At 36.7% G+C, this 72,089-nt stretch overlaps 2 protein-coding genes and 1 long non-coding RNA gene across 3 annotated transcripts; 2 read left to right on the plus strand and 1 right to left on the minus strand.

Annotated features, from left to right (window-relative positions):
- The first annotated feature begins 14,205 nt into the window (after nt 1-14,205).
- On the plus strand, nt 14,206-54,764 carry LOC149206989 (FRIGIDA-like protein 3). Its single transcript, XM_089397883.1, has 2 exons — nt 14,206-14,332; nt 54,316-54,764. The coding sequence occupies exons 1-2, from the start codon at nt 14,206-14,208 to the stop codon at nt 54,762-54,764; spliced, it is 576 nt and encodes a 191-aa protein (XP_089254009.1).
- Nucleotides 54,765-55,177: 413 nt separating this feature from the next.
- Nucleotides 55,178-56,128, plus strand: LOC149206990 (FRIGIDA-like protein 4a). Its single transcript, XM_089397884.1, has 3 exons — nt 55,178-55,286; nt 55,383-55,558; nt 55,676-56,128. Exons 1-3 carry the CDS (start codon nt 55,178-55,180, stop codon nt 56,126-56,128), a joined length of 738 nt encoding a protein of 245 aa, XP_089254010.1.
- Nucleotides 56,129-63,589: 7,461 nt separating this feature from the next.
- Nucleotides 63,590-64,710, minus strand: LOC149206991 (uncharacterized). Its single transcript, XR_016251975.1, has 3 exons — nt 64,457-64,710; nt 64,178-64,346; nt 63,590-64,014 (listed from the first exon to the last, which is right to left on the minus strand). It is a non-coding gene; the product is annotated as an uncharacterized LOC149206991 (long non-coding RNA).
- Between the last annotated feature and the right edge of the window lie 7,379 nt (nt 64,711-72,089).

The following is a 72,089-nucleotide window of genomic DNA, read 5'->3' on the forward strand; positions in this document are numbered from 1 at the left end:
AAACATTAAAAAAATTAGAGTTGTTTTGTTTTTTGTTTTTGTTTTTTTTTTTCATTTTCAGTTGGAACTCAAATATCATCAAGGTTATATTAAAGAGAAAATCAGGGATTATTTCAATTTCCTATCAAATACACTAAAACAATAAGAGTTTCTTCTTTCAATTGGAATTCAAATATCCTCAAGGTTATATTCAAATCAAGGAGTATTTCACTTTCTTATCCAATATACTATATGAGGTCCATAGATGATCTCATGAATAATGACAATCTCTCTTCAATTATAAATCATAGTGGATAATTAATATTTAATAGGTAACCTATATTCCTATCCCAAATTAAAAATAATATGAGAGAAATGATATTCCTCCCTGAGTGTGGTTCTTCCATCTAGTGAAGACCTCTTGGGAGCCATGTTTTTGTATGGTTCATGAACATATGTCTGAGGATAGTTCCTAGTCCGGTGTCAACCTCGTTAAAAAATGAAATAAAGGGTGTGAGCATAGTTCCTTGTCTTCTGTTCAAGCTCATTAAAAAATGAAACAAGGGTCCAAGGATAGTTTCTTCCTGTTTCTACCTCGTTAAAAAATGAAACAGATGTTCGAGGATAGTTTCTTCCTATTTCTACCTCATTAAAAAATGAAACAAATGTACGAGGATATTTCTTTTTCTATGTCAACCTCGTTAAAAAATGAAACAGTGTGCGAGGATAGTTTGTTTCTGTATCAACCTCGTTAAAAAAATGAAACAAAGTGTTGGAGCAGAGTTCCTTGTCTTGTGTCAAGCTCCTTCAAAAATGAAACAAGGAGTCTTGAGGATAGTTCTTTTACTGTGTCAACCTCGTTAAAAAATGAAACAACTCCCTCTTCCAATTCGAGTCTTTGATTAAGATCTTGTAAAATCCCAGTCAAGTCTTTCCAAGATCTCGAAAGTGAACCTTCATTCCATACACCTAGTTGACTGAAATGAAGCTTGGGGGCATGCACCTCGATTGAGTCGTTATGCTGGAGGCATGCACAGTTATAGAAAACATAGTTTTTCATTTGAAGCTTGTGTAAAAATGGACCCATGCCTAATTTACATCTTGTGATTGTTGTTTTTATCAGCTAATTTCTGCTAGATGAACCTTGGTTGTTTCATTCCATCGCCACCATCTCTTTGGCTGAGCATATGCTTTCACTTGGTTGTTTTTCCTTTCACGAGGGACCGTAGCAATGAGTGGTTTTATTAGCCAGCCTCTTGATTGTTCCATTTTTTGAGCAGTTCCTCCATTGCCAGAACCAGTTGCTACCTTTTATACCACTCGTTCCTCTAGGACGAGTCACCTTTAAGATTTTTTTTGAATCATAAAAGATGAAAAGATCGTCGAGTATTTTTCCTTTTTTGACTCGTAAAAGAGAATAAAATGGAGGGTCTGCTTTCAAGCTCTTTTCCGACTCTTTAAACACGAAAATATTTCCGATCTCTTGTCGTTTTGAACTCGTTAAAGGTTGTGAAATGTTGTTTACCTAGTATACGTTTACCCCTTTTTCGCTTTGGGATGACCTATTTATGAAAAAGGTACTCCTTGACTGAAATGGTCAAGAGATTCTCTCGAATATCATTTTATACCTTTTCGGGCTCAAGAGACACAAATATATGAAAAGGGACCATGTGGAGTTTTCTTTTCTGTGTCTTTTTCAAACTCTCTAAACATGAAAAAGATATCAAGTTACACCTTTTTCGGGCTCGTTAAAGCATTAAATGGCATCAAATTCATCACCATGATGACCATGAGCTTCTCCTTCCTAGGGCTCGTTAAACTTACTAGGTCAGATCCGTCTGGAGGATGAACTTACAGTGCAAGCACATGCTATCCCCTTCAAGGTTGCGATTAAAAAATAATTGGGGTACCTGCCAGAAATGGTGGGGGAAAATGGGAAATTTTATCAGTCGTGTCGGTAGCTCACTCTTGAACATGACACTTTCTGCTTCGTATCGGGTTGGGATATCCTCACTTCATCATTGACCTTCCTGGGTTGGGCCGTTCATTTTTTCCATCCATTTGATCTCTGCCACGTCATCATGACCACCGATCCTGTGGATCTAAAAGCTTGCAAAATCTGCGTTATGTCGTCGATATGTTCAAGAGTTGTCCTTCTATAGTTACACTTACTCCTGGTTCTATGTATCATCCAAAATAATTTGCATCCCTTTTTCTCATGTCGATGATGTGGGATACATCATGGCCCTCCTTTGACAAGGTCACTTCCTGTCGAATTCAACTCATTATCCAGGAAGTTGGCCAAGAGACTCCCTTCCAGTGCCTTAGAGCTCACATGCCCTAATGGCAAGTTCTTCACACTCGACGATGAGTTCACATCACTGGCTTTCGATCAGGTGATTTCATGGGTGTTCAACTTTAGTTCCTTCATTCACATTCTGTGAATTGTGCTACTAGTACCTTGAGAACCTTTGTCATTATTGGTTGTTTCTCTCACGCTCGTTAACAATTCACATCATTGATTGGTAATCAAGAAATTTTCTAGCATGTTCGATGTCAACACATCTATTCACATGTTTAATTTTGTACTTTGATCGGGTTGTGTTGGAGCGCAAGACAGTGCGCTCAGATTAAAAATGTCCAGGTTGCAAGGCAATGTGACATGATTGTGATGATATACATGTCTCTTTTAGATGTGTGGCTGCGACCATACCATGAGTTATCATATGTGATCCTTCTCATTATCGGATGGTTGCGCCCATACCTAGATCCATTTACATGATCATTCTCTGGATGGCTACGTCCGTGCCATGATTAATGTATTATTTGACATAGTTTTTAGTTATGTATACGTATATGTACTTGCTTGCAGGTTTTTCTACAGTAGACCCTGGTTTCCTGCACTGATTCATAAAGCATTTCACCCCACTCTAGTTCGGCCTTCACGCTTTAGGGGGCATTTTTTATGCAACATTTTGTCACTGTCCCTGTACTCCCTGTTCCATGATCATGGAGGACCTCTACAGTGAACCCTACATGTTTTCCCATCATGAAGAAACTCCCATTGTGTCCCTCTTCATGAGCATAACAATTCCCCTTTACATCATTTCCACCAAAATCTTTTGTTTTTCCCAGTTTACAAGACCAGTACTAATGAATTATGTTCTCCCTATGTCGATATGTAGGGATTATAACTGTCCCTCAAGCCGATTAGAGTGATTGAGCCTTTTCCCAGTCACGTCGATCCTCTTTTGGAAAGTTTTTTAAATTTGGAGCCAAAGCTTCCAGCTCTAGAAGCTTCATAATGGAATTCTAGTAAATGGTTAGGCCAGATGGAGCTGAGGAGGTCAGATTGGGCTCCTTTCCCCTATTAGGATGGAACTACCTCAAGAGATAAGACCTTCTCCCATGAGAAGAGGAACCATCTCCCATCCATTCAAGCTATATAAACCTCCACTTTCCCAAGCACAAGCTAGTGTGTGTGTGTGCTAGTGCTAATTAAGTTCTGTTTGGAGTAATCAGCAAGTTATCCATACTTTGTAGCTTTCTAGTTTGTGTTTAAGGGAGAATTGTGAGTTGTTTTGCTGTGAAGCCTAAAGGGAAGAGCCTTTAGACTATCATTGTTGGGGCCATCCATGGAATGCTAGCAGAAGTGTGTGGGAACCTGGATTTGTCATAAGAGAACAACAACGTCAAGACGTCAGCTGTAATCTCTTATTCATTTAATAAAGATGCAACTATCGATTGATTTCCTACATAAGATGTAATTTCATATGTTTATGGCTTAATGTTTCTTGAATTGTTAAGTAGGTTGAATACAATTTGTATATTATCACGGTTGTTGTCTGATGTTGTCTACTTGTTTCAGGTGTTCACAAGAAGGAACAGAAGATAGCTGGAGTAAGGAAGCAAGGTCGTCACAAATGGATAAGGTAATAAGAGGTAGTCCCTCTTAATTGGTTATAACCTACGGAAATCTTCCATAGAATGTCTTGTTTGTGGCCAGACCTACTCTTGGGCTAAAGGAATTATTTGTGTCTGCACTTAGAATTTTAATTCACCACAGGGCCCCCACTGAGTTGTGCACTGTGCAGTCTCAGCCCTCAATGATGTGATCTTGCTAACTGGAACTGCACAGTGCACAGTCACTCTCCAGGGTAGTTTCACTATGTGATTCCAAAGTTCAGCAACCTTCCTTGACTCCCAGAATTGTGCAGCAGCTTCTTCCAGTCTGACTTGAACTTCGCATTTCACACTTTCAATCCTCAAACTATTCCCTTTCCTGTTGGAATCCCGCAGTTCGCAGGGAGCTCAACCTCCCTTGGCCTCCAAAACTGCACAGAGGTGTCCCCCAGTGTCCTCCCTTAGTTGGAGCTCACTGTCCTCAATAATTGCATAGTTTTGGCTTCCAGGCCTCTCTACTGCTCAATCCTCCTTGGCTCTAAAAACTACGCAGAACTGACCTCCCTTAAATTCACCTTACACCAGCCACTACTGACTTGAACTATGCATGCACTTAGAATTTTACTTCACCATAGGGTCCCGACTGAGTTGCGCACTATGCAGTCTCAGCCCTCAATGATGTGACCTTGCCGACTGGAACTACACATTGCATAGTCACTATCCAGGGTAGTTTCACTATGTGATTCCAAAGTTCAGTAACCTTCCTTAACTCCCAAAATTGCACAACAGTTCCTTCCAGTCTGACTTGAACTGCCCATTTCACACTTTCAGTCCTCAAACTATTCCCTTTCCTGTTGGAATCTCGCAGTTTGCAGGGAGATCAACCTCCCTTGGCCTCCAAAATTGCATAGAGGTGTCCCCCAATTTCCTCCCTTAGTTGGAGCTCACTGTCCTCAATAATTGCACAGTTTTGGCTTCCAAGCCTCTCTACTGCCCAATCCTCCTTGCCTCTGAAAACTATGCAGAACAGACCTCCCTTAAATTCACCATGCACCAGCCACTCTAACTTGAACTGTGCAATATTGTCTCCCAGTGGCCACTGCACAATTATTCTCCTCAGTGAGAGCTGTGCTCAAAAGTTCCTCAGTTAAGCTTGAGCTACACTCTGCGCAGTCTCAGTGATCAAGCTCTCTCCCTGCCAATTGGAACTGTGCAATCCATAGTCTTTGAGCCCTGTCTCCTAGCCTATGACTTGTCCCAAGCTCAGTCCATGGATGATAATGCACCATCTTAGAGTAGGGAGTTTTCAGATTGATGTCATCTGTCATGAGTAAATTGCAGGAACAGGTACACTCTCAAGTCATGGTGAGATGATAAAGAAACAGAAGAAGGAGGGAAGAATGCTTGAAGACTCACTTGCAGCTGAATAGGAAAAGGAACCTATCAAGAGCAAGCAAAAGGAACAAATGTATGCAACCACCTCTCAGGACCGAAGATCATTGAGTACCCTACATCATCAAGCTATGTGGAGGAGAAGAGAGAGCACACCCAAGAACACATCTATCATTTGCCTTGTCCTGCTCCTTAGGTTGAGACCCATGTCCTCTGTCAACTGCATTAAACTTCTTGTGTGACACTACATTCTCCTTATCACCTACATATGGAAGTCTTCCCCTCTTTTTGGCCTACTTTCCTTTATTCTTCTCGTTCCCTTTCTAATATTTCTTAGACTCAGATTTGTGTTTTTACTGCTAATAACAGTGCTTCAACTTTCTGATGGCTTCCTCCAATGATATAGGCTCATCAAACTTAGTCCTACATTTGAATGCTATTGACAACCCACCAATGAACCTTTGAATATTTTCTTTCTCCTCTTTGAGGTAAGGCACATACCTCAAGAACTCCAAAAATATGCTAGTGTACTCATCATCAGTCATAGTGTCCATCTTCAACTCGTATAACTACTTAGCCCTGTCATCATAGTACCTTTTAGACAAGTACTTACTCTTGAAGAGTCTCTCGAATTCATCCCAAGTCAACTCTTCCTCTTCAATGCCTATGAAATTCTTCACATCTTTCCATCAAATATCTGCTTTCCCTTTAACACTAAAGGTAGCTATTTTGAATTTTCTATTCTGAATACTCATGTAGTTTGAATAACTTCTTCATCCAAAGAAACCACACTTCATCATCTTGTGACCCCTTCATCTCTCCATCAAATGTAGGAGGCTTTTCTTTCCTAAAGTATTTTGCCAAATATTGCTTCTCACTCATCCTATATGGATGATGATGGTGATGGCGATGATTTATCTCAGAAACATAACTAGAATATAACCCATAAGTACTACCCCTCCTCTAAGGTGTATCCAATTCTCTGCCACCTCTGTCTGTATCATATTTTTCCAACCTATGTCTAGATTGAGACCTGTTTCCATATGCCCCATTAGTCCTTTCCTCCTATCCATGAATGATCCTCAACTATCCTTGTCTCTGCAAATCTGAAAGACTCTAAAGGATAACTGAATTGACTTCTGATTACTTTTCCTGAGCTATGGAAAGCCTATCTTGTACCTTAATCAACCTGCTATTATCTACCTTGCAACTTCTGAATTCCGCCTTCAATCTTCTTAGTGTATATGCTATATCACGAGAATACTCATCTCCTTGTTGCTCATCTGATTTATAAGGAGAGTCATGCGAACTATAGCCCACCATTCTGCTCGTCATATTTGGCCTTCTATCTCCGAAAAACATGCCATTTTAGATAGAATAATAGAAACATAATTAAATCATACCTCAGAGGAGTTCAGGGGAGGCTATCGCATCTGCACAAGTCAGTCCAGAATAGCACGATACATATATAATAACACCAGGATATTAGCGCCATGCATGATGATACAAAATTGTAGACTATATGATGACCATAACCATTACAATGCATGCATATTAAACACATATACAACTTACATGCATGCATAATGACCACGTATACCCGCAATCCAATGTTGCTACCTCACTCTGATACCAATATGTAAGCACCTCCTCACACATTTACCCAATAGCCAAGGTAAACATGAGACAAGTGTCACTATGATATGATCCTACCTCCATGTTCCAATTATGGAAGAGGGGATGAAATACGAATAACTTACAAACACCCCTCAAGAACTAGAGACCACTTAAGGGCTTGCAAACCATCCCAGGTGCTCAATCCTTCAGTGGGGTTCTTTTCACCAGAGAAACTCCAAAACTGCATGCACAACATTGCATGCGTGCAGTTATGAGGTCTTAACCACATGCATAGGCTTGCCTCCATGCAGTTATGACCAAAATCCTCCAGTTCTAAGCCAACGATTTCGAGATCTAAGCCACTTTTCAGGCTAGCCTCCATACCACTTCCTAGGACAAAATGTAACTTTCTTAAATGCAATCAAATATTTTGATAATGCCAACCAATCAAAACTCAAGCAAGAACTTGACCTAGACATGCCTAAACAATGACAAGTATTTTGTCAAACATATGGTAAACATGAAATTTATAGGTCATGAATGCATATCTAATCATAGACTGATAATATTCATATGAGAATCATCAATAAGGCTCCAAGCCCTCTCTAGCTAGTTGTAATATCACTTTTCAGACAATGAATTCATTAGCCATTCAAATACTTACGAAAACTTGTCAAGAGTCATAGATAGAATACATCATATGAATAACATATAACCATCATATAGATAGTATATAAACCATGGAAAATTAGACATAACATCACCATTATAATAAATACAAATGCTCATAGATCACAAAAGGAAAATAAATCTAATTAACTTGTTTAAAATCGAACCGAGTCAAGGACTTCCACGTATCACTCGACCATAGATTTGGTTGATCTAAATTTCTGTTTTAGACAATCACCACCACACCATGTTCCAAGCATGAACATGAGATCTCATGGAATAAACCAAAACAAAACCAAACTAGGGCTTCTAGAGGCCAAACCACCTCAACCCTCAACCATAGTGATTCCACATCTAATGTCCGGAAATCACTAACATCAACCAGATCAGTCTCTACCAAAGCTGTCCAAGGGTCCAAGAACTAGTATCTCAATCCACAATCTTTCAGGACTCAAGAGCATTTGTTCCAACCACGACTCTAAGAACTAGTAACTCAACCCACCAAGGGCTCTCAAGCATTTGTCTCAACCTATGACTCCAGGAACTAGTAAGTCAACCCAATTTGTTCTGGAGCTTGTAGAGTGTTTGTCCCAAACCAAAACCATAGGGAACATGATCACCAATTATAAAGACAATTGGGAAACCCACAACACCATTGCTATCAAGGAAATTGCAAAGCAAGGCTGAAACCACTGTCAATCTAGACAAATCTCCATGCCAATGATGACACATAAATGGGGAACCACATGCATATATCATGCATCAATAAACTAGCAAGGAAATCACACATGCAACTTGTTATACCTACAAAGTATCCCTATTGTAGTTGTTGATCCAACTATTCCCTTGCACTTCCTTTCACTTCTTTGGTTGCCCTTTACTTGCTTTCTCCAAATCCAAGTGAATACTAGAGTGCTCCAACCATGCTCCTAGAATTCTCTAAGTGTACAAGAGTATGAGAGAGAGATTGAACTAGATAGCAAACCAAAACTGTCAAAAATCTAGCAACTATTTCTCTGAAGCCTTTTTATCATTGAGACCTCTATTTTCTTCAGTTTTCTTCTTTTTTCCTCTAATTTCCATCTCATACATATTTGTGTCTCTTCTCATTCGTTTTCTCCTATTTTCCTTTATTTTCATAATTAAATATCATTTATTGCCTCTTTGCCTTTACCAATGCCTTTGCTAATTTCCATAGCCATTAATAAACAACGAGTGATGCCCACTATAGCGTTTTTCCCGCCATTCACCTTCGAATACATGTCCCATGACCTTGTTTCTATTTTATTTACATGGAAATCAACCAGGGGTTGTTACACCATGATTGATCTTGGTTGACCATGGTTGATTATGGATGACCATTATGGTTGACATTAGTAAATTTGGTTGGATAATCATGGTTGACCATGGATTACTATGGATGAACATGATTCACCTTGGTTGACCATGTTTGATAATGATTGCATTGCTACATTGGATAATTTATGTATATTCCAACATAACAATATTATTTTTAGTAGTTAACTTTATAAATATTGATATTGTTATTATTAAACACTTTTAAATCTTGATTTTCACTGACCAAGGGTGACCATAGTTGACTAAGGTTGACAATGAATAACTTTGGTCAACCATGGTTGACTATAATCGAATAAGGTTGAGTCATGTTGACCAAGGATGACTTTGAGTGAACAAGGTTGACTATTGTTAAATACGGTAAACAACGGGTTGACCAAGTTTGTTCATGGTCAACTATTTAAATAGTCTCTATAAAGGGTGACATTGTTATACCCAATATTGATGAACCATGATGTATACAAACCACATTAGTAAACATGGTTGTGCTAGTTACAACTGACATGTGTGGGATTGATTAATTGGCTATGTATGAACATGGTTGATGAGAGTGGATGAGGTTGATCGATGTATATCAATTGCGTTAGTAATTGTCGTTGGCCATGGTTGATCTTGGCTGACCATTATTGTTTTCCATGGTTGACCATAGCTGATTATGGATGACCATTATGGTAGACATTAGTGAATGTGGTTCATCTTGGTTGACCATTATGGTTGGCCATGGTTGACCATTCTAATCATGTTCGACCATTCAACCATGTTTATCATGGTTGCCCTTGGTTGACCATATTCGACCATTCTAACCATAGAGATCTTGATTGATGACCATAGTTGTTCATGAATGACCATTATAATTTTTTAACATCATTTACATAACTATTATTACTAATAATATGTATATTTGTAATAATAATATTAATAATAATAATAATTTTAATATCAATGCTCACACTAACATTATTGTTTTATATTACATATTATATTATATTTTTAATAACACAACATATTAAATGTTACTAATAAAATTAATATTAAAATAAAGTTTAATACATATCTTTATTACATTAATAATGCAATATTGTTATTGTTATAATTAATGTAATAAAGTATTAATGAAACATTATTATAATTACTAATAATATTATTATTAATGTTATTATTTTAATATAAAACTAAAGCAATTATAAAATTAACTTAGGTAAAAAAGTAAGAGAATTTAATATTATTATAAACTTAATAAAACTTATTATTAATATTATAAAAGTAGTAATAAAGCATCATATTATTAAAAATGGAATAAAATTGAATATTATTTTTATATGACTAATTTTCATTTTTGTGTTTATTTTTTTTATTTTATTTTAAGTTTGAGTGAGACTACATCATCGTCATGTCCAATATATTACCCCTATAGAAGCGGGCAATTGAACAAGTGACTTCATATCAAAGAGTGCGTTAACAGACCACCCATAGAAGCGGGCAATTGAACAAGTGACTTCATATCAAAGAGTGCGTTAACAGACCACCCGGAAGACCATCTATCCAAGACCTATTATATTAAAACCTAATAATAATAAAAGAAAAACCTAAAAACTTTATAAAACCAACCTATATAACAAAACATTAAAAACCTAAAAGATATAATGAAATCAAAACAACATAATATGTTACACCTTTTACTAAACAATAAGTTATTATGTTTTACCATGATTTATATTAGTATACATTGTCATGTTACATTAAAACAATTATATATATTTTTATTATTATCTAATTTCAAGCTATGTTTATGAAGACATACATATTTTATCCTTTAGTTTTAAACCTATGACTTCTTAAGAGGAAACACATACTCTTAACCATTAAAATATATATTTAATGTATATAAAATATTTATATATATATTTTATTTATTATCTTTTGAATTTAAAAATTCAATCTATTATCTAAAAATTAAAATATAAATCTTAAAATTTGATATTATAATTTATATTTATTTTAATTTTAAATCTACCAAAGGTTGAGAGAGAGATTAAAGGATCAAATCTTACTAGTTTTAAAATAATATAATTTATAGCTTTCATTTCATATCTCAAATATATTATATTATTAGTTTTTTCTTTGTTAAATATTATTTTTATAAATTAATATAAATTATAATATATTAATAGTAATTTATGTTGAAAATTTTGAAAAAAAATAATAAATATTTATTTATTATTTTTCAATTATTAATTTTTAATTGTTGAAATTTAAACTTGTTAATCAACGAAATGGTTTTTTGGCTGGAATTTGGCAATACAATTTCTAGCAATATTGTGATTTATTGTTGTTTAAAATATACTTTTGAATGCATAAATGGATTCTGCACCCTAAAAAACCCTGAGGCATTTGATTTATTTATTGATATTTTTTGATTTTCAGTTATAAATGAACATTTTCATATATATTGTTAAAGTGTTTAATGGATCTTTCATCTACATATATTTACATTTATTAAATCATATATATATATATATATATATATATATATATATATATATATATATATATATATATATAATTTTAATGGACCACACATATAATTTGTATATGTGTGGTCCATATATGTGAGAATAGGAACATCGAGGATGAAAACCACTTCCTCTTAGAGTGCCCCGCTTACAACCACATTAGATCTCAGTTTCACAATCTTTGTTACAGTAGTGACCTTCCTAACGTTTTACAATGTCAAAATTATAGTAAGCTCGAGAGGCTTCTCTCCAAGTTTTTTGAGCATAGGAATAAAATCTTAAATCAAAATAAATAATTTGTTTCTTTAGGTCCGATAGACCAATGTTTGGTCTCAACGGACGTTAACCATCATCATCATCATCATCATCATAAAATCCCCCGCCATATTTTCCATTAAAACAACGTGCTATTATAATTAAATTAAAAATTAAACCAAAATAAACTTTAGGGAGCATTGTAGCTAGGGTTGCAAAAGTTCGATTGTCAACTACCACATCATGTTTTAGAGGGCATGACACTATTTAAATTGTAACTCATGCTTCAAGTTAAGAGGCACATGTTTTAGTTAACATTAGACACGTTTCAATGTATTTTTTTTATTTTTATTTTTAATCTTCTTATTTGTTTTTTTTTTTTCCCTCATACATGGTGATAAATAAAAAGCACCATAAAATTTTAATTTTAATTTTTAATTAGGTAAAAAAATAATAAAAAAATTTAAACATGGTTTAAATATTTGATTTATATATATGTAAGGAAGATATCATTTTCAAATTTAAACCCTTGATTTAGAAATACAAGAAAATTATTATTTCAATTTTATTCATTGATAAAGTAATGTTATTAGAGAATATATTAACATCTTTCATTTTAAATCATATGACAAAAGAATTAATTAGTAAAATGATTATTACATTATTCCAATAAAAAGTAACTAAAAAATAATGTTTTTTTAATTTTAAACTAAAACATAATGTTTTTTTTTTTTAATTTTAGATTTCATATATAAAAATAAATTAAATTTATAATAATTTTTGTTTTCTTTTATAAAATTGTGAAATTATATATTTAAATTAAATTTTAAATTTTTTAAATTATAAAATTTATTATAAAATTATATCTTTTATCTTTTTTTTGCTAGAGCAAGAGTAGTTCCTTCTATATCAAATTAACCAGAAAAATTTACATAATATACAAGAACCCGAACCCAAGAGGTGACAGGGAAGCAAAGGGCATGGGGCCAAAGAAAAGCCACACCCCACAGCCACCAAGCAGCCAAAACTTACAGTACAAACTAATGGCAGAAACAAACAAACTAAAGGCCTGAACTCTAGCCAACAACCAACCAAGAAACTTAAACAAAAGCCCACTAGGACACGTGGCCCCAACAAAAGGTACCAGCCGAGTTGACAGAGAACACAACCCCCCGAAAGGACGGCACCCCAAAGAAAAGCACCACCAAAACTAATCGCCGAAACAGCGGACCCCACCAACCCCGCGGCCCCACTAATTAAATTATATCTTTTATCATTAAATAATATTCAATTACTTTATATATTAAAAATATAATTGTTTTAATTTTATTTTTTAACTATAATCTCATTTGCATTTTTAAAATTTATAATAATAATAATTTTATACTTTAAATAACATTTTTATTTAATAAATAATTTTATGTAAAATATTTTAATTTCAATAAAATGTTAAAAAATCAATATCATTTCTTTTACTATATATATTTATTACTTTTGGTTTTCTATATATTAAGAAACAAATTAATTTTATATAAATATAAATTTTTATTTAAAAATATCTTATATTAAATATGTTATTATAAATATATTCATTAAATTTATAATATTATTATTTTTGTTTTTCTACGTATATATGATTTCTTAACTGTGAAACCTTCTGGTAATTGCGAGATCTCGTAGTAACTATTTTGTGTTGCGCATTATTCATTGTTGAGATTTTCGGTTTTAATAAATTAGGCAAAAAATCTCAAGTAGGTGACAACAATAAGATCTCTTGCTATATTAGCTCTATTTTGTTGGGAGAGAGTTAATACATCCTATATTTGATGGAAGAGGATTTATGAGTCAGTTAGATTCTCTTAGCTATAAAACAGGTGTCTATATGGATTGGGATGGGTGTGTGAGAGTTTGTGAGGAACTTGATTATCTTGTAATCTCCTGTTTTGGTAATAAAGATTGCCAATGCCTATGTTTGGTGGACGTAGCCCAGATTGGTTGGGTGAACCACGTTAAACCTCTGTGTCATTTATGATGTGTTTATTTACTTTGTATGTCTTTTATTTTGCTGCGCACCGTTGGCTTTAACAAGTGGTATCAGAGCGAGTTGGAGGAGTGGCGCAGTAGAGGTGTGGCGGGCTCACGTTTGCTGGAGGCTGGAGGTGCGTTGACTGTTTTACGTGCCAAATTACCAGCACGCTGACCTAGTTGTATGTTGAAACCAAATAAACATTACGTAGGCCACGTGTATATGAAACCGTGGGAAAGACTCCAGGCACGGTTTACACTTATTTTTTGAAATTGCGTTGTTTACATTTTTTGACATTGCACTGTTTGACATTGCGCTGTTTGGAATTGTGCTGGCCATGCGGTGGTTTTAAAGTGTTGTGGTTTTACAGTGCGGTGGTTTTACAGTGCTGTGCGTGTTTTTCCAGCAATCACCTAATAATCCGACCTATGTATATTTGCCCTCGGATCTGTCGTTTGCTCTAACACTCCGACATTTGTATATTGCTATGGCAGCATGGTTGTGCTGGCATGTTTGGAATTTCAGACGTGCTGTTTGGAATTGTTTATTGCCGTGGACCTGTGTGCACCTGCGTATGCCTGCGTTGGTGATCAGCAAAATCAGTGCAAGTTGGAGCGGGCGCGTACGTGGAGGATTTGAGACAAGGATAATTTTAGGGGCGAATGTTCGCCCTTTGGCGAAATTAAGGGGTTTTAAATTTTTAGTGGGCGAATATTTTGTATCATAGTACATTTTTACAAATCACCTCAAATAGCCCACCTTATTTTAAGGGAGAGGGTAAAAAAGGTAAATTTAGCCCTTGAAATTAGGACTTACAACCTTCCATTCGCCCATTTTCAAGAATAGGTTTTATTTAAGTGAATCCTATGGGCCAAATACCATATTTATAAAAGAGGTATGGTAAATTAATAAAAATATAAATAAATGAGAGGTATGGTAAATAAATAAAACATTTTTTATATTTACTCCATAAGTCACCTTATATACATGTAAGGGTGTAAACAAATAAAAATATAAGTAAAGTGGAGGTATGGTAAATAAATAAAATCTTTATACTTACTCAAAAGGTATGGTAAATAAATAAAAATGTAAATAAACTAGACGTATCGTAAATAAATAAAACCTCTTTTTATATTTTTATATTTAGTCCATAACCCTCGTTCTATTTATGAAGGCTCAAGAAAGAGGTTTTATTTAAGTGAATCCTATGGGCCAAATACCATATTTGTAAAAGAGGTATGGTAAATTAATAAAATTATAAATAAACGAGAGGTATGGTAAACAAATAAAACATTTTTTTATATTTACTCCATAAGTCACCTTATATTTACGAACACTCAAAAAATGGGTTATATTTAGGTGAAACCTATGGCCAAAATACTATGGGACAAATACCATGGACTAGATTGTTATTAATACCATGCAAAAACCATTATTAACCCTAATATTAGAATTAATAAAAATAAAAATGGCACATGGTATTGACCCATGGTATTCACCAAAATGGCACATGGTATTGACCCATGGTATTCACTTGGAATGTAGCCTATTTAAATGGGGGAATTAAACCAGCATGTAGCCTATGCTAAGATTCACTAGGACTTTAAAAAGTTTTATTACCTAGTGAAAGACTCGCCAAGATCTTACAAGATTTTATAATTGAGTAAAATATTCGCCATGCCTGGTGAGAGATTCGCCAAAAAATTATATATACATATTATATTATTGATAAAATCGCCTTCCATTTTTCCTATATACCATGGAGATTCGCCCATTTATTATATTTATAAATTTAGGGGGGGTTCTTAAAATTTTCCCTGATTTGAGATATAAGTGCGTTCACGGTGATCAGCAGCATCGCTGTAGGTGGAGTATTGTTTCTTGAGTTTTCTGCGATCGACGCAGGTTATGTCAACACAGTCGCGCCAATAATCAAAATGGCGCAGATCTGACCTTGTTAAACGCGCCAGTGCGCCCAGATCTTGATTAGCGCGGATCCGAAGGGGATAGATGCGCCAATTTTGCCACTCTAAGCATTTTCCTCTCTGGTGCGGATTGTCTGCTGGTAGAAGAGTGCCAACGCACCAACAATTGGTAAAAATTGCATTGGTAAAAAATTGGAATTGTTTTCTGGTTTTTTATTGTAATTTGCACAGCAGAAGGTTTTTTTGTGAAAAGCAAAGGCAATGTAAAATAAGGCATAGGCGTTTTTTATATATTAACTTCTTTTATTTAAAAGTTGGAGTTGGAGATTGTTTGTTTTAAATGACATGGTGAAAACTCAGAGTTCCCGGTTTGAAATTGAGAAGTTTAACGGCAAAAACAATTTCGAGATCTGGAAGGTAAAGATGCATGATCTCCTGGTACAACAAGGTGTGGCAAAGGCGCTGTCGGGAAGATCCAAACTGCCTTACCCCGTGACAGATGATGAATGGAATGAATTGGATGGAAGAGCCTTGAGCGGTATTCGACTGTGTTTGGCTGATGATGTTTTGTTTAACATCGTGTCAGAGAAAACTGTTGCTGGTTTGTGGACGAAGCTGGAGAAGCTGTACATGACAAAATCCTTGACAAATCGGATTCTCCTGAAGCGACAGCTATACAGTTTGCGAATGAAGGAAGGTACTTCGATTACTGATCATTTGAATGTTTTTAATACTCTACTGGTGCAATTAGAAAGCATAGAAGTAAAATTTGAATCTGAGGATAAAGCCATAACTTTATTGTGCTCGTTGCCCGAGTCATGGGATCATTTTGTTACTTCTATAAGTCTTAGTTCATCAGAAACCATTGAATTTGATGATGTCGTCGGAGCTTTGTTGTCCAAGGAGACCAGGAAGTGGTCGAATGCTGACACCTCTACATCAGAGGCAATGATGGCTAGAGGTCGTTCTAAAGAAAGACGCTCTAGTAAGCATAGTGACTCGCGTTCAAAATCAAAAGGGAAGAAGAGTAAAGTAAAGTGATGGTTTTGTGGCAAATCGGGGCACTTGAAGAAGGATTGCTAGAAGTGACAACAAACTTCTAAAGAAGCTTCATCAACCGAGAAGAAGGAAGCAAACACGACCGATACAGGTTCGGCATCTGGTTCAGGTATGTGCGATGAAGTGTTATCAATTAATTTGTCAAATCATGATCAACATTAGTTGTTAGATTCCGGTGCATCAAACCACATGCGTATTCATAGAGAATGGTTTAAGACATATAGATCAGTTAATGATGGAGTCGTGTAGATGGGTAATGATGTCACATCTAATATCGTGGGAATAGGGAGTATACAACTGCAAATGTTTAATGGGACAACTAAAATGTTAACTGATGTAAGACATGTACCAGATTTAAGGAAAAATCTAATTTCACTGGGAGCACTTGACACAAATGGATATAAAACTGTAATTCAAGGTGGAGTAATGAAAATTTACAAAGGTATTTTACTAGTAATGAAAGCTAAGAAGGTAGGAAATCTATTTCAGTTAGAAGGAAGAATAGTGTCAGTTCATGTGTCTACCGTGTCTGAACATGACAGTAGTTCCATTCGCCTATGGCATCAAAGGCTGGGCCATATGAGTGAAAGAGGGTTAAAGATTTTGGCTGATCGCAAGTTACTTCCTAATCTAAGGTCTAGAAAGTTAGATTTCTGTAAACATTGTCTGTTTGGCAAACAAAGTAAGCAAAAGTTTAAAACAGGAAAACATACTAGTAAAGGAATACTTGATTATATCCAATCAGATGTTTGGGGTCCAACACCTACAACCTCGTATGGTGGCTTGTCATATTTTGTATCGTTTATTGATGAATTTTCTAGGAAAGTGTGGGTCTACATGTTGAAAAGGAAGTCTGATGTTTTTACAGTTTTCAAGCAGTTTAGAGCATTGGTAGAAAACATCACTGGTAGAACTATAAAATGTTTAAGAACTGACAATGGTGGTGAGTTTACCTCCAAGGAGTTTGAAAACTATTGCAAGGATGCAGGGATCGAGAGACATAAGACTACTGTTTATACTCCTCAGCAAAATGGAGTTGTTGAATGCATGAATAGGACTCTTTTGGAGAGAGCAAGGAGTATGCTGAGTAACGCTGGTTTACAGAAGGAGTTGTGGACAGAAGTGGTGGCTACAGCTTGTTATGTGATAAATCGGTCACCATCGACAGCGATAGGTTGCAATATTCCTCAAGAGGTATGGAAAGGTCACCCTTGTGATTATTCTAAACTTAGAGTGTTTGGTTGTGATGCATATGCTCTAGTAACTAAACATCAGAGAACTAAATTAGATCCAAAATCAAAAAGGTATATCTTTGTTGGATATGGTGATGGAACAAACAGATTTAGATTGTGGGATCCTACTACCCACAAAATCATCATGAACAGAGATGTAAAGTTTGATGAATCGTCTCTTGTACAGTTAGATGTAGATAATAAATTGAAACAGGATGATGTATCTGATTTTTAGCACATTCAGTTTGACAAAACTTCTAATGATAGTCATGATGACCATAGTTCAGATTCTAGTCATGAATAGGTTTCAGAATCAGATTATGAACAGGGTTCAGATGTAGGTCATGAACAGGTCTCAGATGGTGATCATGACGATGTTCCTACAGATGGTAGTCAGCCAATTGTGGAAGCACTAGAAACATCCTTAAGGAGGTCTACAAGAATCAAACGCCCTCCTAGAAGGTATGATGATTATGTTACTTCAGTTGCTTTGACCGCTAACGATGATGAACCTTTGTGTTATCAGGAAGCTGTAGAAGGTTCAAAGAGTGAAAAATGGAAAGCAACCATGAAGGAAGAAATGATGGCCTTAGGTAAGAATGGCACATGGGATCTGGTTGAACTTCCCAAAGGCAGGAAAACTGTGGGATGTAAATGGGTTTTCAAGGTGAAACGGGGTGTGAATAATACGGAGGACAGAGACAAAGCGAGGTTGGTTGCAAAAGGGTTTTCTCAGAAAGCAGGCAAGACTTTCATGAGATATTTTCACCAGTTGTTAAAATAGTTTCAATTCGAATTGTGTTAGCATTAGTCGCTTTGCTTGATTTAGAATTACATCAACTAAATGTTAGGACTGCATTTTTACATGGAGATTTAGACGAGGAAATTTATATGGAACAACCGGAAGGGTCTTTTCACCATCGCAATAAGAAATTTGTCTGTAGGCTCAAGAAATCATTGTATGGTCTGAAGCAGTCGCCTCGACAGTGGTACAAGAAATTTGATTCTTTCATGTTGAGTCAAAAATATATAAGAAGTGAATATGATCATTGTGTTTACTTTAAGAAATTAAGTAATGGCATGTTTGTTATCTTAGTGTTGTATGTTGATGATATGCTTTTAGCAAGCAAAAGCATTGAAGAAATCAACAGGTTAAAGACTCAGATGGCAAGGAAATTTGATATGAAAGATCTAGGAGCAGCAAGACAGATTTTGGGCATGGAGATTTTCAGAGACAGGAGCAATGGTAAGTTGTGGCTATCACAACAGAAGTATATTGAGAAAATACTTTTGAGGTTTGGTATGAACAATGTGAAGCCTGTGTCAGTCCCTTTAGCTTCCCATTTTAAGCTTTCTTCCAATTTATGTCCTAATACATGTTACCGGGAAAAGTGTCTATTTAGAACTGCTTTATCCCGCTAAGGTGTGACAGCTACCTTAGAAACAAACAGAGAAAACTAATTTTGTATTTCCTTTATGAACTATAGATAGAGGGGGATGGAAAGAACCGACCTGTGTCTTGCGCTAATCCTTTGATCCAATCCCTCTCTTCGTTGACAGCTTCCAGCTACCTGCTCCCTTACTTGCCCAGCTTCACCAAGTACCTGTAAGATCACAGAAGAAGAACACTATACAAAGACATGGATCTATATTCATAAACAACTTCGGATCAGATTTAAGTTAACCATACAAATGTAACAAGCATCAATGATACAAAAGCATGGAGGAAAAACTCAAATAGTTTTTATTGATAAACAAGAAGATCCAGGAGGAGTTACAACCGATGGTTCCTGACCCAGCATCAACCTCCCAGCAAAGAAGCCCCTCTTCACCTCCAACAAAGCATAAATCACCCAATACTCTGATCTCTTTCTCAAAACCAACAGCAATTCCTTACAATGTGCAAAATTCCAGCCTCTGGATCTCTGGGATGAGGGATCCATATATAGATGTATGCAAGGAGGATGAGTCAGCTTATGATTTGATTAGTGTCTTCTCTCTGTCAGTTCTTGCTTCCACTTGGAGACTGAAAGCCTCTTACTTATCCTTGGTCGAATTCAGTGAGGCAAGTGTCATAGGAGAAGATTCTGGAAGCTTCCATTGTCTTTCCACCTCGCGGAATGGCACTGCCATTTGTCATTTCTCGCTCAACGCACCCTCATAGTGCATTTAGGTGCGTTGCAATGCAGCCAGCTAGTGTGTTTAGGTGCTATGCAACGCAGCTAGCTAGTAGAGCAGCTGAAATGGTCCTGTTTTGACTTATTCTGAGCAGTTTCTGGTGGAGAACTTCTGGGAGAAGCTGTAATTTGTTGACCTTGTTCCTTTAGGGGTTAGAACAACACTCTTAGGGACTTAGGAGCCCTTGGTTTTATGGACATTTCATGCTTGGAGCTGTAAGGCACAAAAATGTCTATAACAGTTGCCCCCTAAAGTATCTGGCCATTAATCGGGTGAAATGCTTTATTATGAGGATCCGAAGTTCTTTCAATGCTGGGAGGAGACCTGTAATAAGATAAAATACAATACATTATCTTCATACTGTTTTCATGATCTAGCTGAGGCGGGCATTCCCATGCTCAGCTTTATAAATTCATTTTCATGTATATAGGACAGACAATCGTCTGATTGTAAACTGATGATTCTGATAGAGCCACCATCCTTTTGGTAGGATGATTATCTGTGCTGCAATGCTGTACATTTAATGTCTTTATTTCCCTGAATATATATCGCAGCCCGGATGGATGAAACTAGATCCGGGGTCTTCAATCTCGTCCGATCTTCACTCTAAGTACAAGTCGATCCATGTGAGAAATGTTTTGAAGTCGAACATGGAAAGACATCACTTGATTACCAGTCAATGATGTAAACTGTTAACAAGCGCGAGAGGAATCACCGATAATGATAATGACCCTCAAGGTACTACAGTACAATTCACGTGGTGTGAATAAAGGACTTGGCGTCGAACACCACGCAAAATCTTTCATTCGAAGGCCATTGATGTAAACCTGTCGCTGGAAGTGAGAAACTTGCCATTAAGGCATGCAAGCTTCAAAGTACTGAATGGGGTGTTCCTAGACCAACTTCTTGGATAATGAGCTGATGTCGACAAGAACTGATCCGTCACAGGAGGGCCTTAATGAATCCCACATCAATGACACGGAACGGAGCAAATGATATTGATGGAGGTGAAAACAATCTGATGATATATGGTTCAGGGTGGCGGTCATGAAAGAATGGAGTATAATGTATGGTAGTGGGTGGGACACAGGTGACTTCTCTGGATGACTTCTCTTGAACATGTCGGCGACACTGATGTGATGGATTGGTAGCATTAACCCCAAATGTGGATGGTATGGTGTGACCATGGCGATGTGACCGGTGAATGAAACAACCCAATCCGACTCGGATACGGAGTGGAAGTGTCATGTTCAAGAGCGACTTGCTGCCAATAAAGATTCTTTGAGTTTTCTTCCCAATTTTTCCCCAGTCATTGCTGACCAGTACCTCTTTATTTTTGTCAAGCTTGAGGAGGATAACATATGCTTGTTCTATAATTTTCCCTTCGGGCAAACCCATCGCTATGTTTTAACGAGCCTAGCGATAGTGAAACTCGTTCTCGTCTAAAGACAAGTTTGTCGCTATTAATCTTTTTAACGAGTTTAACGACAAAGATAACTCAGTCCTTTTCATTTTTAGAGAGTCTGAAAAGGTACGTAAAGGTAACTCCAAAATTCCTTTTTCGTCATCTAATCCCTTAAGTCCGAAAAAGTATAAAACAATACAGAAGGGATGAATTTTCGATAGTTTTAACGAGCCAAACAAAACAAGCGCTCGATCTTTTTGTGCAATAATCCCTCAGGTCCAAAAAGATTAAAATCTAGAGGAGGGATAGCACTTCCTGTCCCTTTAACGAGCTGGAGAGGCCAATGGCTCGACAGTCTTTTCATATTTTACGAGTCAGTTGAAAAGAGCTTAAAGGAGACTCGTCTTTTGAGGAACGAGTGATAAAATGGGTAGCAGCTGATTCCAGGTAAGGTTTGGAATTTTCCAATCACAGCAGCGTCACAAGGATGGCTAGTGAAATCACTCTTCGCAGTTGTTCCTCAAAATGGGTAAACAATCAAATGGAGGTGAATGATCGGCCAATGTAAAAGTGGAGGTGATGGTGCAAACACGACCAAGGCTTTAATGGCTGAAGTACTACATTCACGGTGGTTATTTACCGGGGAATAGTTCATTTTTTTAACGAGCTTAAACGCGGGTGGAAACATTTGCTCGGTGCGGGTTTATTTTTTAACGAGCTTGAACCTTGCGGTAACACTGCTCGATTAGATGGTCTTGTTTTGATTTTACCATAAATAGATTTGTCCTTTCAAAGATCGTACTGTATTTTCAACTGCTTCATCAAACTAGTCAGAAATGAACAATATTTGTTTGAAAACAAGTTAAAATGCTAATATTTTACTTTAAACTACGTAAAAGTAATGAAAAAGTGTTTTTACCTCTCATTTTACCATTTCATTTGAACTTGGTTTGTTGGAGCTTTGGAGGTGCTTTTCCCCCTCTATTTTCCTCAGTTGATTTCGGGAGATTCTGTGGACGATTCTCGGTGCCGTCTGGACCAGGTAGGAGCTAAACCTGAGCTCTTTCATTTCATGGTTTCCATTTTGCATTTTGAGCTTGATTCCTAGCTTTTCTGAGCCCCTGGGGTTTAAGGAACTCGTTCTGCCATCAACGCACCCTCAGTGTATCGAAACCTGCGCTGAATGTTGGCCTGTCTAAAGGCTATCTGACATTCAACGCACCTAGAACACTGCTGCAGGTGCGTTGGGCGCAAAAAGGGAATTAGATGCACAATTTTTGATTGAATTTTTCCCTATTTCTCACCAAAATCAGGACCTAACTCCTCTCTTGTTTGTTTTTCAGAGGTCTTTGGAGTAAGATGACCATTACATGGCGAGAAAGTGAGCATGAAGAAGAGGACCTGCTTGCCCTATATGATCCAGTTACAATGAACGCGCTGCGGAATTGTGGTTTGCTGAAGTTCTTCCGCATTTCTAGCATGAGAGACCAGATCAACTTACTGCAGTATTTGCTCGATGCTTGGGATCCTACCAATCAGGTTTTCCATATCAGGGGCAAATCTATCCCCTTGACTGCAGTAGACATTTATTTCTTGACTGGCTTTTCAAGGCGGGGTGCCCCCATCTCTTTGTCAGGTTCGGCCCGAGGAGGCGATTCTGTGAGAGATTTTGTCCGCCGGTACTGTAGAGAAGGATCTTAGCCGAGTAAAGATGGCAAGATCATCATCCGTGATGTCACTGACAGGTCCCTTAGGACTATTCCGTTGTCTTTTGGTAGGATGGCCGATAGTGCGTCTCTTCATGTAGCCAATCGATCTTATATGCAACATGCCTTGGAATGCCTCCAACCGAAGGTGTTCAACTGGTGCGATGCAGTACTTCTTGTGATGAAAGAACAGTTGACCAAGATAAAGAACAGGGGGTTGAAGAAATTTGGGTATGGTTCTATTTTCACCGCCTTTGCCTTGGAGAAGATACCACTGATGTAGCCGCAGTACATTGCAATTGATTTACCTTCTCCTACTGAACCGCGTATGCAGAGATGGGTTGACCATATGTCTAGGCATGCTGGCCAGTCTCAGATTTCATTTTCTGATACCTTCTTCAGGTGGTTTGATCGTCAGGAGATGGTTTATTCTGAGTATCCATACGCTGGCATGGACTTCCGGGGTGATCCAGATTTAGGACTGCCGGATGGCGAGCAGTGGGGCGTCATTAGTAAAATCTTTGACCATATTGCTGTTTATCTTTTTTTGCTTATAATGTCCTTGTACTTTATTCTATCAAGACTTTAATCAAACTCATGTGTACATGTAGATGTTGGTCCCGTTCGTCCAGTATTTCGCCTGAGAGTACCAGCTGCTGACCCAGCAGGAGAGGCTATCGGAAGAGTTGTTCTTCGTGACCTTGATGTGGCCGAGACTCTCACAGCTTTGCAGGAGCAAGTTGAGGGTCTCACTCTCGGTATCCCAGATGTGAGGACCGACGAGCTACCTTTGTGGTTACAGCGGCATACTATGGTGTGCCCAGACGATGGAATCGTCTCCTACGCATGATCGCACAGGCTGTGACTGGCTATCACGAGCATCATTAGACTAGGGTGCCCCCTAGCATTTTGAGTTTTTGGGTCGTTTGACCGATTTTGTCTTCGTTACAGAACATTATGTGTAAACCATAAACAGTTATATATATTTTTGATTTTCGGAGTTTTATTTTGGTTGAGTTACATGATCCACATGCAAAACATTGATGATATGTTTCTTTTTATAAATGTTGCAAATTTCTATCTAACACATAGTTTTCTAATGAGTCAGTTAATGTGTTTAAGTTTATGGAAATATGTTGATATTGAATAAGATCAAATCGTCTTTCCAAAATCTTAACCCTTAGGAACATGCGATAAACAGCTGGGTTTCAGACGGAATATATACCATTTAGTTGTAGTATTACGAGTTGTGAGTCTAGCCTGACAATTAGTCAGCGTATGCCATGAGTGATGGCATTAGAGAGAAGCTCTATCAACGCGCTATACTCAGCAATGTTATTCGTTGACCGACCAATACATACCCCTCTGAAACTTACTAACTCGCTGCTTGGATCAAAAATGGCCCAGGCTGCGGAGGACAGGTTCCGCGAACTACGACTCGCTCCGTCAGCATATCCAACACATGGCTCCAATAGGTTTGACATCTGCAATAAATATAAAAAGTGGATTACTCGACCAAAACAAACACTTTAGCGAAAAAAAAAACATAACAAAAGCATGCTGGTTACCATTACACATAGTAACGCTTGAGGTACAACCCATTACGAGGTTGTGCCAGTGGAATTCCGTCATAATCCATTAACTCATAGGCTCCCTTTGCTAACACTCGTTTAACAATATAGGGGCCCATCCATAAAGACTTAAATTTACCTGCTCCCAATTTATCGGATTCTTGGTCGTAAAGCAAGACCAAGTCACCTTCCGAGAAGACACGGGGTTTGACATTTTTGTCGAACTGCGCCTTGACTCGTTTTTTATGGGCTTCGCTAGCCAAAGCGGCGTCACGACAAGTTTCATCTAATTGGATTAATTCCAAGAAACGAGCCTCTTCTTTTGAAGTTCCAGGGAGGAGATCAATTGCGAGTTTGAGAGACGAGATTTCACACTGGATTGGTAAGACTGCTTCCAGGCCATATACCAGTTGGAAGGGTGTGAACCCGGTTGCATTCCTTACCGATGTTCGGTAAGCCCACAAGGCTGAGTACAGGATTAGGTGCCATCTTCTTTTGTGAACTCTGATCATCCTTTGCAGCATGCATTTCAGGACCTTGTTGATCGCTTCAACTTGTCCGTTGGCTTGCGGATAATACGGAGTAGAGCTGTCGTGAGACAACCCTAGTTTGGCAGCTAATTCGACCATCATGTGATTGTGAAAATGCGATCCATGATCTGTGACTATAGCCTGCGGTACGCCGAATCTGGCAACTACATGATTGAAAAAGAAGAGGGCAGCTGTTTCACCAGTATTATCTAATGTAGGCATCGCCTCGGCCCATTTGGTAAAATAGTCAACGGCAACTATGATATACCCATGCCCCCCGGTCGAGGTGGGGTTACATGTCATGAAATCGATGCCCCATTTGGCGAATGGCCCAACAACAACTATTGGCTGTAGAGGTGCGGGTGGTCTTCTGGTTTTGCTATCAAAAATTTGACAAGCATGGCAACTTCTGACTGCGGTTATGCAATCTTTGAACATTGTTGGCCAAAATTATCCTGCTCATAAAATTTTTTGTGTTGTAGCATATCCAGATTGATGCCCCCCACACGCGCCTGAATGGCACTCATTCATCACTTTTTCGGCCTCCTCATGGGTGAGGCACCTTCTCAGAACTGTATCGATACCACGATGGTAAAGTGTATCACCGACGATCATGTAGTCTTTTGCTTGGTATCGAATACGTTTTTGTTCAAAGTGGGAGGTGTTTGGCCTAAACTTTTGGGTTTGGAGATAAATGATTATATCCCCATACCACTCATTGCTTGTAAATATCAGAAACAAACTCTCATCCACGATTGATTCCTCGGATGTTTCATCGTTGGACGACGATGGGAGATCGCATAATAATTCTGCGAAAACTAGAGCTTTCTTTGACTTGGATTTTACAAATTCCAGATCAAACTCTTGTAGGATTGCTATCCATTTTGAATATTTGCCCCCCAGTAACTATCGTGACAATATATAAGTCATGGGGTTGCAATCTGACAGAATGGTAGTTTTCCGAAAGAGGACATAGTGTCGAAATCTTTGTATCGCTTGAATAGCCGTAAGCGCTAGTTTTTCAACGTAAGAATATTTGCTTTCTGTATCATTTAAGTTTTTACTTAAATAATATATAGGATGCTCAATTCCATCGACTTATTGAACTAAAACCATTGTGATGGTCGTCTCTGCTGCAACCAGATACAGGTTAAAATCTCTTTGATAATCAAGGGCGTACATTAATGATGCTTTCATTAGGGAATCTTTTAAAGAATCAAAGGAAGCTTGCGCAACCTGATCCCAGACAAAGGGTACCTCCTTTTTCAAGAGACGTGTATAACCTTTAGCAAGTTCGGCGCAGTTTGGAATGAACCTCCTCAGAAAGTTTGCTTTCCCTTGGAGTTTCTGAATCTGAAGCAAATTCGAAGGTGGAGGCAAATTTACGATTGCCTGGACCTTACACGGGTCGAGACGAATCCCATCCTTGGAGACTACAAAGCCAAGTAAACGACCAGAACTGACGCAAAATACACATTTGTGCGGATTGAGTCGTATCTTGTAGTGTCGGCAACGTAGAAATATCGCTCTTAAATGCTGCGGATGATCAGTCCGCTTTCGCAAATGAGCCGGAAGGTCGTCGAGGTATGGTTGAATGATGTTTTTGATGTCATGGAAGGCATAGTTCATTGCCCTCTGAAACGTCACCCCTGCGTTCTTTAAACCAAAGGGTAATTTTCAATATGCGAATGTGCCCCACGGACAAATAAATGCATTCTTTGACTGGTCCTGTGGGCGGATATTTATTTGATTATACCCGGAGAATCCATCCATGAATGAAAAGATTTCGCATCCGGCGCATTCATCAATTATCTAGTCAATGAAAGGTGTAGGGTAGTTGTCTTTTGGACAAGCTTGATTTACATCCCTATAATCGACGCACACTCTAATTGTCCCTTGTTTTTTCATAACAGGGACAATATTCGATACCCAATCGGTTAGAGGAATTGGGTAGATGAAACCAGCATGGAGAAGTTTTTCAACTTCTGCCTTAATGGCAGCGGCTTTCTTGGGGTGCACCTGCCTTAGCTGTTGTCGTACTGGTTTGACATCTGGATACATCTTAATTTCGTGTTCAACGATACTTGAGTCAATGCCTGGCATTTCACTGTATGACCAAGCAAAGACATCTCTGAATTCGTGAAAAAGAGCGTTATATATTTCTAGTTCTGAAGGAGAACAACATTTGCCAACATAAATATTCTCTACAACATCTGTTTTGGTCGAGATATTTATGGCTATTGTCTCTTCAATGTTGGACAGGTTTCGCTCGGAATCCACTGTATTTATAGTATTTGACAGAAAGTCAAAGACTGAAGGATGATAAAGGTCATTTTGAGTATCTTCTCCACAATCCGGTAGAAGAGAACGATGGTGGGAATCATTCCATGGTGCTCCTTCAATTACCATTGATTGGACAATTCCTTCGTTGGTGACATGCACTCGCGACCAAGGACCTGAAGGAGTACCATATTCTCTAGACCTATCTATCCAAATGCTTGATGAGCGTTGATTTGGGTTTGCCTCCCATGCTAGGAACATTGATTGCTATAATATTTCCGTTGGGCTTGGGGGAAAAACCACTGCATGATCCATGTCGATATCGTTTTCTGAGATCTTTGTAGAAGATATCATGTTGCAGGTTCCTATCGTCACTACTTCCGCCAGATTGATTGGAGGTGGAAGAGCGAAAGTTCCCATTAGTATAGGATCTTTTAGTAGGCCTACTCTGATATTCTGAAGCGAATGGGGGCTTCCATGGATCATGGGAATGCTTCCAGTAACTTGAGAACCATTGGGGAGGAAGTTTTGTTGATCGACGATTGTAATCCCTCCTTGAAAGGGAAATGCAATCTTTCTAAAATAGGTTGACACAACTGCTGCCATGGCATAAATCCATGGTCTTCCTAGTAGGATGTTGTAATCAAGATTGCCATCGATGACTTCAACATCTATTTCTATCGTTTTCCCTCCTAGTTCAACTTTCAAGTTATTTAGGATACCATATGGGGTATATGTCCTTCCGTCGAATGCTTTTAATGTCGTCGAAGATCGCGACAAGGTTGGAGATCTTAAATTTTTCCAGCAACTCATTGACATAATGCATGTAGATGCCCCCTCATCAATAATTGTTCGATGAACAGTTTTGTTGAGGACTTTCACTTGAATAAGGAAAGCTAGTTGAGCTAGTAACTGAGGATCGTATCCTTTATGATCGTAGGATACAAGATTGGAATCCTTTGGGTCAATCCCACCAATGGCTGATAATAAAGCCTGCCTTTGGGATGGGCAATTTTGTAGTACTTAATGAGTCGACATAGCAGATGGCGATTGGGCCAAATCTTCCACTATGTTATAATGCTATGCCGCTCTAGCGCGGGGATTAAATGTCGACTTGTGTACTACTCCCTTCGGCGGTTTTATCGTCAATTCAGGGATGGTGGGTGGCACAACTTCTGTCGAAGTTGTTGTCGAACTACTTGGTTGATCTTTATCCTTGTTGTTCGACAGCTGTGGATTCCCATAATCTTTGTTCCTTGTCGATATCAAAGCATCATTTTGCTGTTTTGAAACCGACAACATTAGCACTTGAGACGGGGAAGCATTTCCACTTTCAACCATATTTGTTCCTGGATTTGGAAACGGATCAGTTAACACTGTGGAGGTTTTTGAATTCTTCAAGAATTTCTTAAGCTCAGCTTTGTGTGGACAATTTGCGGTCCAATGATCCTCATCGCATATGAAGCATGGATTTTTTGGTTTCCTATCTCCAGGAGGGTTTGAAGAAGATTTTGCAGGTGATGATTCCTCCTGTTTCTTCTTCTTCCCTTTGCCTTTTTTCTTTCTCCCTGGTTGTTTGGTTTCTTTTCCCTTATCTATCGAGACGACATTTACTTCCGAAGCAAGAAGTTCGTCTTTTGCATTTTGACCTGAAATCTTACGGGCCTTTTTGGATGTAGCCTTTGTCGATTTCGTGTCTGTCGTGCCAATCACGCCATCGCCGACATGAGAGTCATTGTTTGATTTAGGAGGAGCAGGAATTGAGAATTCCGGTCTAGGGGCGTCAGGTATTTTGTCGTAGAGTGTGCCGGACTGAGTGTAAATCAAGTCCAGATATTGTGCACGAGCGATAACTTGCTCTTCTGTTATGACTTCCCCCTTTGCCACATCTTCCGTGATGGAAGGTAGTAATGACTTGATAAACCATTCAGCTAAGAGCTGATCGGGGACGTACGTTTTTACCATCCTACGACGACATCGCCACTCATGTATATGATCAGATATGTGAGTGGCCGTCGTCTGTTTGAAGTTGGTAAGAAGCTCTGTTCCCGTTTCGTACCTTATTGGTAATTGAAAATGGGTTAAAAAGGTTGTGGCTAAGGTACTGAAGTTGTCGAACGAAGCTCTAGGTAATTCAATGTACCATTTTGCCGCTGGACCCGTTAACGTCCTCTGAAAGACGCGAAGTCTTCTCGAATCATCATTTAGGGTGTTTGATGAACACCATAGATGAAAGGTCATCACGTGATTCGATGGATCTTCACCCGGATTTCCATTAAATTTAGGAATATCTGATGGAAGTTTATGCGGAATCGCTGGCCACCAAGGGGCGTAAGCAATTGGATCGTTTGTTAACCGATTTAAATCAGGTAACTCTAAGGTTGCCACAAAGGGTAACTATTGATTCAGGTTAGGTGAAGCATACCCAGGATAAGATGGAATCGCCTGAGCAGTTGGTCTTTGCATACCGGCATAATGCATTTGATGCTGGTATGTTTGGTAAGGTTGGTGGACTTGACCATTGTAAAATGGTTGATTTTGACCGTTTTGAATGTACGGCTGTCCACTGTTCGCAAAGATTTGCTGCTCAGAACCTTGGTATACTTGTTGGAATTGCGGTTGTTGGTATTGCACCAGCCATGGTTGTGAAGCCATGTGCTGTTGCGCGATACTAACCGTTTGACCAAGGTGAGGGGTAATTGTACACGTCTGGACCTGTGTCGCTCCACTAGTTGGCGATTGTGGTTGAGTCGCAGGGTCAAGGTGCTGTTGCATTACAACCTGAGAAACCTGAGGTTGGCATACAACCGGCAGCGTTTGAACTTGCGACACTGTCACAATAGCTGGCGTAGTCAGGATATTCGACATAGGTATGCATTGTTGCATCGAATACACAACTCTTGGTTGTTGAGGTAGTATAGGTACCCAACCACTTGAGGTAATTCCAGTATAACCTGAATATTGTTGTGAACTCCCGTATGGATATCCTCCCGGAGGGGATAATGAAAGGGCATACTGCCCCCCATACGGTGGTAATCCAGAACTCAAGGGAATTGTTTGCCCTTGGGGACCGGACTGCCCAAATTGACCTCCAAATGGATCAATTTGTTCAGAATCAACATAAGAGTTTCCGGATATTATTCCGGATGAACAAACAGGAACAGACCATACTGTCGTAATAGCCCCTGAGTGGGCTCCTTCTAGCGGCTGAGAGCTAATCGGAACAGATGGTATGCCGGTGAACATTGTCGGAGTGATAGAAGGGAGTTCTGTCGTCGCTGTGTCAGATGGCACAGTCCTAGATGTTGACGGTTGTTCAGACATTTGTAGTCTATCCAAAAGATTACCTAGCGATTCTACAGGAGCTTCCGCTGGTGGTAGACTAACTTCTGATGAAGAAGGATATAGAGTGATCCCGACTCCAAAGTGCGTTGGAGTACTTATTTGAGGATCTTCTACAATTTCTTCTATTGCAATCAGACCAGGTGGAAGGGGAAGACCGTCAGGTCCGTAAAATATTTCTGGTGCCGAAGAAGGTGTGAAATCGGCAGCGACAGATGTTTGAAGAGTAAGACTCTCCGAACCAGTTGCAGATGGAACTGGTTTAGTAACACAAGTCTTTATTCTCAAACTAGGATCAGTATCACTGTCCTTCTGTGGCCGTTGAACTTCTTCTGTAGAGGCAAGGATTCCAGAAATGTTTGGAGTAACCGGAGTCTCTGATGTCATTGGAACACTTGTTCTAACTTTGATAGGAGATTTGGAACTGGTTAAGCGAGTTCACTTTGTCCGTAATGGTTTCAATTCCGGAAACAAAGACGGTTGACTCGTAAACCTCCGCGAACGACGGGGTTTCAATTGACTTTCTTCCACAATTGCGGATTACTCGATCAACTAAAATAAAGGGAAGGTATGTTTCCAAATTAAATGAATTTTAGACGCTTTTGACACAACTTGTTTTTTCATTTTTTAAGAGTCGAGAAAAAACAAAAGATGACTCTAGTCTCCTTCGATTTTTAATGAGCCTGAAGTGACAAGTGCTCAGATGGACCTTTTCTGTTAAGGAGTCTGAAAAGGAACGAAAGGGACTGCTCTGGAGGTCTAGGTAGAGGGAGTACCAAACCAATCGCAAAACTGCAGAATACTTTTTACGGTACGACAGTCAATCTTCTCGAATGCTGTGTTCAGTGCATTGCGATTGATAGGGCGGCAGACACGGCTTCCTATGGATAAATGATTTAAGCCTATAGGGGTCTCCCAAAATATACTCGACGGTATGTGGGAGCACAAGTCCGTACTGGCACTTATCATCTCAAAGTGGAGGAACCACCCAACCATCAGTGAGGACAACAGTTACCAGGCTTTACGACGCCGGAATACGTCTCTAGCCTAGACCTCTAAATGTTGTGCGTTAAGTTCCAAAGCGTTGTTAGATTCATTGAGTTTATTTTAAGTTGATCTTTCTTATGAAGTTTGCCTTTTGGGTTCACCACGAGATGTAGATGTAATTCATAAAATGCAATCTAAAGATGATAAACAAACTTTTATCTCTTTTGTGCAATGAAAATCCTAGCTACTAGAGGAAAAGAAAGACACAATCTTTTCACAAAGAGCAAAGAGCACACTGTAAATGAACTTTCCTAAATCAAACCAAACAGACTGTCAATATGCAAATGCACATGCATGTATTTGTTTTTGACTCTCTTAGTATTGATGCTAAAAAGAAAGTTGATGTACAAATCTGAATTTGCTTTCAAGTGACAAACACAAACAAGCTTCTTTTCGAAATCAAAAGATAAAGACGATTACGACACTTTAAGGTTTTGAAATAAATACTCGTTTTTGACACTAGAAAGTCACAAATTCAGACCAAAGGCAATAGTAAAAGTATAATCCACTATCAACAGTAATCAAACTTTCTCCTATGATCGAAATCGACACTTACGACAAATCTAAATCAAAGGACGACAGTACGAATATTCTACTTTTGCAATGGAAAACTGTAAACGACCAAACAAACACACAAAAACATCTATAGTTCTTTTGTACAAAGGAGGCAGAATATCAGTAAGGAAAATGGGTTTTAAACAGGCATATACTGATCACAGGCTGCAAAATTCAGAGACAAAACTGGAAAGAATGAAGCACAAGAACCTCAGCTGCACAGGGCTAGGCTGATCAACGCACCTGTAACACAGAGAAACTGGATTGCAGCGCAGGTTGCCCTTTCGGGAAGTGCGCTGAAATGCAGAGACTCTTAACAGTACCTGCGCTGGGCCAGAAATGAGAATCTGTCCGGGTTCTGGGTCACATTTTGCAGTTTAGTCTTTGGTTTTTGGCCGAGTAAAAGCAATCAGTAATGCACAATCAAGGGAAGATTTAAGGAGGGTCTAAGAGCTATCACAAGGGCAATCAGATCATTTGTGAATCAACTGTTCAAATCATAAACAAATCCAGTGAATGGATTGAAGCAGCAGATGTCTACTTTGCATTTGTTATGGAAAATGCAGTTCGAATGCTACTTATAAGTTTATGAAAGAAACAACAAAGAGATACAGAAATAAACTAATTAGACAATCGTCCCCAGCGGAGTCGCCATTTTGTTACCTGGAAAAGTGTCTATTTAGAACTGCTCTATCCCACTAAGGTGTGACAGCTGCCTTAGAAACAAACAGAGAAAACTACTTTTGTATTTCCTTTATGAACTATAGATAGAGGGGGATGGAAAGAACCGACCTGTGTCTTGCACTAATCCTTTGATCCAATCCCTCTCTTCTTTGACAGCTTCTAGCTACCTGCTCCCTTACTTGCCCAGCTTCACCAAGTACCTGTAAGATCACAGAAGAAGAACACTATACAAAGACATGGATCTATATTCATAAACAACTTAGGATCAGATTTAAGTTAACCATACAAATGTAACAAGCATCAATGATACAAAAGCATGGAGGAAAAACTCAAATAGTTTTTTTGATAAACAAGAAGATCCAGGAGGAGTTACAACCGATGGTTCCTGACCCAGCATCAACCTCCCAGCAAAGAAGCCCCTCTTCACCTCCAACAAAGCATAAATCACCCAATACTCTGATCTCTGTCTCAAAACCAACAACAATTCCTTACAATGTGCAAAATTCCAGCCTCTGGATCTCTGGGATGAGGGATCCATATATAGATGTATGCAAGGAGGATGAGTTAGCTTATGATTTGATTAGTGTCTTCTCTCTTTCAGTTCTTGCTTCCACTTGGAGACTGAAAGCCTCTTACTCATCCTTGGTCGAATTCAGTGAGGCAAGTGTCATAGGAGAAGATTCTGAAAGCTTCCATTGTCTTTCCACCTCGCGGAATGGCACTGCCATTTGTCATTTCTCGCTCAACGCACCCTCATAGTGCATTTAGGTGTGTTGCAACGCAGCCAGCTAGTGCGTTTAGGTGCTATGCAACGCAGCTAGCCAGTGAAGCAGCTAAAATGATCCTGTTTTGACTTATTCTGAGCAGTTTCTGGTGGAGAACTTCTGGGAGAAGCTGTAATTTGTTAACCTTGTTCCTTTAGGGGTTAGAACAACACTTTTAGGGACTTAGGAGCCCTTGGTTTATGGACATTTCATGCTTGGAGCTACAAGGCACAAAAATGTCTATAACAATACAGATGAAGAAAAGGAATATATGTCTCGAACTCCATATGCCAATGTAGTAGGATGTTTGATGTATGCGATGGTTTGTACTCGACCAGATATTTCACATGCAGTTGGGGTTGTCAGCAGGTATATGGAAAATCCAGGTAAAGAACACTGGTCAACGGTGAAATGGGTGCTTCGGTATTTGAGAGGCACAAGTAGTTATTGTATCACTTACAATAAGAGAAGTGAATTTGTTTGCGGGTATTTTGATTCCGATTTTGCAGGTGATTTGGATAAGAGAAGGTCAACTTCAGGGTATGTCTTTACTCTTGCAGGTGGAGCTATTAGCTGGATGTCAAAGCTACAAAACATTGTTGCTTTATCCACTACTGAAGCAGAATACATTGCTGCTTCGCATGCTTGCAAAGAAGCGGTTTGGCTGAAAGGTTTTGCTTGGTGAGTTTGGTAGGTTACAGGACAACATCAAGTTACTTTGTGATAGTCCAAATGCAATAAATTTGTCTAAGAATCCGGCCTATCATAGTAAATCAAAGCATATACCAATAAAGTACCATTTTGTAAGACAGGTTATCACTGAAAGGGGAGTCTCTCTTGAAAGGTGCATACAAAGGAAAACTGTGCAGACATGTTCACGAAACCGGTTTTGTTGGAGAAGCTGCGTTGGTGTTTGGCTTCTCTTGGCTTGCAGAAAAAATAAATAATAAAGAAACATGGTATCAGGCTAATTGTTGTCAAGGTGGAGATTGTTGAGATTTTCTATTTTAATAAATTAGGCAAAAAATCTCAAGTAGGTGACAATAATAAGATCTCTTGCTATATTAGCTCTATTTTGTTGGTAGAGAGTTAATACATCCTATATTTGATGGAAGAGGATTTATGAGTCAGTTAGATTCTCTTAGCTATAAAACAGGTGTCCATACGGATTGGGATGGGTGTGTGAGAGTTTGTGAGGAACTTGATTATCTTGTAATATCCTGTTTTGATAATAAAGATTGCCGATGCCTATGTTTGGTGGACATAGCCCAGATTGGTTGGGTGAACCAAGTTAAACCTCTGTGTCATTTATGATGTGTTTATTTACTGTGTATGTCTTTTATTTTGTTGCGCACCATTGGCTCTAACATTCATGTGTGATTTTTCATTTGGTATCCATTTACTCCTCTCTTTTCTTTGCCATAGTGAACGCTGATAATGATGCAATCAATTCCAAAATATAAATTCAATGTGCATCCTCCTCACAAAATCGTGGAAATGTATGTTGAGGCTGTCCTATTTTTCATCCCCATTCATTTTACTTGGAAAGTGAAAGCTGATATTAATGGAATATTTCCACGATATTATGTGAAAGGTAATGCAATGTTGTTTTTTGTTTTTTTTTGTTTTTCTGCTTGAGTTAAGTTTTTTTAATTTGATTTTCATAAAAATAAATATTACAAAAGATGTTTTAATTTTTTATTTTTTTTTCTCATTTTAACTAGATTAGTTGGATATGGGTTGGAGGATGTCACACATAAGTTTTTACATGCATTATTTTCTTTAGGCTTAGAATCCTTACATTGTTTAAGGGAGACAAAAAGATCACAAAAACTAACAATATATTAAGGAGGGGATGGAGATGGAGTACAGGTGGAGCTGCAAAATAACCTATACGTTCATGCATATGGAAATCAATATGTTCCACCCAGGCTTCCAGATTATAGAGGTGGTCATTCATTCGGTGATGGCTCTGTTGGAGACTATCCAAATGTTTGAATATCTAGTTCTCACTTAATTGTATATCATTCATATATGCAACCAATTTGTTGTGTTCTTCATACCTGTGATCGCGAATGATTTAGATATTGACCTGGATACCTCTTAGTTGCTCTGCGATGGAATCCATGAAGGCTGGAGCAACCATACAGGGAGGACAACGGTCTGTCTGAAGTGTGAGCCACTTCACCCTCACATTCCAAGCTAGCGGAATTTTTAGAAGAAGCGTTGTGGCTATGAGCTAGAAAACCTGCGTTGAAGTGATGGCCTCCCCCATCGCGAGGCCTCCCTCTTTGGCATGGCATTACTTTCAAAGATGAGGAACTAGTCGTCAGGGTCTTGGAGCACACCTTAAAACTCCTTCGAGAAAAGAAGTAAGAACAAACCCCTGAGGTTCAATAAAACTAAAACCTGCTAGTCTTAAGTATAGTATGACAAAAGCCACACCAGGGTAGGTTTTGAAACAGGCCGAGAGGGATTGCCCTAAAACCAAACAACTTCCTAGAAAAGACATTGAAGTCCACAAACCCACAAATGAAAAATTCTACCACCGAGGTGGCCTGAGAGCAAACCCACGAAACACCGACCCCAGAACAACAACAATTCAAACGAATGAAAACACTTAAAGGAGAAATGGACGACCTCTTGGTTAAGTAATAGACATGGGTGGCAACTAAAAGCGTGCTAAAACTAGGGCACCAACAACAGCTAGACTTGTGAAACCGAGGACTCAAACTAAGAACAAAGAAACAATGATGATCTTTTAAGACTCATAGGCATAAACTCCATAATTCAAAGGAGTCCCCTTCGCAGAGCTCCCAGAGATTGCTCGAGGGATAGAAGACATACCACCTAGACCAAGAGAAACAATGAGCCAGGGTTACCTTCTCAATGCGTGAAGAGAAGACCAACGTGAAACAACAATTTGGAATTGCGTGAAGGTGCCAGGTATTCCAACCAAATGCTAAGCCAAATTGAACCAAATTGCCACTCGAGATCTTTCGAGGATGCCATATACTTCTCTCACAGCCAAATTCCAATCTACTGAAAACCGGTTTTCCACTGCACATGCCTACAAAACCAACACCCAAACAAGCACCCATGGTTCCCATCTCACTTTCTGTGATGCTCCCCTCCAGGGGTTAAATTTGACGGGTGCCCATACCTGTCAGAGAATATTTTTATGACAGTTTTACTTTTAAATTGCCCATCACATGACTTATAATATTTATTTGTACAAGTTTCATTTAATTTCTGCAAATTGTATTTTGCAAAATTTCCATGTTGTATTGTGCCAATCAACTCAAGTGTCATTGCTACACTATCATTTGAGACTTGTTGATGATATTTCTGTGATTTTTCTAGGTAGTTAAAATGTTCAGCCTTTTTTCTTTAAGATGGAAATAGTAAGAAAATAAATGGAAAATATGTATCTACATCTCTGTAATTTTTTTTTATTTCTAAAAAATAACAAAAATATATATTAGAAAGTATATATTGAAATCATGTTTGATCAAGAATGTAAATATATTCAATGGAGTTACTAATTAAAAATTTTCAGACAAAAACACAAAAGAATCATGCGCAGAAACCACTTACCTATGACGCAAAATCTACTAGCAAGAAGCTTAAGGACAACCGAACAGATTCTTGTTCTCAAACTGTACCAGTGGTTTGCAATATTTTCTCAAACTGTGATGGCTAAAATGGCTAGAATTTGGAACTTGAACTGGAGGATAACCGAACAAATTCCTGTTCTCAAACTGTGTGAGTGGTCTGCAATCTTTTCTCAAACTATGATGGCTAAAATGGTTAAAATTTGGAACTTGAACTGGAGTTTGGAGGCTGTGAACATAACTGGTAGGGCAGTAGCTACTAGCTTGGAGCCTAGGGTTAGGACTGTACAACTTGCAAATGATGCAGATACAAGGAAACGAGAAACTCGAGCTATTAATATTACATAATCTGCGACCTGCTCTCATGCAGACATAGTTTCTTTGTTTTTGCAACCTCGAATTAGTTCTTATTTTCTACAGGGTATCTCCCTAAGGTGTCACTTCTCTATAAGGTGCCAACAGATCCTCTGTGTAGATCCTGAATTGGGTATTAAGGTAATTATATGGATTTGAATGCAATTATCATAGACAGTGCTTTCAAATGATAAGAATTCTTGCACTGAAGAAATGATTTTTATTTCTTTGAATCCTTTGCTCTGCAACAAACTTGAAGAATTGGCCAATGATTTGGATTTCTCTGAATCCTTTACCCTGAAACAAACTTGAAGAATTAGCCATACAATTGACAATTCAAAACAACTAAAGTTAATTTCAATGATAACTAAGGATACATACTCAAATGGCCATTTCTTTGGTCATTATTAAGGTTATCATTGTAACACGCATATAACATGGAGTTTCAAGAAAAATTAGAGCGCAAACCATATTTCACGACATATTTCATTAGGCAAAGTTTCGTGTGAAGAAGATCTATTTGGATTTCAAATTTGTGAAGTAATAGAAAAAGAAGAAGATCTATTTGGATTTCAAAGTTGTGAAGTAATAGATTTTTTCGGATTTGGAAATCGTGATTCGTACCAAACAAATATTCAAAATTAATTTTTATTCGCTGACAAGACCATTCCGCATTACCACCCTCATCATCCATGCGGCGTGCCATTAATAGCTCCAGGCTGCAACCTCCAGTTTCTCTCGTTTCTTTTTACCAAGGTGGAATGATTCTCACTCGAGTACCATCATACCGTCATTGCAGTATGCAGTGTATGTATATAATAATATATATAAAAAAATTTAAAACTGGTCAATTTTGAATAGGATCGTTAATATGACATTTTCAAAAATTATTGGCGAGTCAGTGATGACGTGTAGATTTAGAAACCAATAGTATTTAACATGTAAAAAAGAAAAAAACAAGTATACAGGTGTCAAATTTAACCCCTACTCCCATCCCAAATTTCATCGCTTGAACTTGATAGTGAAATAAATTCCACCTTCCCTCCTAACATAACCAAAGTACCTTTTAGATTCTCCTCCTCATAGTACATAATAATGGAGCCTCTCATCTTTGTGTGCTACGTGGTGTAGAGGTATAACCCTGAGAACCGCCAATTTAATGTTTGTCCACCCCATCCTGAGCAGAATGATCCAATGTTTTTTGTTTTTTGTTTTTTTGTTTTTGTTTTTGTTTTTTTTTTAATCTAGGATAATCAGTAACTAGTGAGAGTTATCCTGAACAGGCCCAAGATCAAATCCAACTGGCTGCCACTATAAACCTAGGCTAGGTGCAACAACCTGCAAGCCGCACACAATAGCAATTAACTTATGCCTCAACAAGAGCCGAGACGTCCGCTCGAGGGTCGCCTACACTTCTAGCCAAGACAAAACAGGGCATATACTCAATGAGACTTGAACCTCCATCTTGTGGCTTTCAGCCAACAAAACTTACCGTTAAACCCCATATCACTATATCAGAATGATCCAATGTTACACTTTTAAAATCTTGGGTTTTAAGGGTTGCGTATGGTGGTAACTAAATCTTTTGAATATTATCCGCAACCATTTTTTTTGTTTTTGTTTTCTTAATATAGGCGCTTCAACATCCGTTGTACAACTATCACATGGAAATGTCAAAAATGCCTAGAAACATACACTCCATGTAGCATCCCAGTTTTATGAAGCGTGGGGCCGGCAAAATATGACCGTTGCAGGAAAAGACAAGTAAACTGGAGTGGAGTTGTTGGTCTTTACAAAAATTGAATTCAATGCACAAAAAAATTGTATACTTTGAGGAAAACAAATTAATCGAGTGGCCACACCTAAGTTATTGATTTTGGTAGGAGTTTACATGGATGATTGGGATTGAATCAAAATTGGAAAAAACTTGGTTACATACGAAATTTAAACCCTAGTAAAACTACTATTATATTAAGAAATTCTGCCCATTCATGTCAATTTTATGGCCAAAAGAGGGCATGCAAGTAATCTTTTTAACAGGATTAGCTTATTCTGTGTCCTGGTTTATGTAGCTCTATAATTTTCCGCACCGCGTGCCATGAAAAGACTAATCTTATTTGAACTTCATCCGTGTTTCATACGCTACTACACGCGGTTCATGTTTGTGGGTCGTTGCTACCTTGTCTATATATAGTACATGTATCACCTGCGTTACTCATGCATAAAAAATGAGCAAGCTCATTTGCTATCCGTGCATAAAACCCAAGCAAGATCATTTGCTATCCGTGCATAAAACCTAAGCAAGCTCATTTGCTATCTGTGTGACTCGCCTATGCTATCCGTGCATAAAAACCAAGCAAGCTCATTTGTAATTGATTGCATTTTGTTGGAGTAGTGTTGGTTCATTGTATTGTGCTTTGGTAGTGTTTAACTTGATTTCTAGTCTTAGCAATGAGGGAAGAACGATAACAGTTTCGTTTCAATTGCAGCAACTATAGCTTTAGGATTAATGGTTTATCTTCAAGGTAAGGTCAAGGTGTTATTAAATTTTTATCTATTTAATAATTATTGATAATTAAATTAAAATTATAAAAACTTATTCTAGGGTAAGAGAATATAGGTTTCTTGAAACAAGTGATAGTAGCGGCCAACCTGCGAGAGGGAGCACCGTCATGGCGGCCAACCAGGTTTCTCCGCTCTGTCACCCATCAAATGGGCTTCTTTTGTAATGAGCTCTTTGTTTCTTGCGAGGCTCCATTGGCTTCTTGCATGAGATACCACCTGTCATCTCCTGGAGCCTCTTTTTGCATGAAATTCCATCTGTCATCTCCCGAAGCCATTATCTGAATGCAAGTTTTCGAACCGGGTGGCAGCCTACACTTTATCAACTTTGGTTTCCATCCTTTTCAGTTTAGACATCCTTTTTCCTCTACGCGCCCCTGCGCGGGGAGGTCTGTTTACACTTCCTCGACTTTCCTCTCCTACTGCTAAGCTTTTTCTCCCTCACTACATACTTTTGTTATCCAGATTACAGGGTGATTCTCCTGAGTTACTCTTATAACCAGTTTCAGTTTAGTATTTTACTTTCTCTATCAAAGCTTTTGGGAAGTTGGCAGGGATAACTTCGGGCTGGTGGTGTCTTTCTGGCTATGGCGGTGTTCGTCTCTTCACGGTTGCGCTATAGTGAAGGTTAGTAATACTGTCCATCCATTATGTAAATTTAGATGTTTTTTGTTGATTTGTTCTTTTTCCAATTATGGAGTGTGATGGATATATAGAATGGGATGGTATATACAAAGTATGATTTCTTTTCTGCATGACTATATTTTCATCCGTATAGATTATGAATATATATCATCCTGGAGTTCAGTTTTAGGATATCTTCTGTTTAAAAGGAGGATCGCTTTAGGTTTTCTCTCCCTCGTTTTTCATATGCCAGGAGTTGTAGAATCAGTAAGGTCGTGGGTATCTCTTTTCAATTTGAAGAATTTCTTTGTCATATCTAAGCCCTGTGTAGATATTTGGTTCAGGATAGGCTCTTGGTGGTGTGTGTATGAGTTTTGCTGCTGTTGTATTGTATGCCTGGATGTTTCATCCTGAAACATCTCCAAAAGCCACTTTAATCTTTGTTTTTCATCTAATACCGAGAAAGGAGAGGGAAACAAGACTTCTCTATCGTGTAATCCAATTCCTTGTTTTTTCCTTACGATTCCTGGACTGCATTCTGGAATTTTTGGATTTCTCTTGACTGAGACTGAATGTTCCTTCTGGAACGTTTCTGTCTCCTGGTTTTTCTGGGTGAAATTTTCCGTTCACCAGAATCGGAGTTCTCTTTCCCGGTTCTCGTTTTTTCCTCTCCTTGGGATTTGGTTCTAGCAGAGTTTTGAATTCAACAGCTTATGGAGTACAAGGAATGGTACTCGATGACATGGCATTGGAGCTTGTGGGTCATTAGAAAGCAGCCATTTCTTAATTGCTAACCAATGCTGACTCAGGTTTACATCATTTCCTCATAAATCTTGAAGTCTAGTCGGCTACTTTGGTATCTGATCCCTGTTTTGGAAAGGAAGTTGTCTTAACTCCCAATCTACCTACTGTCAGTACTTATGTCAGGCAAAATTCACTTCCCCCCTCCGACTCATATCTGCTCTGGGTATTATATCCAGTAGTGGTCAGATCAATTTATTGTAGGTTTTACTTCCAGATCCACAAAATCCCTTTTTAGGATTGCAAAGTACACAGGGGGTGGATTTTTATGGTTTGGGGGTCAGTCGCATCGGCCACGGAGACCATGCTGCAAGCATATGTACAAGCTGAGTCTTGTAAAGGGTACCACCACGTTAACAAACGACTGGCTGTCCATGCTGGCTGAAGACTTGCGGGATGCTTTGGTATTTGTTCCTGCATTGGAAAGGAAGTGTTCTAGTTCCCGAGATTTCTTTATGTCAATACTTTTGTCAAGCAAAATTTCACTTTTCCCTTCCGATTCATATATGCTGTGGGTATTATTTTCAGTATTGGTAAAGTCAACTTATTGCATGATTTATTACCTGATATGGAAAATTCCTTTTTAGGATTTCACAGTAAACAGGGGGTGGATTTTTATGGACTAGGGGTCAGGCGTATCGCCCACGAAGGCCATGATCCAAGCTGCGGTAGAAGCCGAGTCTTGTAAGGGTACTGCCACGTTGACAAACAACTAGCAGTCTACGCTAGCTGACATGTCTGTCAATCCTTTGCTGCAAACGGATGACCTGGATGGAAATTGTTGTCATAATCCACAAACCTCCCGGGAAGGAATCCGAAGTGAACACTTCCAAAGAGAACACGTAGAACATGAACCCTCATATTGTTTCAAGAAGAATATAAAACCTGTTAAAACCATCCTACCACCAGCGACGATTAAATTAGATAGCATTTATCTAACCGACCGTATTGAAAGCCTGCAGGAGAATGCCTTGGTTGGCCAATGGCACTTCCCTGAGATGGACGATGCCAGGATGAGAAAATGGTTAGAGTCTCAATGGAAACCTTTGATTGGCTACATCCCCATCATAGCTAAACTGATGAAGGAGTGGTATTTCTTTCATTTTCTGAGTGCCAGTGACCTGGAAGCGGTTCAGGCTCATCCATGGGTGCATGGAAGGAGCTTCCTGGTGCTACACAAATGGTACATTGGCTATAATCCGTTGAAGAATACTCCCATAAATAATTTAATTTGGGTCAAACTCCCTGGCCTTCCCCTGGAGTTATGGTCAAAGGAAACTTTATCTGAGATAGGAAATGCCTTAGGAAGATATGTATATGTGAATCTAAGATGTCTGGGGGAGAAAGACAAATGGGTAGCATGGGTTCTCATTGAGAAAGCCTATAGAGGAGGTTTCCCCGAACATATCGAGATATCATGGAGGGATCTAAAGATTAATCAAAGATTGGACTTTTGGGGAGTACCCTTCAGGTGCTCAGTATGCCACAAGACAGGACATCTTCATAAAAATTGTCCTCGTCGGCCTGTGTTAAAAAACCGAATATATCATGGTAAATATCTATCAGCAAAAAAAAATAGGGGACAAGGTCTTCCTATTCTGAAATGGTAAAGGAATCCTCTACTATAAGCTCATCTCCTTTAGAATCTGGTAAACTGAAGGGGGTTTTTAATCCTGAAGATGACTGTCAAAATTTCTCTTCCCCCGTTCAGAAATCTATGACTCGGTACCATATCTCTCCATCAACATATACTAAAAAAAAATGCAACCTGCCTGAAAGCTCGAGTAGACCCCTCGGCTCATCTGAAAAAAGGAATCCCATCTTGTTTTGCACACCCCCTCCGGAACCTATTGCTAGCAAAGATTTCCCAGTCCCTCTTCCGGTTCCCCAATCTATTAATACTTTCAAAGTGGACTCTCAAATCACTTTAATCTCATCTTCCTCTCCTTCATCGAAAAGGGGACTATCTCAATCTCAGAAAGGTAAGGAGCCTATGGTTTCGGCGACCCCTCTAAACTCCCCTATTTCATCCCCATCAAATTCGATTGGTAGTGACCTAGACTACCTCCTTAGCAAGAAATCACTTGAGCTCAGACCCCTAACCATTCATAAACCAGGAAAGCCATCATCCCCTCAAATAAGTCCAAACTCTACAAAAAATATTACAGTGAGAAGGAAAAATAATAGGGGTAGTAGGCATTTCAGAGGAAGGGTTAATGGTTATGGCAAAGGAATTCGAAATCTATATTTAGTAGACATACCGATCATTGATATGATGGAAGAAGGGCCTCTTAGAGCAAGTGTGGCCACAAAGCCTTCAAAATGACTTTCATTTTATCCATGAATATAAGGGGGTTGGGGGCTGATAAAAAAAATTTAGCCCTTAAGAATCGTTTTTTTGAAAAACAACCCAAAGTCATTCTAATCCAAGAAACCGTGCACAACACTCTTGTATCTATCTCATATTTCATAAAAATGTTACCTACGTGGCATATGGTTGCTTTGGAGGCAAATGGTCTTTCTGGGGGCCTAGCAGTTTTATGGAACCCTGATTAGATCAGAGCAAAAGCATACAAGTGCTTTGCCGACATTCTCATATCAGCGTCTATTAGGGGGAAAGACTGGTCCATAAACATTTTAAACATGTATGCTCCTTAAAAAAACAGGATAACATACTGGGAGAAAATTTTTGCATAAAAAATTGTTGATATTGAGTATTTGATGATTGCAGGAGATCTAAATGTCACGCTAAGCTCTGATGAAATATGGGGGAACAGTCGGAAAAAAGATCCTTTTGCTGACCGCATTAGATATGAGCTGCTGCATAGGAATCTTGTTGACATAAATCCACCTAAAATGATGCCAACATGGGACAATGGAAGAACTAAAGGAGCATATATAGCAAAGAGACTTGATCGTTTCATTCTTCATGAAATTATAATTGATAGACTAGGCATGCCCTTTACATCAATAGGAAATGATTTTATATCAGACCATAGGCTGATATTCTTAGGATGGAGAGAAAAGGGATTCAGGAAAGGGTATCCTTTTAAATTTAATAGGCTATGTTTGGAAGATACTGATTTCAATGAAGCCATAATTAGAAAATGGAAGGAATTATCATCAAAAGAGAATATGCCTCCATTCTTAACTTTTAGAGATAAGCTGGCTTCCATTAGAATTTTTGTAAAGGATTGGCAGTTTAAGAAAAGAAAACAAAATAGATCAGCCCTTCAGGAAATTCAGAAGGAATTGGATAGCATCTCTGGAAATTTAGTTGCTCATGGTATCCCTTTCAACATGAGATGTCGTATAAAGGAACTACAAAGGAGGAAATGCAAAATCCTGGAACAGGAAGAGGCATCATGGAGATTAAAGAGCAGGGCAATCTGGCTAAAGGAAGGAGATAGAAATTAAATTTTTTTTCACAGATTTGCAAGCTCAAGAAGAGAAAATAATTCTATATGGAAAATAAAGGATGGAAAGGGAGACTTTCTATACTCTCAACAAGACATCTCAAGTGAAGCCGTGAGATATTTTGGAAACCAATACAAAAGATCTGATGTTTGCAGGATTCAGGACATTCTGTGGGGAATAGATCTTTTTCCTCAAATGTTTGACAGGGATCAAAATGATTATCTTTTTCAGCCAATAACGGAGGAAGAACTTCTAGGAACCATGAAATCCTTTAAAAAGGATAAATGCCCTGGTCCAGATGGCTGGACGATCAAATTTTTCATCCATTTTTTTGATCTTATCAAATAAGATCTGCTAAGGATGGTTGAGGGCTCAAGAATATCAGGCAGAGTCCACCAGATTACCTCATCCACTCATGTCTCCCTCATTCCCAAGAAAAAGGAAGCAGAATCTTTCCAAGACTACAAGTCGATATCTCTCTGCAACATTTCATACAAAATCATATCAAAAATTATCGTAGAAAGGTTAAAAGGAACCTTGTCAAAGTATTTAACAAAGGATTAGCATGCTTTTCTGAAAGGAAGAAATATTTTGGACGTTGTTGCTAACACTCAGGAGGTTTTATTTTCCATGCACACCAAAAAAAGTGAAGCTGCCATTTTCAAAATTGATCTCCAAAAGGCATATGATTGCCTTGATTGGGGTTTCATCAGATGCCTTCTTGCAAAGATTGGACTGAGAGCAAACATGATAAACTGGGTAATGGCCTGTGTGGAGAAGGTGAACTATGCTGTTATAATAAATGGGATTCCATCTCCTTTTTTCCTAGCTGCCAGGGGTCTGTGCCAAGGATGCCCGCTATCTCCCTTATTGTTTATCCTGGCAATGAACTCCTTAAGCCTGCACATCAATAAGGCAGTTAGTGAAAACAGATGTCAACCTCTGAGGATCTGCAGGAACAATTATATATCGCATAATCTATTTGTTGATGATATACTTATTTTTGGAATGCTTTGCAGGCTCACTTGGTTATGCTTATATGATATCCTCAAAAATTTCCAAAGGGCCACAAGCTTACAAATAAATGAGTCCAAATCTGCTCTCTTACATAATGATGGTAATCTGGAACTAATAGAGTGGATTTCCTCTCTCTTTGGGATAGAGGCGCGGTCCATCAATCAGGGAATGAAATATTTAGGATTCCAGCTAAAAGAAAAAGGATACTCTAAAATGGACTGGCAATGGATAATAGAAAGATACTACAAAAAGATTTCAGTTTGGGAATACAAATGCCTTTCTATGGCAGGAAGAGTCATTCTGGCTCAATTAGTCCTAACTCAACTCGCGGTTTATTAGGCGCATTTTTTTTTTCTTCCAGCAAGCATTATTTAGAAAATGAACAAGATAATAGAAAATTTTATTTGGGGTGGCCAGGGTAAGAAAAGAAAATATCACTTGTCTAAGTTATCAGCGATCTTGTTGCAAAAAAATCTTGGGGGATGGGGGCTGCTGGACCTGCGGAGTTTTGGAAAGGCCCTTCTATGCAAATCCCTGTGGAGAGGTATTTTTGGAGAGGGTCCATGGAGTGATACCATAAAAAAGGAGTATATGGGTAGTAAGGATATCTGATACTGGTTCAGGTTGGGAAGGATCAGATCCATTTATGGTTCTGCAATATGGCTAAGTTTTCGTAAGATAGAAGGGTTTTTTTCTAAAGAATCTGATTTGGAGTTTTCAAACTGGTAGCAAGATTCTCATAGGACTTGATTCTTTCTTGAGCGGACAGGAGGAAATCATCTTGCCTAAGACACTCCTTAACTTTTTCCACAGAAAAGGTTATTTTACTTGGGACAAACTTATTGCAGAATGGCATGGACCCTTCCCTATTTGGAAAGAAGATGGCAATATGGGGATGACTGAGAATGTAGCAAGACAGTGGAAGAATTTAAAAGTTTGTCTGAGGAACTGTGGAATACATCGCTCCTTAGATATCGATGTCCTAACATGGAAAGATATGAAAGGGATATCCCAGGTTCGAGTAAAGGATATTTACCTGAATCTGATAGCCTCAAGAAATGCCATTCCCAGCTCTATTTTTCCATCAACTTTCTGGAAATCAGGATGCCTCTCCAAATCCATTTTTTTCTCGTGGCTGGTATTCCACAATAAAAACTTATCTTGGGAAAATTTAAAAAAGAGGGGCTGGCAGGGTCCGGGTCTCTGCTCAATTTGCAAATCTGAGGATGAAACAAACTGTCATATGTTCCTTCTCTGTCAGAAAATGCAGCAGATATGGCAAGCTCTGGAAATTTTATATGGATTCCCTCATGCTTCTCACTCATCTATACAAGAGGCTTTTGTTTGGTGGAGCAGGCAAAAGGAATCCTGGAGGCCGATTTTTATCATTACCTTATGGTGCATATGGAGATGGAGGAACAAAATTTTTAAGGAAAGTAAGGAGCCTTTCATGGGAATCATCCAAAGCATATCTTTTCTTTTTGATTCCTTACCTGAAAAGCCTCCCAAGGAAAAAAGATTAAATCCCAACATGGATGATTTGTTTCATAACATGTTCCCGCAAGCGTTATTTGATGGAGCGGCACAAAACAACACTTGTGGCTGTGGAATCCACATCATCATGGATGAATATACTCAATTTCTTATTTCGTGGAATGGAGGAAAAGGATCCGGCTGCAAAGCGGAGGCGATGGCTCTCACGGGGCTTCTCTTTTTCTATTTCTTTTTAACATTAAATCCGTCTCAATATTTGGGGATTCCAAAGTAATGGTTGATTTTGTTCTAGGAAAAATCCATAATAGCAATCCTCACCTTGCAGGTTGGATGAACAGGATTGTTTTCCTATGGGAAAGGATGGAAGGATGTTCCATACAACACATTTACAGGCTACAAAACAAGAAAGCAGACAGATTATCAAAGGAAGGTCTGTTTTCAACTCCAGGTATATGGCACATGAAGGTAATTTCAGACAAGCAAGTGTTCTCTATCACAAAATTTTCTTTACCTGATGCATAATATCATCTTGCTGGTGTCAGGTATGTTTTGTCAATTTTGTCCTTGTTGTCCTCATTATGATTTTGTCAATCACTTTTTTGGTATTTGCGTTGTTTCCTCCACGAAGGATCTTAGTTCTCCAATGTTTGTATTTACAAAATATCGTCTTTGAGGCCTCTATTACAAAGAATGGCTGTCTATTTGGATGATCATCAGATTTATGTTTTTATGGATTTCTATCCTCTTTCTCAGGTTTTTTCTGTAACGGATTGCCCTTTAGTCCGTTTCTAGCTCATATGCAGTTTCTATCTGGAAAATATATTTCTGATCATTATATTCCTTATATAATATAATCACGCTTTTTCGTTCCTAAAAACATATAGATTGGGCATCATTTTTAATAATCATTAAAATAGTTACTAACACAATTATTTTGGAAATTGATTTTAGCATTTGATTTGATTATGGTTGATGAGAGTTGATATGGTTGATGGATGTATATCAATAAAAAGGCCATGAGATTTTTAGAGTTAGACTTTTGTTAACTTTTATTAATAAAGAGGTCATGATTATTAAATTTTAAGTTTTCTACTAAATTTTTTTTTATTATAGAGATTCAACCCATTTAATTTAATAAAAAAAATTAACTGGTAAATAGTTATAATACTTTGGATTAATATCATTGTTTAATAATATCACATGTTAATTAATTTTGAAATTGATTTTAGCATTTTATTTTTGTATACTTATAAAAAAATTCTAAAATATTTTACGCCGGTTATTAAATTTCTATCTATTTAATAATTATCGATGATTAAATTAAAATTATAAAAACATATTCCAAAATAAACATATAGATTAGACATCATTCTTAATAATCATCAAAATAGTTACTAACACATCTATTTTGGAAATTGATTTTAGCATTTGCTTTAACCATAGTTTATGAGAGTTGATGAGGTTGATTGATGTATATCAATTGCGTTAGTAAAAGTACAATCTATAACCTTTGGTTTCCTCACAATAGCCAATAAAAATGAATTTCACACTTTTATCATCAAGCTTTCTTTTCTTTTCAGCAAGAACATGAGCATAGGCAATGCAACCAAAGACTCTTAAATGAGAAATATTGGGTTTTCTTCCACACCATGCTTCATAAGGGGTAATATTTTTCACAAATCTTGTTGGGCATTTATTAAGTAGATAAACAGATGTAGCTACAGCTTCAGCCCAAAAAAAAACTGGAAGGTTTTTACCTTTCATCATGCTCCTATCCATTTCAACAATTGTTCTATTCTTACATTCTGCAATGCCATTCTGTTGTGGAGTATAACTAGCTGTCGTTTGCCTTTGAATGCCATTCATTTTATAATAAGAATCAAACTTATTAGAAGTTAATCCTCCCCCTCTATCTATGCGTAATGCTTTTAGATAATAACCACTTTGCTTTTCCACAAGAGCTTTAAATTTTTGAAATATGACAAATGCATTAGATTTTTCTTTAATAAAATATACCCATGTTCTTCTACTAAAATCATCCACAAAAATAATGAAATACTTATTTTTGTTGAGAGACAAGGTTTTCATAGGACCACATATATCTGCATGCACTAGTTCTAATGGTTTACTTGCTCTCCATGATTTTCCTACTGGAAATGAATCTCTATGTTTCTTACCATGAATACAATCTCTATGTTTCTTACCAATAATACACCCTTCACAGACTTTTATCAGTAGAACTAATAAGTGGTAACCCTTTGGCCATTTTCTTGTTATATAACAATTTCAAGCCTTTCATATTCAAATGTCCATACCTTATGTGCCATAGCCAGGAACTATCATCATAAGCAACATTTAATGTTGTACTTGCTTCACAAGGGAGATTGAAAGCAAAAATTCTATTTTGCAGCATATTAGTCTTAGCAATAATTTTAATGTGACCAGTTTTATCATATATTATGCATTGCTTGTCCTTGAAAACAATTAAATATCCCTTTTCAAGGAGCTACCCCACACTCAAGAAATTATGTGCTAGACAAGGAACATATAAAACATCATTAATGTGCTTTGGTTTTCGTTTTTTTGTCTTCGCAACAATTGTTTCCTTCCCTTTAGCTTCAACTGGCTTGTCATCTCCCAATAGTACATCAAATTTTGTAGATTCATCTATCTCTACAAAGCCATCTTTTTTTCCTGCCATGTGATTGTTGCAACCACTATCCATAAGCCACACCTCTTTGGAAACATTATTAGTTGAATCAAAAGCCAAGAATAAAGTGCCAACCTCTTCTTTTTCTTCAGGAAAATTAACTTCTTGTGTTTGTTTTTTCCAACAATTTCTTTCATAATGGCTAAATCTTTTATAATAAAAACACTGAACTTGGGATTTATTAAATCTTTTACCTCCATCACTATCATCATTACCTTGTCCTTTGTTGTATGCAGAAAAAAATCTTCCTCGACCTCTGCCTCTTCTGTATGTTTGTCCTCTTCCTCTTCCAAAAGTGTTCTGGCTTTCCTCATGAGAGGAACCACTTTTGTCTTTGAAAATATTTCCTCTTGCTTGAAAAGCTTGCTCAATAGATTTTTCAGAAGATCTATTGATTCTTTGCTCATGAGATTGAAGAGACCCCATTAGCTCATTCACAAACAACTGAGTTAGATCCTTAGACTCCTCAATAGCAACAACAACCCCATCAAATTTTGCAGGCAAACTTCTTAAAATCTTCTCAACAATTTTTTGATATTTTAAATCTTCTCCATAAGACCTAATTTCATTCACTATACCCATAACTCTAGTGAGAAAATCTTGAATAAATTCAGAGTTTTGCATGCACAAGGTTTCAAATTCTCTTCTTAATGACTGCAACTTAACAATTTTTACCTTATTGCTTCCTTGATATGTTTGCTGCAAAGCATCCCATGCCTCATTTGATTTTGTTACTCCAACTAGTCTCGGAAAAATAGAATCATGCACTGCTTGCTGGATTAGGAAGAGAGCCTTTGAATCTTTCCTACGATTTTCATTTCACTGGTTTCGTTGGTCTTCAGTCCAACGGGCAAGTGTGTGAGCATCTGGTTCTGTATATCCGTTGTCACTTTGAAACATTAGTATTTGTGGTTGAGAAATATTCATATTGTTGGCCATTGCTGCTAACTACCGAGCACTCCAACCAATAACTTGAATCTGTACAGGCTTCACAAAATTATGAAAACTCTTGCAAATGGCTTTCACAAACATTTGAAACTTCATGCCAACAACACACACTTTACATATAAATCAACTCCCTTAACCTAGCTATGATACCATGTTAAATCTAGCAGGAGCATGCATATGAAACATAAAGAAAACTAATGAAGAAAAATAAGAGAAGTCTGATTCTCAATCCATGAGTTGAACTCTCATTGGAATCTCATATCTACATAGGAACAATGAATACATTATTATATAGCCCACATATTTCTAATTGCAATATCCATTATCTGACTAATGTCTCTAATAATTTTTTGAATGATCACTGATTACATCTATAAATTTTCTGCCCTAATTTTGATAACTCAAAACACAAAATTTGCTAGCTAATTTGTCAACAATTACATAGCTTTATTTTAAGCATTATCTTCAACATTATCTACTCACTAAATATTTGCACAGTAAAATCTTGGGTTTAATCGAACTCGGCAAGACAACCCAGGGGAAAGATGAAAAATGATCTATGTCTGGATAAAATTTTAGGTTTAATAATTTATCTGTGTAGTTAATAATTTGTTTTATTTTTATAAATGAATATGCTGAGGAATGGAAGAACTTTCATTAATCAGTTTATGTTTGTGCCGTCTGCTCAGTTTATGTTTGTGCCGTAAAATCAAAACTTCTGCATAATAGTTACAGGCTAAATGTCAAAAGGTTATCTGTCACATCCTTTTATAAATAAATGATCTAAAAAATATTTGTGAATTAATTTTTTTTTATTAATCCGTTTATATTATTTGTGCAATTATCTATTTATTTTTGGAATTCCTTAATTCCCTGTAATTATCCAGGGCTGCCCATAGATCAAGGTTTTTGCATAATAGCTACATGTCCAAACCAATGCCAAAAAAGCGTCTATCAAAGATATTTGTATTTTTTAGGAACTGTTTTGCAGATAGATTTGCTTCTTTTTTTTTGAATTGTTTTGCTATTAGCGAGGGGTTGTAGGCATCTCTGTGTGCTGCTTGCAAGTTTCATAAAAATAAATGTAGAGACAAATGTGTGCTCGCTCCATATTTCCTACTGAACCCTAGAAGTTTCCTCTGGTACACAGAGTCTTGTGCCACGCCTTCAATTGATTTAATGTGCATTCTTTTTAAAAAACAATAGAATATAAGGGTTTTATCCTCGTTTAATAACCATCTAACTAATTTTGATTCCAAATAAAATCGAACTCAGTAAAATCGTGGTTTTAGTCGAACTCAGTAGGACAACGCAGGGAAAAGATGAGTACGTGACTTTGAACAATGATCTATGTCGGGATATACACTTAACTAGCATTTGCACCAAATGTTGCAAAGGAAACGCCGTAAGGCATAAATTGAGGAACAATTCCGACATGGGAATGGGAAAATGTACATAAGATGCAGATATGTAGCATAAATGAAATTCTAAAGATGTATAAATTGAAGTTTATTTAGGGTGCCTAAGTCTATATTTTTTTTAATTATTGAATTAATATTGCATATAAATCTCATAAAATTCAACAAACTTATAATTGAGGGCTCTAATCTCTAAGTTTGACTTTGGGTCATTAACATGGTAATGCACTGTCTCAACCACTAAACCACATAACAACAAACAAAAGACTACAAAATGTTACGATCATTACTATAGTAAACCCAATTACTCTACACACAATAATTTATTCTTTACTCGAAGAGAATATTGCTTAACGATATCCACAAAAAGATTGCAAGGTGGAAAGCATTATGCATAACAGAATCTCTGTTATTATAACTTGTAAGTTGTAGCATTGTTCCAACCAATAAAACTATCTTCACATTTTGGAAGATCAAATGGAAATAAGTTTTGAAGAATTCAATAAAAAACGTCCAAGATCATTGGATCACATGATTAATGGTACCCTGTCCTATGAATCTAATATTTTTATGCACTTACAATTAAGGGAGAAAACAAGGTCCAAACAATGTATACCACAGGGACCAATAAATAGTATATTTGAAAATCCTTACTAGGATCAGAAAAAACAACATTACTTCTCCTTAAATCCTTCACAATCAAATTATACAATTGTTGTACAACACAAGGCCCATGATGTTGTCAATAGTTCTGATTGAGAATGCGACCAGATTCCTTCAATCTCATACAGTGATTAATGCACCAATTATACAATTGTTGTACAACACAAGACTCATGTTGTTGTCAATCAAGCAATAGTTCTGATCGAGAATGCGCCAGATTCCTTCAATCTCATATAGTGATTAATGCACCAAACACAGGTGTACTAGTTGTAACGACTTTTCTATCATTTTACTGATGTTGTCATGTCAAAATCAATGTGATACAATTAAGTCACCTTTAAGAAGAACCTCATTGAAATTTCTATACAAGGATGTATGTCTTATCATTACTCATTCTAATTTCACCTCTTTTATGTTCAGACTTCACGAATTAGCCTCCAAATGCTTGCTTCATCCACAAACCAGTCAATTACCTTTTATAAATATTTTGTTTGAGCATTGGAACTCAATAACATTTACAAAATTATAAATTTTTTATCTCCAATCAATTTCTTTTCTTTTCTTTTTCTTTTTCTGATTTCCACTTATTATTGTTATATAAATATCTAAAGTCATTTTATAATACTTTAAAAAGAGAAATTTTCAGATATTATAATCCCTAAATCCTTTCTTCCCATTCTTAATGACTTTTGCAATTGGAAATAGGGCTTTGCAATGAGGTTCCCTCTACATTAAAATCTGCAACTAACCCACCACGGTTAGTGTTAGAGCCCTTGGAGGGGTTTTATTCTCTTGAAAAAAAGTCAAGTGACAAGAAAGAGTCTAGGCTCCCGGCTCTACGCCGGGCCTGTACATTATTACAGGAATCTCTTGTACCTGTTTTGGCAGATCCTATTTTGGGTGTTGAACATCCCGTTCTGCCCTTAAATATAAAGGAGCAAGCCAAAAGTATTGCACATGAATGGAAGTATAAGATAAACCTTGAAGGAGATGTTGCCAATGGAAATTCGTTGGAGGCCCAGACCTTCTTGCAACTTCTAGCTACTTTTGGAATTGCGTTAGAGTTTGATAAAGATGACTTATGCAAGCTTGTTCTTGCAGTTGCACGGTGCAGGCAGACACCTGAACTTTGTCGTTCCCTTGGACTTGAATAAAAAATGCCAGGTTGGTTGGCTGGTGTTATGTAATGTTAGCCTCAGTGGCTAGGCTGGCAAAATTTCCATCCATTTTGGTAGATAGGCTTTTTGTTGTTTTTCTGGCATTCATGGCTAGCTTGGTTTTTTTGAGGGACTGGTGGATTTTATCAGTATACTTGGTTGTGGCTGATTGAGTTGAAGATAAATTTTGGTAATCCTGGCTGTAGTAAACCTTCCCAACGTTTTTTGTTTAGTCCAGTTAACGGATTTCAAAGTTGACAGGGTTGGTAGTCTTTTCTTTAGATCTCAACATTTCATATGCAAGGCAGATACTGAGTGGCCTCTACTAGGTAGACATCTTTTTATGAGGTAGAAAGTTGTATGTAAGTTATTTTTTTGATATTAATAAAGGCACCTGATGATGATCATCTATGGTAAAGTGTCATAAGGCCTTTCATGAGTGGGGAACTGTTTACTTACGAAAATGGTCTCAAGCTGACATAGCTGTTATCTTTATTGACAAATATGTTGAAGTTGTCTGTATTGTTTTTTCTTTCACAGTAAACTATCTTTTGGTATTTCAAATGTTTATGACATATTCAGATTAACTGAAAATTTTGTGACAATTTCATGCAGATGTTGTAGAAACCCTGGTCAATAGTGGAAAACAAATTGAGGCAGTCAACTTTGCTCATGCATTTGGGTTGACAGAGAAGTTTGCACCTGTTCCTTTGTTGAAGGAATATCTGAAAGATGCTAAGAAAGCTTCTCAGGCAAGTTTAAAAAGTGGGAATAACTCTACTGTTGCACAAGTACGATTGTATTACTGTTATACAAAATGTCTTGTTATGTGATGATCATTTTGGCTTAGTATTGTTGGTTATATCAGAAGTTCCTTTTTTGACCGATATTTTTATTTGGTGCTATAGAATGAAGTAAATACAAAAGAGCTTTCTGCTTACAGAGCTGTTATAAATTGCCTTGAGGAGCACAAACTTGAATCGCAATTCTCACCAGATCCTCTTCAAAAGCGTGTAGCTGAGCTAGAGAAAGCTAAGGCTGACAGAAAAAGGTCTGCAGGTGATATTAAGTCTCAACCTAAGCGTCCTCGTGCTAATGGAGGAAATGCTGGTGTATATATGCCTCCGTTAAGTGCAGATGAAAGAACTCCGAATCTTTATGCTTCTTCCAATGGTGCAGACAGAAGCTTTTATAGGTCTTTGGATAGAGTACAATATTCTGGTGCAGCTCCAGGTGTTACATCCTACAACCTACAGGGCCAAAATGCATATGACAGATCAAACCAAGGATTATATGGAGCAGGCTATGGTGTTGGAAATAGGACTCCAGTCTCGCTCTCAAGGCCATATATGTATCCATAAGATAACATGGGACCTTCGTTGTTGGGTTTCGGTTCTCACAATTCCTCTACTAATTACAGCAACCATCACTTTGGCAGTAGACTGCCTGCCCCTCCTCCAGCTTATCAGTCTTCTTTTATACATTAGGTAGGTACGGTGCTTATCTTACCGTGGTCAAGCAAGTTTTGATCTTATCAGGCCCCATAAAACCTTTTTTATTGGATGTGGCTGGTAGTAAGCACTTAGCTTTGAAGAGGTTTTTTGACTTTGTTTCTGTAAATCTAAAAGATTGGCAAAGTTCATTTGGCAGCTTTTCACAATTTTCAGTGGTGTTTTCTTCTATTAAGGAATTTTATTTTTGTATGGTATTGAGTGCTTCATCACTTTCCCAGGTTACTATATACTGTAGTGTTTACAGTTCAAGGATGATTCTATGCATAATTTTGGTATTTTTTTATTTGTTTGACAAATCAGAGAGGATCAATCTGTCTCTTTGTGGAAGATTAAAATTTGGTGAATAATATATCATTTGTGATCTTGTTCAGAGCTCATAACACAAGACTTTCAATTGCATTTGTATGCCGAGGGCTTGTCTTGTGTTGAATATGATTTAATTGTCCACTTGCACCTTACCTCATTGGTACCTGTTTACTCTACGCCTATGAAGCGAATCAGATTTTATTTTGATTAGTCCAATTGTAAGGCTATTTTTGAAACTGGACCTTGCCCCTCTTAAGCTGGACCCTACCCCTCTTAAGCTGCTGCATGATTTAAATCCCCCTTTTTGAGCAGAAATTATTTGTAGTACTAGTGGTATAGTTGTTATACCCTGCATTAATATTTTTGTGTTCTCTGTAACGAGGACAAAGCACATTGGAGTTATATGTCCCATCTAGAACTAGCAATTGTCTCAAAAGGTACAAAGAGAGGCCGATAGGATTATTAAATTAGAATTGTTGAATTTCTCTAGAAGAGATGTTGGTTCAAGCCTACAAGGAGCAAAGAGATTTGATGTTTGGAGTTCTATGCTTTTTAGACACCATATTTCTTTAAATACAACTTAATTTTAGAAAAGTTCAACTTCAATGCAGTTCTACCATGCAGACATACACTTAAATCGCTATTGGGCTTATGATATTGACAAATTCAAAGTAAACTAGTATACAAGAGAATGTACCAAGCTAAACCACAAGTTACACATCTTTAGACCTAAAAAAGTACATAACAATGGTTTGGCATATCAATAGCGATATCATAATTGCTTTTCCTTCCACATACATACAATTGCTCCAAAGGCAAGAACAAGAAAATTTTCAGCTCTAGTGAGCACCAGTGGGTCACCAAAACGAGTGACCACTAATGGCTTTCACATTTATACAAGGAATTGGCAAGGGACTTTACATGGACTCCACTCAAGTTCAGACGCCGCTTCAGCCAATATGGAGAGTGATTGAAATTGAACATAGCTAAGTAGTGGCATTGGCTCACAGTAATACACCAAGTATAAAATATTGAAGCTTTTACAGAAGCGAGTAAGAAAAATTATGAAGCTCAGAGAAGTAGATTTAAATCAATCAAAGCTTGTTGAACAGCGATAATGTCCATAGAAATAATCTTCCAATGTTCTGCTCTCATGTACAAGATTTACACTTTGATCTGGACTACTATTTGATACCAAATCATCATCAACTCCAAGCATTGCAAGTGATAGATGAGTTTGGATGTCACAACTCCCAGAGTTTTCTCTAGATTCATCCTCAATCAATTCATCTAATTCCATGGACATTGTCAATTACCTCTTGGTCCAATAAGGTAGGTCAAAGTAATTTCATTCATCCTCTTATGCAGATCTCAACAAGTTTCCTTCAACCGATCATCTTGGGTACCTGAGGTACTGGAGAATAACGAAGATGAGCCTAAGCGGGACAATGATGATCAAGAAAAGTAGAGACCATCATCCACAGTCTGTAGTTCTGTAAAATAAAGAAAATGACAAAGATTTTACTTAGAAAACAAGCTGTCAATAATGGGTTCCTGGAAGTAGTTGAATAGAAGCTACTTTGTTTTGTTTTGGTGTTTATTATAAAAAAGTAATGATCACTGAGTTTCATTCCTTGCAACAGCTATGGACATAACCTTCCAGAGAGTCCATTTTCAAATCTTAATGGATCCAATGGTATTAAAACAATATTATATACTACAGAGAAAACAATGGGGAACATGCCCACTATTTCCAAAGTTTTAACACAAGCATCATCAAAATCTGCTATCGATAAGGAACTTACTTGTTCTATATGCCTGGGTACTTAGAATATTCGTTTTTTTTACATTGTTATTTCAATGATTTATCTGTATTCTAACAACAGACAACAAAATCTAAAACTTCTACCCATAAATCTATGTGCAGATGCCGTTGTGGAGCCGAAGCAATTAGCATGTAGCCACTTATTTTGTTTCAAATGTGCGCCAAAGGTGAGATAAACCAAGCACTAATTTGCATTATTAAATCAATATATTTTTTAAAGAACATATATAACTGATTCAGGCTGCCATTTCTGTGAATTCTGTTGGTGCAGGTAATTGAATTGTCTGAGGAGTGCCCTATCTGTGTGCAACACAAGGGCAACCAAGTCTTTAAACTTTCTGCAAGGAGAGATTTACAATTTGATTATTACCCTTGGGAAAGAGAGCCAGTCCCACACCAAATGTGTCGTAGTTATACAAAATATACATGATGATACTCAGCTTGGTCCATTTCTCAGATGGCACCGGGTCTAAAATATAAAACAATTTGAAAATGGTGCAAATGCAATCCTTTGTACCTATATGAAGATACAGATAATGTATACAGTGCCCCGAGATACATCAAGGTTCTGCCCTGGGGCCTGATTTATATTTTGTTTTTTCCGACTGAGATCTTCATCCCCACTGAATTGGGATTTTCAAACTGAGCAGGCAGCCAGGAAATTTGTCTACAGATAACTATAGAAAATTCAGAAGATGCCAAGGAAATCGAAACTCCAGCGAAGCCATCACTACTGTCTGCGAAGGGTTTCGAGTGGGTAATCTCTCCAGCATGAGATAAACAGGGAGTTCAACCAGCGCTGATTAAAATTCCAACTATAAAATTCCAACTATAATGATCTGATCCAACGGCACAATCTCTTTTAATCGTCTAACACATCAGATCAATGGTCGAAAATAGGACACGGTGGCATATAAGGGAGTTCTTCCCAGAAGGAAACGCCTTACGACATAATTAACTTATAAAATATCTAGATTAAAACATATTTTATGATCAGACTAATATTTTAAAAGCTTCCTTAGTACAGGATGGAACATCAAAATAATATTTAGACAAAAACATCAAGCTAATATTTAGATGACGGATAAAATAAATATCATGCCAAGGGTAATTTTAGAAGGAAATTGCCAAACACATACCAACCCACTGCGTATTTTGAATTAAAGGTTAAAAATAACACAGTGAAACATCCATTTTTAGCGTAAAGAAAACGGGAATGACAATTAACCCATTAATACTGCAGTACACTAATGAAGCATCTGTAGTGAAACTGAAGACCGTCAAATGGAGATATAAGTCCTATCTAAAAAGTTAAACAAGGAAGCGAGCAGATAGATACGCTTAAAGCCTAACAATTTTTTGAGGATTCCTGAACCAAGAAAAAGAGTGGAAAGTGTGAAGTTTGATGAGAGATTCCTTTGCAAGCATCTAATCACGGTTCAACTAACCATTCGAGTCATTCCTACCAGTACAATTGGTAGGATATCGCTGGTCGAGTTGTGGTTGAGATGGACACTCACTCGCAGTCCTCGTGACAGTCCTTATTGGTGTTTGGTAATCCTCTAGTGATCTGTTCAGGTCTGTTGTCATTGTACCAAAATGATCTACTAGCTCTCGACAAAGGGCAACCAAACGAGACTGTCGAAGACAACAACGACCGTAGAAGCCGCAGTTTTCTCTGGTTTTCCTGGAGGCGCCAAAAATGAACCGTTGCATATTGTCTTCCAGCAACTGCAGATTTATATTTATGCTCACATTTATTCTCTGCTGCTGTCACCGCTGCCGATTTGGGTTCCTTATCTACGGTGGATGCAATCCTAGCCAGTTATGATACCGTTGTCGATGTTGCGCCCCTTCCCGCGGGTAATCTCTCCAGCATGAGATAAACAGGGAGTTCAACCAGCGCTGATTAAAATTCCAACTATAAAATTCCAACTATAATGATATGATCCAACGGCACAATCTCTTTTAATTGTCTAACACATCATATCAATGGTCGAAAATAAGACACGGTGGCATATAAGGGAGTTCTTCCCAGAGGGAAACGCCTTACGGCGTAACTAGATGTTATCAAAGCAACTACTCCATTACTACAACTGAAACAAAACTTGGTAATGTTGTAGCTGAAGAGGGCAACATAGACTAAAACTAAAAAGGGTAGATGATTGTCCAAGTAATACTTGAAGTCTGTTATAGATAGTTGAGTTATTCTTGCTGAAAATGGATCAAGTGGGGCATTTCTGAGAGCATTCCTTGTTATGACAGGGATTGACAAATTTAAGGTAAAGTCCAATCCAGACTAACTCTTTTTAGTTGAAACTTGAAACAATCTGAACAAGAAGTCTCGTCTAAATTATCATTCGCAAGAGCATCATGAAAGATAGCATCATGAAATACCTTAAGAGCATTATGAAATACCGCAAGAGCGTCATGAAGATTATATAGCCAAAAAGTCCCCTTATTAAAATTGCTAGATCACACTTTCAAAATTTGTTGAAAGATTAGAATCTACACTGTAATGGTAAGGACCATCAACCATCTCATCAAACAAATGAAGCAGACGTCATACATTTGGACTACTCATTCACAACATGACTAAAATTTATCAAGAACAAATAATTCACTACATTTTTCATTGAAATGAATTGTTAGCTTTTGCAAAGATGAGGTGTTTACTTTTGCAAACTACAACTGAAGCAAAACTTGGTAACGTTGTAACTGCAGAGGGCAGCATAGCCTAAAACTTAAAAAGGCAGATGATTGTCCAAATAATACTTGAACTCTGTTATAGATAGTAGAGTTCTGCCCAATCTCTTCAAATTTCTATCCTTTCCCTGCCCAAAATGAATCAAGTCATTTCTGAGAGCACTCCTTGTTATGACAGGGAATGCCAAATTTAAGCTAGAGTCCCATCCAGGGTAACTCTCTTTAGTTGAGACCATCTGAATAGAAAGCCTCAATTTTTTTTTAAATTAAGCTAGAGTCCCATCCAGGGTAACTCTCTTTAGTTGAGACCATCTGAACAGAAAGCCTCAAATTTTTTTTAAATTACCAATCATATTGAAATACTGCAAGAGAAATCATGAAGATTATATAGCCAAAATGACCCCTTATTAAAATTGCCAATAGTGGAGCGTTTACCTGGAGTTCTTTGGTGAAAAAATAAAAACTATGAACAGGAAAAATCATATTAAAGATTTATCTGGCATCATATTAAAGATTTATCTGGCAAATGTTTTTACTGACAAATTCAGTGCATGTGTCATTTTAATAGGAATTTTGTTCAGATCAGATACAACTTACAATGATGAGCTTTTTATCTACCCCAAATTTTCTCATAAATTTCTGAGACCAAGAATTGCAGAATCTGCCAGTTCTCTGCTGAGCTATTCTCATACTAAACATAATATTTCTCGGCTGCAATATCATCTCTACAAAAAAAAAAAAAAAGTAATCCACCAAAACCTAACATCGCACTTGGTTACAAAATTTGCTTCTCTATAATAGAGCTTATCTGTAGCCATAGCCATATTTGTCCTCTGGTCACTAAAGAGTAGCCATATTATCCCTTGTTCATTCTGACCTATATCCTGACATGTGTAGACAAGCTTGATCTCCATGTTGCTGATGTACCACTGAATCTGAGGAAAGTGTGAGTGATCTCACCATCCGTTTGAAAGCCACAGAATAGACAGATCCTGATCTATCATTTGCGAAAATTTTTTCTTTGAGAAACCCAAACTGCTCAAACACTGTAATCATTTCTTCTAAGGTTTCTTTCGCTAGATTAAACGTTCCATGTACCGCAACTACAAACTTCTTTGATCCCAGCTTCAAACCCAAATCCTCGGCAATTCTAAATGACTTCATTACCTTTTCCTCTGAAGCCATGAACATATGAGGATGGTTAACTACTAACTCTGATAATACTCGATCCACAACACCCAATCTTTCCGAAAGAGAAATTGTAGATTTAAGCTTCTTCTCACTCGCTCCAAATTCCCTTGCATACGTAATAATTAGTTTAGAGACATCCTCTTCCTCCATGAAAGTCCCAAGAAAAGTCAGCTTAGACTTCAGGTTCATTTTGGATCTATAAAAAAGGAACCTAGGGTTGAGATAGACCACTCTTCGAAACTGAGCAGGGGTGGTCAAACGACAACCCTTTAACAATTCCAACACTTCTTCCAAATTCTGAGTCGATTTTTCCCTAAGAAGACTGTTGTGATGTGTAAAGTATTTTGCAAAACAAAAATAAAGGATCTGTAAAATTAACTAGCAGACAGGCAATCGCATTGAAGAATTTCAATCCAACCGACAGTTCATCATTCATGGAGGAGAAACTATGTCAAAGGAAGAAATGGAAGCAATTTTGAATAACGCTTCATCTGTGTTTAGGCTTATGTCAGAGCTTGAAGGCAGAGTTGAGACGGTTTCAAAATTACTCCATCTCATCCAATGCCATACTTCCTGCTCCATGAAACAATAATCTGAACTAAACCACACACAATTAAAGTAATCCACAATCTACACGTCATTGATACATTGAATAGATTTCATTTGCACATTTTATGATATTAAAAGAGAGAAATACATGAAACTAAATTTTAGACATTGAACAGTTTTCTTAATGCCTGATAAGGAAAACACATACATATGCATCTGTGTAATTTGGAGGTCCGATCGGTATAAAACTCTGGTTTTGGTAGCCTTTAACCACCAAACTAAAACCAAAGAAGATGCCGATAATTATGTTCATGAATACATAACTAAATAACAACCAGTAACTATGTTCTTGACTACATAATTAAATAACATCCAACAAACCGAAAGTTGCTGGGTGCAGACTCCACTTCAGTTTTTTCCCTATGAATCATGGAGATAGCACCTATAACAATTGCCTGACACATTTCAATGCCTTTATTTGCAATTACAAAAACCATGAACGTCTGATTGTTCATGTATCCTCAATTCAAAACAATTTTTTACAAGAGCTTAGTTGTCTGTAAAGTTCAAAACTTGTACTCAACTCAGATGCATTGTCCCCTCCATAATGGAATGCATCATGGATTCAAATGGCTTCATCCTTGGAGGGATTAGTTTTTTTCCAGAGAATATTATTCAAAGAAATCATAAATGCATCCTGAAAAACCTTAAATCTTGAATAGCAGGTATAATTTCCTGGATTATGGTTTTTCTCATTTCCTTCCTCTGTTCCTTGGGGATTTTCTGAAGAGCCTCTATCACATTTATATTATTTTCTTCAACTGTCTCTTCTGCTATGTAAACTGAAGATGCCATGGATACTTATAATATGTTGTAAAGGGATTGAACAACACATGAATGCACCCAACTTTAAGAGAATCAAACAGGGATCTCCGAGTAGGGCTATCACCAGGAGGCTGAAGGTAGAATTCGGATTGCATGAAGAGCTTCACTTTGTTTTTGGGACCTAGGCAAACGTAGGAATTGCAGTTCAAAAAATTGCAACTCTTTGGTTTGCCTAACACTGTTCAATGAGGATGGAACGAATGGATTTTGTATTGTTGCATCTTGGAGAACCTGCAAAGCTTATTAGATGGGGTCTCTGGCTTATCCTGATCTCCCATTGCCATTGCCAAATATCTTCATCAGAAAGAGGATGAAAGAAAATACAAGCATCCAAGTATTTAAAGTGCAGTAGAGATTCAACAGTCCCATGTGCATGAAAGAGAACTCCTACATTGCCAGCTTGGTTAGCACAGTAAATGTGAAAGGAATCAGACCATCGTGGGTTTTTGGGTTCGTCAAGGATCTGAGTTCAACCCACTAGAGCTTTCTCTAGACCGAGTTCAACCCACTAGAGCTTTCTCCAGATCGATGGTCGCGTACAGTCTGTTAGCTCCTTTTCCAAACCCCATAGTCTCTTGAATGCCCCTCAATGTCTTGAATGAACTGTAACCATAGACACAAACAATAATAAAAAAAAGGCAAAAAAAGACAAAATGAATCACAGAGGATTCGATCATTCTATATCTTAGAACTCAAATTACGCAATTTTTTACCTTTCTGAAGGACTTGGGAGCTCCTCCCGTCACTCAACCAGGATCACTCAGTGAATCTGCCTCGAAGATAGTTACATGGAGAGTTCCATGAATCAATAGCCGAGCCATTACTGATCACAGCCCATTTAGAGCGATTTCTAAGCCAATCTAAAGATAATCCTTGCAAAAATGGAGCCTTTGTTCCATACACAGGAAAAGGAGCCTCCATAGTTATTAGCAGGTGGCTTACAAAGTCTTCCTCTATCACCACCATTGCTGGTCTGAAGCCCTCCTTTACTTATTCTGTGGTTTCTTTACCGTTACAGATGCTTGTCAGTTAATAAACTCATGGATCTGCCGGGAGTTAATAACCGCATGGATATGCCCCGTATCCCATGGATATGCATAATGGAGTTATCACCGCTGCCGATTTGGGTTCCTTATCTGCGGCAGATGCAATCCTAGCCAGTTATGATACCGCTGTCGATGTTGCGCCCCTTCCCGCGGTTAATCTCTCCAGCATGAGATAAACAGGGAGTTCAACCAGCGCTGATTAAAATTCCAACTATAAAATTCCAATTATAATGATCTGATCCAATGGCACAATCTCTTTTAATCATCTAACACATCAAATCAATCGTCGAAAATAAGACACGGTGGCATATAAGGGAGTTCTTCCCAGAGGGAAATGCCTTAAGGCATAAATATACTTGAGCTGAAAAAGAAGAAATATTGTCTTACTATTTTCATATGTGGATAAAGCCTAATTTTTTTCATATGTGGATAAAACCTATTTTTTTTTTATATTTTTCTTTTTATCAGCAGAATGTTAAAAACACAGATAAAAATGATTTTTTACATTTTGGAATCTTAAATTTATGATTAATAATATAATTATTTTATTATTTTTTTTTTTTTAAATGTTGGAGTTTAAAATTTCTTTTAATAATTTATTTGTGTGGTTAATAATTTTCTTTATTTTTATAAATGAATGATCTGGAATATATTGGGGAATGGAAGAACTTTCATTAATCAATTTATGTTTGTACAGTCTGCTTATTCCCGGTAAAATCTAGGGCTTCTTATAGTTAAAAGCTTCTGCATAATGGTTGTAGGCCAAATGTCAAAAGGTTATTTGTCACATCTTTTTATGAATGAATGAATGATCTAAACAAATTTTGTGAATTGAACAACTTTCATTAATCAGTTTATATTATTTGTGCAATTATCCAGTGATTTGTGCAGTTTTTTAATTCCTTGTATTATTTATTAAATCATATTCATATATATATATATATATATATATATATATTTTAATATGTTTTAATCTTTTGAATATTAGTTTAATTTAGAATTAAAATCCATCCTCTTCATATGAGTGTGACTAAATTTAATGTTTTTAATTAATTCTTATTTACTTTCTCATTGTGATACCAAAATCATTTAGAATATAATCCATATTAGTATTATATATTAATTTATATTTTATATTTAATTTATTTTTGCTTATATGTAAAATATATAAAATAAAGTTGTTTTTCTCTTCTTCAAAGCTATAAATTTGGTTTTTAAAGTTGTTTTTCTCTTCTTCAAAGCTATAAATTTGGTTTTTTTTTTAATTTCAGAAATAATTGTATAAGTTTTTTTTATTAATCATGTTAATGTTGGTGCATGGAAAATTTGCTTCTTCAAAGCTATAAATTTGGTTTTTTTTTTTTTTAATTTCCGAAATAATTGTATAAGTTTTTTTTATTAATCATGTTCATGTTGGTGCATGGAAAATTTGCTTTAATATATAAATTCACATTTTTAAAATGAAGAAGGCAAGTAAAAATAAAATAATGGAAATCTTTGTTAAGAAGGTGGGTAAAATAGTGGAAAAATGATGTTTATTATCTTCTAATGAGATTTGTTTTTATTAAATAAAATAAATTGATTTATATATTTTTTAAATAGTATTTTTATATTTGATTATAATAGAAATAATAGTACTAAGATTATTATAATTTTCTTTTAGAAAAAGTGGAAGAGTGGTTGTATTATGAAACTATGAAAAGTTATTCTTATGTTATTAAGAGTAAGAGTTATTGTGCATCCTCAACCTCTTCTATGTAACAATCTTTTCAAATTTTCTTATTATAAAGTGTTGTTGAGTTAGTTTAACAATTGTCCTAATTTTGACAATATTCATTTTGTTTATTAAGATCAAGTTATCATAATAATAGTTTTGATGATTAAATTAAGATTTATAAAATTTAAATATGGTATTTAACATATTTTTATTTGTACTTATATTTTCATATAGTATTTAAGTTTATGGTGGCTACTCTTCATACTATAAGTAATAAGAAGAAGCCTACACTTTCTCATCTTGAGCACTTTGTACTTGTATATTCCAAAAATCCAAACATGAATTTATATTCTATGGATGCATGCCTAGCTTCAATGAATAGAATGGTGTGAGGGATGTTGTGTTTTCTTGATAATATCCCTCAAAAACAATACCTTCAACAATGATCTTGTGTTTATGCATGGTATCCTTAAAATTGGACTAGGTTGGATTTTTTCCTTTATTTTGTTCAGTGCAAATAAACCTTGATATCAAATCATATATTCTTTTGATGTCAATCTCCAACTTGCCAAATGTAGATTCCATTTACATGGGGTCAAACAAAATGACTATATATTCTTATTTCAAAGGATTTTATTGTCTATAATAGGTTCTTCTAGAAGAACAATTTGCCAAATGTAGATTCCATTTACATGGGGTCAAACAAAATGACTATATATTCTCATTTCAAAGGATTTTATTGTCTATAATAGGTTCTTCTAGAAGAGCAATTTCTCTATTTAAGTACTTATGTTGATCTTGGGAGAGAGAATCTACTTCATTGTCTTAGTGACAATCTATCTGTGGGTATTCAATACCATACTCTTAAATATCACCTTATCTAAGAAAATAAGAGTCATGTGTATCATTCTTATCATATTGAAATTATTGAACCCTTTCATGATGAAATATTTATGATACATTATTTCCTTATTTTTTGTTATATTCAATATCTTTCATCTCCTCCTTGAGGAATAAAACTTATTCCCAAAGTCTCCTCACATCATGCTTCAAAATATGTCATATTTTAGTAAGAAAATCAAATTTTGCAGAGTTCCCAAGCGAGAGATTTTCGGTATGATACCATTGTGTATTCCCACCATGGTTATGGGGGTATTATATTCAATATGAACAATGGTCCATTCCAAGGTTAGAATCATTGTGTTATATTTAGTTAATTCTCTATATAATACTAAGATAATATACCAAAATGATAATGGAAGTTGAATTACCCTTTCCCCTATAATGCCATATGACCATTGTCATATCTTAAAGATAAAACATTTTCCAACAAATATGCCATTTGAGGTGTTGTTTGCCCATGTTTCCCATGGGTGGGAGTAATGAGTTTTAAAGACACCCATAAGAGATCTCAAAGCTCTCGTTACCTTATCTAGGTCAAGCAAGAAAATTCCTCTAATCAAGGGGAGTTCAAGCAAGAAAATTCCTCTAATCAAGCGGAAAGTTTATTGGTGTCTTTAAAGCTTCTTTCCCACCATCATTTAACAATAGGTTAGCCTTCTTTACAATTAATGTTCTTACACTTCAAGGAGATTTTCCTCATAAATATACAAGTACATATTGAAAGTGATTGCAATCAATTACAAAAATGTTTAAGTACATAACTTTTTTGTAAAATCTGATTTGCACCTTAACATGTAGCTCAAGGATTTGAATTTGATGCTAAAATACAATAATTATTTACACTCAATCATTTAAATTAAATATTAATAAAATAATAATATGTAATATTTAAAAAACAATAAACTAATAATATGTAATATTTAAAAATAATATTACAAATTAATGAAATAATTAATATTAAATTTTTGGGGAAAAATTGTATCAATACTATTAGAATATATTAAAAATTTGTAAAATTAATATATTTATAAACAAGTTGAATAGAATTTCAATTAAACTATTAATAGAATTTAACCATTTACTATCATTAATAAACAAAAATACATAGTAAAACATGAATACTAATTTTAATGAATTCATTAGATATTTTATCAATACAAAATTTATTTTAAAACAATATTTTTAACATAATTACATTCTAGGAATTTGTAAAAAATGTGGGAAAACAAATAACACAATAAAAATATAAAAGTGATAAATCCTTATTATGAATGTAAAGGATATGTAACAAACTGTGTGTGATTTATCTTTCAATAATGATGCCAATGATAACAAGAAAAGTAGAATTATCTGGGGCCACATCCTTCTTGTCCTGAAAAGGAATTAAACAAGTTGGAAAATGTTATCATTGCATATGGAGGTGTGGTTCCATATCTCGCGCCACATCCTTCTTGTCCTGAAAAGGAATTAAACAAGTTGGAAAATGTTACCATTGCATATGGAGGTGTGGTTCCATACATCCACCATGTTCTCCTTCTAAAGAAAAAAACAGAGAATGGAAAGGCTAAGGAATCTTCTAAAATCTAAATGCACATTTTTCTTTTTCCATAATTGTTAAGCGAGAGTGTTTGAAATAAATAGAATTAACCTGAATGAATTAAATGCTATTGGATGGGAGACACCACAGTTTAGAAATTTTAAGGATGAAATAATTTTCTAACTTTTATCCAATACTAATTAATGTTTACTACCAAGGACAACAAGAAAATTAGAATTATCCCATGCCACATCCTTGTCATGAAAAATGATGACAAATTAAGCAATTTGTTGGCAAATGTTACCATTGCATATGGAGGTGTGGTTCCAAACATCCACCATGTTCTCCTTCCAAAGAAAACAATGAAGAAGGGAAACACTAAGGAATATTTTGAGATCTAAATGTGCTTTTTTCTTTTGCCATAATTGTTAAGCCCGAGTGTTTGAAATAAAGAAAATTAGCCTAAACGAATTAAATCCTATTATGGGAGACACTATAGTTCAAAAATTTTGAGGATCAAATCTATATATAGTCAAAGTGTGCAACATTCACCCAATAATGTTTAATGTTTACTTGTTAAAGAAAACAATTGTTGCATATTTTGAAATAAATTAAATGTGAGGACACTTTGGATGCAAGTCTTAACGTACACATAGTTTTCATTATATTAACAACCTTGGTGTATAATGTTTATAATGAATAAATACAAGTGTTTGGACGGAATGTGTCGTTATGAAAGCGCGATTTTTTGAAGTAACATGCTAGAGGTAAGTAGAAAGCTTGGTTTCATGTATGCTCTTTTGATCACGTTATCAACCTAGTATACATATAGTGGCTGTAGTGAATATATACATGTTTTTGGATGGGATGTGTCATACTGAAAGTGTGTCTTTTAAAGATAACATGCTAGAGTTAAGTACAAAAACTTGTTTTTATTTAATATTTATTGAGGGTGATTGAAGGTCTGTTTTTGAAATGGTCACATTTTCCTTGAAGAGAACATGTGAAATGCAGGAACATTGAAGATCATATGAGAGTGATTAAAGGTTTGCCTCTAAAGTTAATTTTTTTCTTTCTTTTTTTTTAAAGATAGCATGCTAGAGTTAAGTACAAAAACTTGGTTTTGTTTAATATTTATTGAGGGTGATTGAAGGTCACACTTTCCCTAAAGAGAACATGTGAAATGAAGGAACATTGAAGATCATATGAGAGTGATTAAAGGCTTGTCTCTAAAGTTATGATTTTTTTTTGGTTGGAAAAGGGGGGCGTTAGATCTCTAATAGAATTCATTTATTTTTATAACATGAATGATTAAGATAGGCTTTGGGTATGTGATAACACATAGTTGGTAAGAGAATTTTTCTTTTTGAATCCAAGACAATTTGCTTGGACTCTTGTGCTCTTTGTTATCATGCAAGATTAACTTCTAATATTAATTCAATTCCAGGCCTGAAGTTCAAATGAAATGAAAGTAAAAACCACTAGTTATAATTTGCATCCAATGATTTCTATGATTCTAATTTTTAACTATCAAGCATGTAGCCAAAATATAACGTGCACATCACAAGCCGTAGATCCTCATGAATGTTTTTAATGGAGTTATTCATCGTGTTTTTGTTGTTTCACATTTGTGGCAAGGGTCTTGACTCTTAATATTTGAACTTGATATTCCCACATTTATTTTCTGCATATGTAAATAGTTGCTTGATGCTTGTAGGTGGTGCTAAGACTTAAGAGAAAGCACATTGGTGGTACTCTTATAAAGAAGAAAAAGTGTAGCAAACATGTTCTTATGCAATTTTGTTGTATTTTTTTTTGGAATTTCTCTTTAAAAGTATTAAGCTTGGTGATATGGCATCCTATATGCATGATTCTTACTGAGATTTATCTACTTGGACGGGTAGAGAACCATTGGTTCTATCAAGAATAGAACAAAGATGCTATTTGGGGCTTGAGATTCTAGGTGGAGTACTTCAATTAAAATGCATGAATAAGATTGTTCATAGAATATGCACATAAAGGGTTGCAAATTTTCTTTTTTTAGCACAAAGGTGAGATATCCAGACTCATGATCCCCTCATCTTGACATTAGCTTCTTTCTAAATTTGTCTAAAGCTAGATGGCCCCTAATTAATGCATTGTTTTATATATAAATTGAATGTTATTGTTCATTTCCTATTCAAAACCATGTACATAGTCCAACAAGATTCAAATGCACCACCACATCTTAAACTTCATCAAAACTAAGAAACTTGTGTTTGAAGATAATTATTTGACACCAAAATTTTTATAATGTGTACACTGGGGTTCCATTCATGAGGAACACAGTAGATATGCTATTTTTGGCTTTATATTTACAGTGGAGTAATACAGTTTGAATGCATGGACGTCACTGTTCATATAAAATAAAAAATAAATAAATAAATAAAATAAAATAAAATAAAAGATAAATAAAGTAAAATAAAATAAAACAAAATAAAAAATAGAAAAAAAAAATAGGTTTGGGTTGCATTCATCAAGAAGAACATAGTAGAGATGTTGGTTTTGGCTTGACTATGTAGGTGGAGTAAAACAATTTGAATGCATGAATAATATTGTTCATAGAATATATGCACAAAAGGGGTTTGGTTTTTTTAACATAAAGCAAGAGATTCAAACTCATGATACCCTTGTCTTGACATTAGTTACTTTCTAAATTTATTTAAAGCTACATGGCCCCTTATTAATGCAATGTGTTATGTGTTATAAACAATCTAAACTTTATTATACATTTCCTAATCAAAACAATGTGCACAATCCAACAAGATTCAAATGCACCAACTTTTGTTTGAAGAAACTTGTGTAAATGTCTAACACCAAGAGTTTTACATTGTATAGATTGCAGTTGCATTCATATTTAAGGATATGCATACATTGAGTCTGCTAATAATTTGAGAGTATAAGTGTGAATAATTTGAGAGCATAAGTGTGAAGAGTTGCATTCATCTTTAAGGATATGCATAAATTGAGCCTGCTAATAATTTGAGAGTATAAGTGTGAATGAAAGAGAGGTGATGAGTAGCAAAACAACTACAATCATAACAATCTAACACAACACACTTCATTTACTTGAATGCTTAACAAATAAAATATTAACAATCACA

The sequence above is a fragment of the Pinus tabuliformis genome, chromosome 1_2, assembly GCF_031772625.1.
Source record: "Pinus tabuliformis cultivar Carrire ecotype Pingquan chromosome 1_2, CPIR1, whole genome shotgun sequence".
NCBI lineage: Eukaryota > Viridiplantae > Streptophyta > Pinopsida > Pinales > Pinaceae > Pinus > Pinus tabuliformis.

Coding starts and splice junctions, on each gene's coding strand:
- LOC149206989 (XM_089397883.1), top strand. CDS start 14,206: ATGGTTGTGCTGGCATGTTTGGAATTTCAGACGTGCTGTTTGGAATTG. Junction 14,333..54,315: donor GTGCAAGTTGGAGCGGGCGC/GTACGTGGAGGA, acceptor AATTGGAAATAG/GGCTTTGCAATGAGGTTCCC.
- LOC149206990 (XM_089397884.1), top strand. CDS start 55,178: ATGGTAAAGTGTCATAAGGCCTTTCATGAGTGGGGAACTGTTTACTTA. Junction 55,287..55,382: donor CAAATATGTTGAAGTTGTCT/GTATTGTTTTTT, acceptor AATTTCATGCAG/ATGTTGTAGAAACCCTGGTC. Junction 55,559..55,675: donor ATAACTCTACTGTTGCACAA/GTACGATTGTAT, acceptor TTGGTGCTATAG/AATGAAGTAAATACAAAAGA.